Raw genomic sequence first — 72,089 nt, forward strand, 5'->3', positions numbered from 1 at the left:
GTTCATATACAGTTTGTCATTCATAATTATTGATATATTCTGGTGATTAGAATATATCAAAGCATACCGATTGTTCCGGTTGCTATTCCAGGGACTGGATAATACTACTTTGGGGATTAAGTTTACTTAATCCTAAGGACCGGAACAAAACCGGATCCTTGAGATAGGCCGTAGTGCCTGGGTGCCGACGGGATCTATATAGTGAGATATAGATCTGCACTGTATCCTGGTTGATCAGCAGGGTATAGCTGCGAACTTGAGTCCAGTTCAGTTCGTTTGTATTCGCCAGTAATGGTCTTCTTTCTATTCTCGTGAGGTTATATCTTTGCAGATATACCTGGGTTACGGATTCATTTAAATTGCTTTAACACTATTTATATTTTGTGGACTTATTGAGCAATTTTTGGCTCACCCCTTTTATTGTTATTCACCTTATTATTTTCAGTTAAGAAGGAATATGAAACCCATCAAGACTCGAGTGGTAAAGAAGCGGGTCAAGTCTCGGGATCCTCTCATACCCAAGATGTTGATCCCAATCCAGGAAGAATGCTTTGAGTTGCTCGAGCAGGTGGAGTGTTGATAGATAGTATGTATGTTTGAATAAAAGATGAACTTAGTTTAAAATGAATTAGACAAAGGTTTGTAATAAAAAAAGTTTGTGAGATTTTGAATGTTGGTTTGTAATAAAAGTAGTTAGTGGTTCTTGTTTTCATACTTCAACCTAAAAAGGTCCTGGTTAGTGTTAAAGGGGTTTAGTTTCATTTCTTTATTATTTATTAATAAGATTATACAGGTTTGGTGATTAGCTCGTAACCCCCAGACTTATACCCCAGGTCTGGAGGGCGTTACAATTTGTGTTTAGTTTTCAGATCTTACATAACAGGACAAATCAGTACTTAACTGGAAATCAGCACTTATACTGAAGACAGAACTTAAGATATCAGAACTTAAGTTATCAGAATTTAAGGTTCAGAAGATATTTATCAGGAGATAATATCAGGACTTAAGATGACTTTCAGATAAGGCAGGCGGCTGATTGAAAGGAAAGAAGATCGAGACTAAGACAGAAAGAATTGTGCATGAAGAAGGAATTCTATGAAAAATAGAATACTTGGAAGAAAAGATAACTAGTTGGTATATTTTAGGAAGCAGAATTATATTCCATATCAATTAGAAGATTATCTTGTAACTGTGTAGTATATAAACACAGGCATAGAGTTTACACTATAAGTGTTACGATTATCGAAGTTATTATTCTTTGTAACTCTAGCAGCTCCCGTAATAATTTGTTCATCACTGAGAGAGGACAGTTCCATATTGTAACAGAGTTTATTGTGTTGAATAAAATCTGTTTTCTGTTACTTAAGTTCTTATATTCGATTTGATTGTGCTAAACACTGTATTCAACCCCCTTCTACAGTGTGTGTGACCTAACAACATAGATTAGTTGAGGAATATTATTTCAAATATTCTTTTAAAATATAATTATTGGAGGTCTGATTATTTAATTATTATTATTTAATTATTAATTATTTATTAAATGATTTACTATGATTTAAAAATCATAAAACCTATTCTATAATACTCCTGGATTTCAGAAAATCATACGAGTACTTTCAGATCATCGATGAATTTATCTCGACTTATTTTAAATATTTGAGCATAATTTCAAAAGAAACTCCCCCTTATTTATTTATCTATTGACAACGGTCAACTCACATCCTTGATACTTCCTTCGAAAATTCTCGGAAGTACATATATATATACATATGAAACGAGTTGTGCCTATCAACAAGCAAAATGCTTGGGGAACTTTGATATAGTTCGATGATTCCAAATATATGATAGGATTCTTAAATGGACAAAGGAGAGATAGAAATCCAGCACTTCGTGGACTGGGGAGACTGCTATATAAATTTTCCGTATGAGAAGGTACCATGTGTACTGAAGGACATACGAAGTATGCAAAACATACCCGGGATGAATGGGGAAGCATATATAGCCCAAATGCGGCTAGGGTGACAATCAGGCGTATGGAAGTCATCCATCTACATGTAAAAAAGTATACCGTTATACGACTGATCATCGTATCTCGGGGGCTCCGATAAAAGTCCTATTCTTCTAGTTGGAATTGAGATACAATACCGTAACCCAAGCCTGGGTGTTGGGTTTACCATTAAAGTATTTGCAGACTAATAAGTCAATCAATGAATAGTTTTAAAAAGAGGTGTGTATCACCAAGAAAACTACTTTGACTAAATACATATCCTTATACGGATTAATATAATTTATTTAACAGTCTTTTCATACTGTTGATTATTATGGCTGAGCATTATTGCTCACTCTTGCTTTCTTGTAAATGTCACAATACAATAGATAACCAGTATGTCGGTGTGGGACTTAGTCGCTTGCAGTCATGGGGAGAATCCCTGGCAGCTTTGTCTCAGGTGGGCCAGAATATCAAATAAGTATAAGATATCAGTCGTAATTATTGTAACTTCATGTAGAGGTTATGAATAATTGTTTAAGATTCTGTAAAGTATATTTGAGTTTTAATAATAGATGATACTTATTTTACGTCATTTCTAAGGCTATAACTTGTGAGTGTGTGAGATTGGGGGTCTGTGATATGGAATTATTGGATTATTGAGTTAATACAGGTTATACATGATTAAAAGATTGTGTGACGATCCAGATTCCTGATCCCGGATTTGGGGGCGTTACACCCGGATTTGGGGGTGTTACAGTAGGTGTAGGATTTTACTTATTTGTAGCAATCAATAGTTGGATATGTATTAGGATTCCTTATTCATGTATATCATATCAAGTAGATTTATTGTGTAATTGTGCAGTATATAAGCACATATTAGATTAACACTATATGTATCGATTATTATTTATCATTTTGTGTAACCTACCAGCTCTGAAGGATATTTGTTCATCTTTTGAGATAGTTTTTTAATCAGTTTTTATTTATCAATATAAAAATTATTTCTGAATCTTGAGTTTCAATACAAATTGTTTGTTTATACTGTATTCACACCCCTCTACAGTATACTTTAAGGCCTAACAAGTTAAGAGACATGCAAAGGACACCTCCTTCAGTGAAATACAGTATATAAAGACAAAAAAAGTAGATCTGAGAATTAACAACGAAGAGAGCAACGTTTTCACCATTCTCATTTACTCAAAACACACTTGCACTTTTAAGAGCAAATATCAAGAAAACTTCTTGGGAGATTTAGTATTGAATATTTATAGTTTTAATCACTTTTGTGATTTTGATTGATATTACACTCTAATTATTTAGTTTATTCTTTCTAATCATATAGTAGTATTTGAATCCTGCAGCAATGGTCGATATTCGAAATATTGGTATAAGCAATCTCTTAGTCTATATATTTGTTTACCCAGAAATTGTATCGTGTGTGTGACTTTTTACTAGTTTCATAAGTTGTTTATTATTTTTATTCGTATTTAATGTTAAATATAGTATAAAGTTATATTCATCTATGATTCTTTTGGACATAATTCATATTAGACATCAAACGGAAACCAAACAATATAATGACATTTTTTTTAAAAATACCAAAACAATAATATAACGACATAATAATAATAATATTTTGATTACTAAAATATGAAAATAAAATAATATATGTTTTATTATTAATATATTCTTAATGAGCGCTAGTGAAGAGTACAATAAATTTACATAGAAAAAGGTTAAGATGGTCCTTTTTAAAAAAATACAATAACCAACTTCAACCCGTTTAATGAAAATAACCAACAAAATAACCAACTCTGGCCCCTTTACCCCCATTCATTTACTAAAGTTTATATATCTATCAATTAATCAGAGATTTTTATTTTAAGTCATTATTAATTTAAACATTCAAAATCAGAATCAACAATTAATACAAGATCAATTAGCTGGTGGTACATCAATATTTCCGTTATTGTCCCTTTTTAAATTTTGATATGTGTGATATGCATATCCATGTATAGAAATTTGAAAATTCAAATTTATGATTAATTAGTTAGTAGTTATATATAGATTCTAAATCTTCTGGTGTATCATGTATGTATTGTATTTGTGATTTCAAATTTGTTAATTCCCATAACAATCTTTCCTCAATTAACCCATAATTGTTGTCATTATTTTTTAAAATTCAAATATGTGATTGATCATTTGTACATCTTAATTTTATAGCTCTGTGTGTGTGTATAGTTTACCTATGTTTGGATTATTTCTTTCTCCTCTTTTATCTTCATCATCTCTTTCCAATTTTTTTCATGTTTGTATGTGTTCGTATATATATTGGTTTTTGATATTCTTACTTATATTGTTTGAATTTACAGGATATGAAGAGGATAGATCATAGTAGAATTATTTTTAACAAATTTAAACTCGGGTGCATAAGATCAGGTATATTATTTATTTGAGTATGTGTATTTTGTGTATGTTAAAATACATCCATTTGATATATTTATTATGTAACAATATATGTGATTGTCATATATTAGACAAGAATTTGTGATTTTACTTTCATTCATTTGTTAATTTCTTATTACGCTATATCACTTTATTTGCAAATTGTTTGTTCAAATATTGTCTAAAATTTGATAACATTCCAACTTTGTTTATCTAGAGATATTTTTTCACTAATTTTTTCCTCATCTATACATTATTTTCATCTTGGTCTACGTGCTTATTAAGATCTTTTTGGTATTACCAATTTCGTAAGTACTTCATGATTATATACTGAATTTTATTGTATTTTACAACACATTACCTTTTACTTTAATCTGTTCCAGAATTTAACATTGGAGCAGGATAGTGTGCCGCTGGTGAATGGATGGATAGCTTATTATGCAACTATCAAGGACAATTTAAATGTTAATACAGAGTTTTTTACATCATTAGAGAGCAACAACTTGCGGTAATGAGTTTATTATTATGGTATAATGCTGACTTTATGAAATGCATTCATGCCTCCGGAAAATAATATTCAGGGTGCATTTTTTTATCTCCTTGATGGTTAGAAATTTGCAAATTGATATTCATTAAATACAACCTTAAGTATGATCAAAAGCAACTATAAGCATAAGTATGATCTGTCTCTATTTTATTATCTTTATACTTAATTTTTAAATTTTAATATCTTTAAACATGATCTGTTTTTAAAAATATTATGTACTTAATATGAATACTCGATTGTGCTCTAGAATGTATCTGGGCTGAAATCGGATGGTGACTTAAGGGGTGGTGATCAGGCTTTGAACATGATGTTGTTTTGGTAGGTACTGATAGCAGTAAAGTAGTAGATGTGATTAAAATTAAAGTTGGTGCAGTAGCTATTGCAGCATCATTGGAGGCTGCACCTGATGCACGGATTCACGCACTAGGCATTCGCATAAATAGGTTTATAGTTAAGATTTTTAAAAGCCTACTTACCTTCCCCTTTAGCATCTCAACCCATTGAAAATTAGGAACAGAAAAAGAAAGTTATCCAATGAGTTTGCTATGTACCTTAGTTTATGAGCAAAATGATCAAGGAAATTTACAAATTTGTGTCCATGGGGATTATTCTTTTCTACTTGAACTCATGTTTCAAATTTTAAAATTTAATTTATTCCTTCAAAAAAAGAGTATTGATTCCATTAACTACACTATTATCAAACTAAAATAAGAAAGTAGTTAAGATAATAAATCAGTTATGGTAAAGATTGTACACTGATTACGCAAAACAATATCTTTACATTTTGGGTTATAGTTTCCCATTGACATTATCTTTTAAAATTAAAATTTTAATTTGTTTCCCTTAATAACCTATCACATTTGTACCTTAACCCATTGATAATTAGCAACAGAAAAAGAAAGTTATTTAATGAGTTTTCTATCTACCTTAATTTGTGAGCAATGATCAAGGAAATTTGCATATGTCAATAAAGATTATTATTTCTTAATTGGCCTTATGTTTCAAATTTCAGTTTGTTCCTCCAAAAATGTATTCATTTTAATAATTTAAACTATTATTATACTAAATAAGAAATTGTTTAATGTAATAAACCAATTATAGTAATTTTGTACACTAATTAAGCAAAACGATATCTTCTCAGAATTTTGTGGTAATGCTTTTAGTATGCACAACTTAACTTCTGGTTAAAAAAGTTTTAATGGATAATATTAATGTAAAAAAAATATTTTATATAATATATAAAATTTATAATTATTTTAAGAGGTGTTTTGTTAATTTAATATATTTACATAACCTAAGTTAAGCTTAAGGTTAAATATTCCATAAGCAATTAAATACTTTAATATTAAAAAATTTAGTTTTATAAATTATTAAATACTATGACTAATATCTGTTACCATAGTAATAATAATAATTATGTAATATTTTTTATAGAATAATTATTCAAATCACAACAATAATAACAACAACAACAATAAACTTAAAATATATTTCTTCTGAAAGCAAATTTTAGTTATTAATTTATTAATTTATTAATTTTAAGTTTTTTTAATTTTATTTTAAAATTTTAATATTAATATTAATATTGTTATTATCAAATAATCTTATTATCATAATTTCATATTATAATTATTATCATTTTTATTATATATATATATATATATATATAATAAAAATAATAATATATATGTGTATACATATAGGGGCTACTCTAATAAAAACCAATTTTAGAATAGAAATTAGAAACCAAATAATTTTTTTTAAATTACTTCAAAATATAACACATATGGTATGCAAATCGATCGTTGAGAGATAGAGAAAAATACATTAAAGTTGGATTTAAAAAAACTTATTATTTTACGGGAAAAATCAAATTAAAAATGGAGGGAAAAAACTGAGATTGTGTGTAGCAGGGTACACATTAGTTTGGTGTTGTATTTTTAGTGGGGCATTAGATTAGATTGACGTAATGGTTTAGATTAGTTTCTAATTTTTATTTTAAATTTAGTTTTTATTTTATCATTTACCTATATATATAGTCTAATTTCTTGGTAATTTAACTTTCGTTCATTTTAAACATATGGATAATAAATAGGTCATTCCACTGTGAAAAAGATAGAAATATTAATATTAAATTTTAAATCACTCAGTCATATTTGTTTTTCAAATAGACCATATATGATAAAGGGTAAACCAATCCAATTCTAAAAATAGAATGCCTATAACTATTGCTAAATTTGAAATCAAAAAATATATTTTGGTGCCGAAATAGAACTCTGCTAGTTCTATTTACAATAAAATATTTTAAAATTTAAGTAAAATTTTGTCTCTGTCTCCTAAATTTATTTAAAGCAAACCAATATAACATTTTATTTATAGTTATTTTATGATATGAAAAGGATAACTACAATTATTTTTAATTCTAAATATGAACAAGTTATCCATTTATGTATTTGTAAAATCAAATATAATTATGTATTGTAGTAGAATTAGTTTTTTTATTTTATATTATAAGTATAAGATCAACTAGACTTGATTTTTTTGAGAAATATGGCTTATAGCCTTAAAAATGAGTATTTATTCTCATAAATTTTCGAAGTAAGTGAGGATTTGTTCTCATAAATTTTCGAGATGAGCGAGGATCGAATGCAGGACATGAGACTACACCACTTGAGCTATTGAACCGTGCTCAACTAGAAATAATTTTATAAACTACTTTATTTTGAAATATTTAATGTATATGACCTTTTGCCATACAATTGGAAGAGTTTTGGTCTCGTAACTAAAAGTATATCGTTTTAAAAAATTTCTTTCTATATTTAGAAATACAAGTTTAATATGTTATTTATAAAAAAGTATCAATAATAATACTATTTATCACGGGGTCAACTTTTTAATGCGTGTTAAAATATTAATTAAATATTAGAAATTGTTAAGTAGAAGGAATAATATTTTTTTTATTTAATAGATTTAAAATCACCATATGCATGTGAGAATTTCAAATATAAGGAAGACGCGATAAATTTATTAATTACCTAACAGTTGTTCTAAAGTACTTATCAAAATATCAATTATTCATAAATGGTAAAAAAATATTATTTTAAAAGATATATAGTATTTTGTGGAACCACCACGTTAATGGTGGATCTAGCTCAAGGAAGAAGATAAAGCTTCATCTCTATTTTATATAATCAAAACTAGAATTTCAGTAAAAGTTAAAAAAACATACAAGTTGTCCACTCTTTTATATCAAAATAAAAGAAGCAACTAACTCGTAACAAACTAGCTAGCTGGCATCCAGCTGTCAATGAAGTAAGCATGACATAAGGACATGAATCAGCCAATATCCCCCCCTCAAGCTTGATGTGAAACAGAGAGAAGACCAAGCTTGTCAGCAAAGAAACGATGTTGAGTAGGTGGCAAAGATTTTATGAGAATGTCAGCCAACTGAACAAAAGTGCGGATATGAAGAATATTAAGGAAGTTGGAATCAACATAATCCCGGATGAAATGGCAATCAACTTTGAGATGCTTAGTACGTTCTTGAAAAACCTTATTCTCAGCAATATACTTGGCAGAAAGATTATCACACAACAAATTAATAGGAAGGGGAAGAGAAACTTTTAAATCCTGTAGCAAACCTTGAAGCCAAATGAGCTCACTAGTAGTGTAACTCATAGGTCTATATTCAGCTTCACAAGTGTTTTTAGAGGTAGTCTTTTATTTCTTGGTTTTCCAGGAGATTAAAGCCGAACCAAGAAAAACAGCATAACCAGAAAGAGATTTTGCAGAGAAAGGACAACTGCCCCAATCAGCATCACAAAAAGTTTTCAAAAAGAAAGGATTGTCTGAAGGATAAAACAGTCCCAAACTGATAGTTCCTTTTAAATATTTCAGAATATGAGTAGCAGCAGTCAAATGAGAAGTACAAGGAGCATTAAGAAATTGACTCAACTGCTGTACTGCATAAGAAATATCAGGCCTGGTCATATTCAGATATAAGAGCTTGCCAACAATCCTCCTATATCTTTCAGGATCATCCAATAAATCCCCATCCTTATCAGACAAATGCAGATTAGCAGGAAAAGGAGTAGAAACACTGTGACAATCTTCCATATGAGAATCCTTTAACAAATCAAGAATATACTTTCTCTGATTTAGTAAAATACCAGTAGGAGTCCTTTGAACTTCAATACCAAGAAAATACTTCAAAGATCCTAGATCCTTGATTGTAAAAGCTGCATGAAGAGACTTCTTAACAGCTTGAATATCAGATAAAGAAGAACCAGTGAGAAGCAAGTCATCTACATAAGCAACAACCACAATAAATTGACCATCAGCACCAACCCTAGTAAATATTGAATAATCTTGAGAAGACTGCTGAAAACCAATCAACAGTAAATGCTTACAGAGTTTCACATTCCATTGCCTAGCAGCCTGTCTTAAACCATACAAGGATCTTTTCAACTTACAAACCAAACCAGAATTAGGCAATGCATAACCAGGTGGAGGCTGCATATAGATTTCTTCCTCCACATATCCATGCAAAAAAAGCATTGTTAATATCCAACTGGTGTAAATCCCAGTCCATAGCAGCTGCTAAAGCAATCAGAACTCGAACTGTAGTGAATTTTTCCACAAGACTAAAAGTATGCTTAAAGTCCTTATTTTTAATCTGTTTATCTCCTCTAGCAACTAATCTTGCTTTACATCTTTGTAAAGTACCATCAGAATTAAAATTGGCTTTATAAACCCATTTACAGCCTATGGCTGTTTTTCCAGGAGGCAAAGGAACAAGATCCCAAGTATCATTATCTTCAAGAGCTTTAATTTCTTGATGCATTGCATCTACCCACTGAGGATCTTGCTTTGCTTGTTGATAACAAGAAGGTTCATTTGCAGCAAAAACATTTGCTAAGGAAACCAGCTCAGAAGTGTCCAAATGTGACAAAGAAGATTCAGTATAAACATTGAATGCTGAACCAGTAGTAGAATTAGGTTTAGGTAAAGAAGTAGAAACAACAAAGTCATCAAATTTTTTGGGCATGACTGGAACTCTGTTTGATTTTCTCACATTTTGAGAAGGAAGAAAAGAAGATATAGTATCTGTATCCAACAAATGATTTGTAGAAGGAACAGATTGAGAAGATTGAGAATAATCAGATTCAGAAGATGAAAGAACAGGAAATGAAGGTATAGAAGGAGAATTTTGTTCAGAAAAAACAGTCTCGGGAGAAATAGAAGGATTAACCAGAGGGAAAGAAACAGATTGATCAGTATCAATACATTCAGAATGAAAAGGAAAGATGTCTTCCTTGAACAAAACATCTCTACTCAGGAAAATTTTATGATCATTTAAATCATATAATTTGTAACCTTTTTGACCATAGGGATATCCTAAAAACACACATTTTCTGGCTCTAGGTGCAAGTTTGTCAGAAGATTTATAAGCACTATAACACAAACATCCTACAACCTTCAAAATAGAATAATCCGGAAGCTTTTTCATGAGAACTTCATAAGGAGTTTTCCACTGAAGAACAGAAGATGGAAGTAGATTGATAAGGTAGGTAGAAGTCAACAAACATTCCCCCCAAAATTTGACTGGCAAATGAGCATGAATTCTAAGAGCTCTAGCAGTATTAAGTAAATGTCTATGTTTTCTTTCTATGCGACCATTCTGTTGAGGAACACCAGGAATACTTTTCTGATGAACAATTCCATTTTCTTGAAACAATTTTGAACAAAAAGTCTGGACAAATTCTGTTCCATTATCTGTTCTTACTGTCTTAACAGAAGCATTAAAGTGATTCTTAACATATGAAAGAAAACCAGAAATGACATAAGGCACCTGCAACTTATTTTGAACCAAATGTGTCCAAGTAACTCTGGAGTGATCATCCAGAATAGTAAGAAAATATTTGGCACCAGATAATGCAGGAGTCTTATAAGGACCCCATAAGTCCAGATGAATCAATTCAAAACATGCATTAGCAATGGTACTAGATACAGAAAATGGCATTTTATGATGTTTAGCTAAGACACAAGCTTCACAGTGAAAGTTTTTGACATTCTTGTATTGATTAGAATCAGGAAAATGTACTAGTTTAGACATGGAAACATGTCCGAGTCTAGAATAAAACAAATCAAGAGAAACAGAGTTTACAGAAATTGAAGAATCAGTACAATTCTTAACAGAAAAGGCAGTTTGGAAAGGAGTTGAAATAACAAGTCTGTATAGATTTCCAGCTCTTATTCCAACAGCCTTAATAATACCATAATCAAAGTCCTGAAATTCACAAGAAGACTGATCAAATTTTGCAATCAGAATATTTTGATCCGTTAATCTTCCAATAGAAAGAAGATTATGATGAAATTCTGGAACATAAAAAACATTCTGAAGAGTAATGTCAGAATTAATGACAATACTACCAACAATGTCAACCAGTTTGAAAGAATTATCAGGTAATGCAATTTTGACAGACCGTGATAGCCTATCTACATTAGTAAACAATTTCAAATCATTAGCCATATGATCACTAGCACCTGTATCTAGATACCAACTAGCTGCATTAACTAAGCATGGAATTGATTCAGAAGAAGTAGCAGAAAGAGTACCAGCAAAATTAATAGCTGCAGTAGAACCAGAACTCTGAGTCTGCATCATCTTGAGAAATTCTTTATACATTGCAGCCATCAATGCAGAATCCATAGGAGAAGCAGATGAACTATCTCCAAATCCAGATTCAAGATCAAATGGAGAATTCATCATAGGAGTATCTGTAGAAGGTTTAGAACCAAGAACTCTAACAGAAGACACATCAGTAACATTTGCAGCAAATTTGGATGTGCTAGAAGGTTTGCCTTTGTACCAATCAGGATATCCAACAATTTTGAAACAATTTTCTTTTAAATGACCTTTCATCTTGCAATGATCACAAAACTGTTGCTGCTTAAGTTTCTTAAACTCCTCTTTCTTTTTATCAAAAACAGAAGTATTATAAGACTTTTGTGCAGATTGAGATCCATAATGATGTCTCGTAGACATTAAAGCACTCATTTCAAGAGTAGAAGGAGTTAATCCAATATTATTCTGCTTCTCAATCTGCTGTAACATATGATAGGCCTTGTTAACCGAAGGTAATGGATCCATGCTAAGAATATTCACTTTTGCTTAATCATAAACTTTGTTTAATCCAGAGATAAGTTGAATAAGATTTTTCAATTGATCAGCCTCAAACAATTTTTTTATCAAGCCACACGAACATTTTAGGAGTGCACCACAAGAACAATCAGGATAAGGATCTAACATTTGTAATTGATCCCAAACTTTTTTTAACTTTGCATAATACTCAGCAATTGAATCATCATTTTGTTCAATTGACATCAATCGTTTATGAAATTCATAAAGCTGTGGCGCAGTAGAATGTCCATACCTCTCTTGAATCTCAATCCAAAGACTCCTTGCTGAAGGAGTAAATATGAAGCTTCCTGTAATCTGCTTATCAATAGTGTAAAGTATCCACCCAGTCACCATATAATCATTCCTGATCCATTTCTGCAGATCCTGAGAGTCATCAGCGGGACGAGTTAACGATCCGTCAATAAAATCGATCTTGTTCTTAGCACCAAGCGCAAGCTGTACACTCCTGCTCCAGTTGAAGTAATTGTTGTCGTTGAAGATTATCTCACCTAGCTGTGAATTAGAATTGTCTCCTGTGGAAAGAAAGTACGGATCATTGTAATTAATAGCAGTATTAGCAGGTGTTTGCTGAGCTTGTTGAGTTTGATCATGATCTTGAATCGTTCTACTCGTTTGAGCCATATCTAAGAAGATTAAACGAAAAAATTGCAGAAATTGAGTAGAAAAAAAATTGAAGAACGAAGATGAAGATGAAATGAAGATTAACGCAAAGAATGAGCTAGATCTTGCTCTGATACCATGTGGAACCACCACGTTAATGGTGGATCTAGCTCAAGGAAAAAGATAAAGCTTCATCTCTATTTTATATAATCAAAACTAGAATTTCAGTAAAAGTCAAAAAACATACAAGTTGTCCACTCTCTTATATCAAAACAAAAGAAGCAACTAACTCCTAACAAACTAGTTAGCTGGCATCCAGCTGTCAATGAAGTAAGCATGACATAAGGACATGAATCAGCCAATATATTCCCTATATTTCAGAAAGTAGTATACATGTGGGGTATGACTCGAAAATTAAGAAAAATGGTAAATTAGAAGGAAAATATAATAAAAGTAATTAAAGTGTTTGGACTGATTATTATTTAATATATAAAAAGAATGTAATGAAAAAAGTAGTGAATGTAGTCATTTTGTTTGCTAATTGATAACACAGGGCGTCGAACTCCTGACCTTCCGTAAAGGAGTACAAGAGCTCAACAAACACATCAACACTTCTTTGACAATGTAGTCAATTTTTATATTATAAAATTTTACTAATTTTTGAGTATACAACTGAGTGACTGTCGAGAAAAGAAATAGTATAAAAATGAATATGCATAATCAACTACTTGGTATGGCAGGTGCTCTCTATGGGACGGTGGTTTCCAACGGACAAAAATTTCAAAATAAGAATTCAGAAATTGGTAGATCTGATTTCAGGAAGAGCAGGAATTAGTCAAAAGGGGATCAACAGGAGAAAGAAGATGCAATTTTACAAGACTTTGTTTGGTCAAACAAAGATTATCTAGATAAGGAGACTAGGAAGAATTTTTTTAGGGGTAGCAAACAAGCTATTACGGAGGCTTTGAATCAGATCCGCTGGAGAAGCTTAAAAGCAAAAGGAGGTTTGGAATGGAAAACTAAAGATAAGATCTTATCTCAAGTCAAGTCTAAGGAGCGTACCTATGTAGAAGTTTTAAAACCAGCAAATCAAGATCTAATAACGGGATTTGAGAATATTGTAGCAAGCAATGCAGACCGGAATCAGGAAGAGAGTGATTGGACTCTGGTGCAAAGTCGTAAAAGTAAAGTAAAGGTAAAGAAATCTCAATTCACTGTATTTCTGTATAATATTCTAGATTCTACTACTGCGAGAGATATTTGGTGTTGTTTCAAAGGAACATGTAGGGTATTAGATATTACATTACCTAGGAATAGGGATAAAAAGAATAAGAGGTTTGGATTTGTGAAGACTATTACGGAATTAGAAGATGGAACTATTATTTTGAATGCGAAAGAAAAAGGTGGCCTGGCTGCAAAAATTAGGATGAATATTAATGTTAACGGAAGACTAGAGGGGGAAAGTAGCGAATGGATCCAGGGTTAATTTGAAGAGGAATAAAGTTATGAAGGAACTTTTAAGAAAAAGTCCAAGGGCAAGTTTGTGGTGATTAGTACTCACCAGGAAGAATTTTTAGAAAAGAAAGAAGAATCTTTGGGGACATAAATATTTGAATATATTGAAGCGTTGGATACATGAAGAGAGGAAGGTTTATTTGAAACTAGGCCTCTCTTGGGTTGATGAGGATGCGGAAGAGTTATAGGATAAGCTTATTTCTTCACGAAATTCAGATATAAGAATAATTGGATTGACTCCTAGGAAATTTATGATTAAAGCGGATGATGCTACTAGGTGGGCTGATGTTGATAAGAGTAAGTTGGATAATTGGTTCTGCAGGATCAGAAAATTTGAACAGGGAGATTTGTTTTTGTCAAAGATGATTTGGGTAGAGAGCATTGGTATACCAATGAATGCATGGTTTGAAGAAAATTTGAAAGGCTATACTAGATAGTTGGGGGAATGGGTTTCTTGGACATACCAACAAGACAGGAAGAATGAGTTCTTTAACCCTCATGCGTGCCTTCTAACTACATAAATGGATATAATATAGGAAGAAATGAAGATTTTGGTGAAAGGAAATCTATTCTCAATGAAATTTGTTGAGGTAAGTGATCAGAATAAGTTAATTAATAGACTACTTCCAATGCAAGTATCAAGTGTTAGTGTGAAGATTAGAGAAGATAATTATAAAAATATGAAGGAAAAAGAAGTACAGACGGAATCCAGTGATATTCTGGGACAATGAGGGAATGTTAACAATATGGATCTTAATAATAATAATACACATAATGTAGTAAGCAGGAGGATGGAGTCTGATCAGAATAAAATTAGTGGTCAGGTGAAATTGGATGTAAGGTAACCAGTGAGTGAATCTTTAGAGCTTAATGCTGAAAACAACAAAGATTCTGCAGAAAATGTCAAGGAGTCTTTGGTGAATGAGGTGATTGAGAGAAATGGTGCAGATAGACCATCAGATGAGGAAAATAATTTGTTTACATACAATGATAATGGCTACAATAAAGTAGAAAAACTGTATAATCCAAATTTTAGAATTGCTTCAGAAAGTACTTCTATTGTGTCAGATCATGAAGTGAATATTGAAACTACGGACAGTTTACCTACCAGGAATTCAAATTCACAAGGCTCTATTTGTTTAGACTGACAAACTTAAAATGAAAGGAGCTGTAGGGAGACCAGAGAAAATTCATAAAAAAGTTAAAAATCCTTTTGAGATAGGTTGTGGCTTCAAGAAGGGCTTCAAAAGACAGGTAAGGTTTAATCACAGTAGAAATCTGAGTCCAGTACTAGGCAGGGGGAGGCATTCTTTGAACTCTATTTCTGAATCTATGCAAGCTACTTTGGAAGATAGAGCTGAAAGAATATTGTAGTGTGATGAAAGTATTGGGTTAGATGTGATGATGGATAAGGAGCAAGCAAATAAGTTGTTTGCTGCTAAGTTACAGCAGGGAGAGTTATGAAACTCATCCAAATTTGGTAGTTTTATGATGTATAAATGTCAGTAAAAGATTTAAAAATCTTGTCTTGGAACTGTAGGGGTATTTGTAGTAGTATATCTAGAAGGAATGTGAAAGAAACAATTAAAGAAGGAAGGACCAATATATTGTGTGTTCAGAAAACAAAATGTGCTTTCTGTAATAATAATTGGGAGTATTCTATTTGGAGTGGTGATCAATATGCTTGGTTGATTCAAAATTCAGAGGGTCTTTCTGGGGGATTGTTAATCTCTTGGGATAGTAATACTTTTCAGAGATAGTAATACTTTTCAGTGTATAGACATGGACATGGTATCCAATCTGGGGATATTTTTAACATACTTAATGTTTATGGTCCTCTTGATTGGAAAGCAAAGATATCACTTTGGAATGATCTCTTTCAAATAGTTCAGCTATCAGAAGATGAGCCGTTATGCGTTCTAGGAGACTTTAACAACATCAAAAATGAGAGTGAAAGAGTTAATTTTGTTCATAGAAGGAAGGATATGCAAGCTTTGCTGCTTTTATTAAAGACACTAATTTATTTGATATGGAGTTATCTAATGAGAAAGTTACCTGGTTTGGTGGGAACGGCAAGTGCGGCAAGTTAGATAGATTTTTAGTTAATAGTAAGTGGTTTAAAATGGAAGATTGGCATTCTGAAGCAATATGTAGGAAACTTTCAGACCATAAACCTATTCTTTTGAGCATAGTTAATAAAAGTCGGGGTCCAATTCCTTTTAGAGCTTTTGACTGGTGGTTAAAGGATCAGACTTTGGAATCAGAATGATATCTTTTTGGAATTAAGTAAAAATTTCAGGTTCTTCTGACAATATTCAATTGTTGTTAAAACAATTCAAAGTTAAGCTTAAGGATTGGAGTAAAAAAATTGAGAGTTGAAATGAATAAAAAGATCTTACAACTACAGGAGAGATCAGACAGTCTAGATAAGCAGAACCAATGGGGAATAGAAACTGAGAGTTGGAGGCAAGCACTCTCTCTTTGTTTTAAGCAGAAAGATTTAATGCTCAAACAGAAATCTAGGATCAACTGGCACATTCAAGGAGATAAGAATATAAAGTTCTTTAATCAGTTCATCCAAAAAAGAAGAAGCAGAAATATAATTGATAGTATTTGTGGATATTCTGGTCTTTTATCCAATCCAAGGGAGGTTGGGGTAGAGTTTATTAAACATTTTGAAGCCATTTATAATAATAAGAGTTTTGAGGTCTTCAAGATGGAATTTGTGATAGAATGTAGGCTCAATAAAGTTGAACATCTATCTCTGATGAATCAATTTAGCATGGAAGAATTAGATTCTGCTGTTGAGTTATTTAGTGCCAATAAGGCTTCGGGTCCCGACGGGATTAATATGGGATACTTTAAACATTTTTTGCAGTACTACAAGGACAGAGTTTTGGAAAGTTTCTTAGATTTTACAGATGCTAAACCTTTGCCAAGTGGGATGAATTCTTCATTTATAGCTTTAATTCCAAAAGTTAAAGTTTCAATGAGAGTACAAGATTACAGGCTGATAAGCTTAATTAACTGTGTTACAAAGTTATTGACAAAAGTTATGGCAAGGAGATTGAAACCTCTAGTAGATAAATTGTTTGATAAGCATCAATTTGGCTTTGTTAAGAAGAGACAGGCTGCAAAGAGTATATTGCTGGTAAATGAAGTTTATCATACTTTGCATACCTCTAATAAAGAAGGCCTAATTCTAAATTTATATTTTTTAAAAAGCTTTTGATACGGTCAATTGGAACTTCTTATATCAAACTAGTGAGTATGGGGTTGGGTACGAGGTGGACTCAGTGAATAGAAAATTTCTTCAAATCAATCAGAGTATGTGTATTGGTCAATGGTTCACCAATACAAGAGTTTAGCATCTCGAACGGAGTTAGACAAGGTGATCCTCTCTCTCCACTTCTTTTTAATCTAGCTGGTGAAGTACTTAGTAAGATGCTTTATAAGGCACCTCAGTTGGGTATTTTCACATGGGTGAAAATGGGATCAAGTGGGCACACTCTATTTCATCTCTAGTATATTGATGACACCATCATCTTTCTTGATGGGAATGAATAATCTGTGTTAGGGGTTAAGAAAGTTCTTCAGTGCTTCCAGTTATTGTCAGGGCTGAGGATAAAGTTTATTATACTCATGTTCAAAGGACAAAGAAAAGGTTGACTTTTTTGCATATTGTTTGGGATGTATTGTGGGTAACTGGCCATTGGTGTATTTAGGGAGTCATGTTGGATTAAATGTGAAATGGGATTTTCTGGAAATCTTTAGTAGAGAAAATTCAAGCTAAGCTAGCTAGTTGGAAAAAAAAAGTCTTAATCAAGTTGAGAGACTTTCTCTTATTAAATCCACTGTAAATAATTTTCCAGTATACTGGTTTGCATTACATCAGATGCCCATTGAAGTATATAATGAATTAGAGAAAATAAGAAGAGATTTTTTCTGGGGTAACAATTTATCAATAAATGGAAATCAGAGCAGGAAATTGCATCTGCTAAATTGGAATAAAATTTGTAGGCCTAAAAAATAAGGTGGCTTGGTTTAACTCCTTTTTCAGTAAGGAACTCTGCTTTCTTGTGTAAATGGATATATAAGTGGGAAGCTGAGAGAGAACATGGTTAGAATATATGGGTCAGAAACAAATATGATTGTAAAAAAATGAGTAAATCTTGAGGAGTGTCTTAGGGGGAGGAAGATTTATTGAACATTACAAATTATTCTAGCAGTTAAGAATCAAACTTGGTTGGGAGCTCAGATGGGAGATACAACATTGAGGTGGCAATTAATTGATGGAGAATCAGCCTTATTTTGGGAGGATATTTGGTTTCAAAATCAACCTTTATTGGAAAGTTTTGGGACATTATATAAATTGTCTAGGTTGAAATATATAGAGGTAAATTTTTTTAAAGGCGTATGGGACTGTTATGAACATGATGGAGAAACTTTATGGTCTCAGTCTTTAAAGACTTGGGAATTAGTTGAGTTGACAAGACTGGATGGTGTTATTTCTTGCATTACTCTGACTTCTAAAAAGGATGAATTGATCTGGTTACAAGCTAATGGGGTTTTCACAGTTAAGAATGTCATATCTGCTTGCAATAAAAATTATTATGTAGAGGGTACCAACTTGGAGTTTATTTGGAAAGTAAAATCTCCTGAAAAGGTAAAATTATTTTCATGGAAGTTGCACAAGCTAATTCTACCTACTAAAGAATGGCTCTGTAACAAAATTGGACATAGTAATATGTCAAAATTATGTGCTTTTTGTTAATAAGAAATATAATCACAAAATCATTTATTTTGGAAATGTGATTTTTCTAAAAAGATTTGGGTGGATGTGCTTAGCTGGTGGGGTTTACTCTCTAATGTTTATATAGAGGATGTAGGGTCAATATGGAAATCAAAGCAAGTGTTTCACAATGTCAGGATCTGTTAGATATATTTGATAATGTCATGACTAATATGATTTATGTTTAGTTTTCAAATCTTACTTAAACAGGACAAATCAGCACTTAACTGAAATCAGCACTTATACTAAAGTCAGAACTTAAGTTATCAACACTTAAGGTTCAGGAGATATTTATCAGAAGATAATATCAGGACTTAAAGGAAATGTTCAGATAAGGAAGGCAGCTGATTGAAAGGAAAAGAAGATCAAGACAAACATAAGAAGAGATATGCATGAAGAAGGAATTCTATGAAGTATAGAATACTTGGAAGAAAAGATATCTGATTGATATATTTTAGAAAGCAGAATTATATTCCATATCAATTAGCGATTATCTTGTAATTGTGTAGTATATAAACACAGACATAGGGTTTACACTATAAGTGTTATCGTTATCGAGAATATTATTCATTATAACCCTAGCAGCTCTCGTGATATTTGTTCATCACTGAGAGAGGACAGTTCCATACTGTAACAGAATTTATTGCTTTGAATAAATTCTGTTTTCTATTACTTGTGTTATTAGAATTCAATTTAATTGTGATATACACTGTATTCACCCCCCTCTATAGTGTGTGTGACCTAACAAGTGGTATCAGAGCCTATCTGTTAACACACAAACAGTTTAAGATCCAAAAACAATCATGTCTGAAGCAGAAACTCCAACCAAGCCCACCAAAACTGAAGAACCACAAAAGACACAAATCCATAGTCGATATGAGACTATTCGAGTTCCCATATTGAAACCGTCTGAATATCCCATATGAAAGGTGAGGATGACTATGTTTCTGGAAGCTACAGATCCAGAATATCTTGACAGAATCAAGGAAGGACCTCACAATCCAACAAAGCTCGCTGTTGCAGTTGCAGGTGAAGCAGCAAAGTCTGTACCAAAGGAGAAGAGTGATTACACTGCTGAAGATATCGCTTCAATTGCTAAGGATGCGAAGGTACAACACTTACTGCATAGTGCCATTGATAATGTAATGTCAAACAGGGTAATTAACTGCAAAACTACAAAGGAGATATGGGATGCCTTGGAAACAAGATGTCAGGGAACTGATTCGATCAAGAAGAACAGGAAGACAATACTCACTCAAGAGTATGAACACTTTGACTCAAAGCCAAATGAGTCATTGACTGATTTATATGATAGATTTGTCAAGTTATTGAATGATTTGTCACTGGTTGATAAGGAGTATGATCTTGAAGATTCAAACCTTAAATTCCTGGTAGCTCTTCCTGAAAGCTGGGATTTGAAGGCAACAACTATAAGAGACAACTATAATCTTGATGAAACGATTCTTGATGAAATTTATGGGATGCTCAAGACTCATGAACTTGAGATGGAACAAAGAAGCAAGAGGAAAGGAGGAAAGTCAAGGACAGTTGCTCTTAAGGCTGAAGAAGAATCTCCAGGAAGTTTAGGAAGGGAAAGAAGTTTTCCAGGAGAGGCGCAAGTTCTGATAAGAAGAATTTCATAAAAACTGAAGGCAAAGGAGGAAAGTCTGACATAGGAGATTATACAAATGCCAAATGCTACAACTGTGGTGAAAAAGGCCACATATCTCCTGATTGCAAGAAAGTGAAGAGTGACAAAGGCAAGGTTCTTGTCACAAAGAAGAAAAACTGGACAGACATCTCAGATTCCGAAAGTGAGGAGAACTATGCCTTGATGACAAATACTGATATGGCAAATGCTGAAAGCAGTACTGAAGCTGCTGAGTTAAAGGTACCTCAAACTACTTATGCCTTTCATACTGATGATATTAATGAGTTGAGAAGATATCTTAAAACCATTTTCATTAGCTATAGAGACCAAACTTTAACATATGAAAGATTAACTTCTGAAAATCTTGCTTGTAAAAAGAGGAATGATTATTTAGAAAAAGAGTTAGTCATGTTCCATCAAACTCAGAAAGATAGAGATGATGCTTTCTATGTTAGGGATGAAGTACTTAAAATGAATGAATCTCTAAAAGCTGAGTTAGAAAAGGAAAGAGAGATTATCAGGACTTGGACTAACTCTGGAAGAACAACTCAGAATTTGTTAAGTAGTGAAAACTGGAAAGAGGGCTTAGGTTATGGAGATGATAAGAATGATGAAGGAACTGTAGATATTAAGTCTATAGTTGTTAAACAAAAGCCAAAGTTAAAACCTGTTAAGTTTGTAGCTATAAAGTCTGATACTGAGAAATCAAAAGTTAAAAAGGAATTAACTTCTGACAAACTAAAACAGGAAAAGACAACTGAAGTAAACGTAGGCTTAATGACAAAGAAGCAGCTTAAGCATAAGCTGAAAGATGTTAAGAATGCAAACAAGGTAAAATCACCTAGGAAAAATAGGAATGGAAAGGAAGGTGTGAATAAAAGCAATGATTATAAGCCTATTCCTGATACTCCTAGAAAAACGTGTCATAACTGTGGAAGTTCTAACCATCTGGCTTCTTTTTGCAGGAAGAATAAGAATATAAACTCCTTACCTTCAAAGTCAGGAGTTAAGAGTCAGTATGTTAGATATAAGCCACAAAATCCTTGTTTTCATTGTGGTAGTTTATGGCATTCCATTTATACTTGTAAGGAATATCATAGTCTGTACTATGATTATTATCAAATAAAACCTTCTTTAAAGAAAGTTAGCATTGTTCCTTCTAGTGTAAGTTCTGATTCAAAGTCTGATAGTGTAAATTCTGATAAGAAAAATATTAACATAAACTCTGATGCTAAATGCGTTGCAAATGTTAACAAACTTAATAAGGCCAAAGGATCCAAGCAAGTATGGGTCCTTAAAACTAATCATTAGTGGTCATTGTGATTGCAGAGCAACAGGAAAAACATCCTAGTTCTGGACAGTGGATGTTCAGGACATATGACTGGAAATAAAGCCCTGCTATCAGACTTTGTGGAGAAGGCTGGCCCAAGTGTTTCTTATGGAGATGGCAACATTGGAAAAACATTGGGATATGGCAATATCAATCTTTGGAATGTCATCATTAAAGAAGTAGCTCTAGTCTCAGGACTTAAACACAATATGCTGAGTGTTAGTCAAATCTGTGACAGAGGTTATCATGTGGATTTCTTTGAAGAACACTGTGAAGTTGTAAGTAAATCTACAGGCAAAGTTGTTCTGAAAGGATACAGGCGTGGTAACATTTATGAAGCCAAGCTTTTAACAAGTACTGATGGTTCTGCAGTCTGTCTGATTAGTAGAGCATCAACTGAAGAAAGCTGGAACTGGCACAAGAAACTCTCTCATTTAAATTTCAACAATATAAATGAATTAGTCAAGAAAGATCTTGTTAGAGGACTTCCAAAGTCAGTATTTGCTCCTGATGGCCTTTGTGATTCTTGTCAGAAGGCTAAACAAAGGAAATCTTCATTCAAGAGCAAGACTGAATCATCAATTCTTAAGCCTTATCACCTACTACATGTTGATCTATTTGGTCCTGTAAATGTCATGTCTATTGCAAAGAAGAAATATGCTATGGTCATAGTGGATGAGTTCACCAGATACACATGGGTGTATTTCTTGCACACAAAAAGTGAAACTGCATCTATCTTGATTGATCATGTCAGGCAACTGGATAAATTAGTCAAAGATTCTGTGAAGATTATAAGAAGTGATAATGGCACTGAGTTCAAGAATTTGATAATGGAAGAGTTCTGCAAAAACCATGGAATCAAGCAGGAATTTTCTGCTCCTGGAACTCCACAGCAAAATGGAGTTGTTAAAAGAAAGAATAGAACTCTTATTGAAGCTGCACGAACTATGCTTGATGAAGCAAAGCTTCCAACCTATTTCTGGGCTGAAGCTGTGCAGACTGCTTGTTTTACTCAAAATGCAACACTCATTAACAAGCATGGAAAGACACCATATGAGATGGTGAAGAAAAAGAAGCCAAATCTGAAATATTTTCATGTATTTAGATGCAAGTGTTTTGTTCTTAAGACTCATCCTGAATAGCTATCGAAATTTGATCTAAAAGCTGATGAAGGAATCTTTGTTGGATATCCACTTTCCACAAAAGCCTTCAGAGTCTTTAACTTGAGAACAAGGGTGGTCATGAAATCTATCAATGTCTCCTTTGATGATAAGAAAATTACTGGACTTAAAGATTTCAATGATCATGATCATCTGAGATTTGAAAATGAAGACTTAAATTCTGATACTGAAAATCCTGACAGTCTAAATCCGGATATTACAAACTCTGATGGATTAAGCTCTGATGTTATTGAAACTGTGGTGACTACGCCAAAGGAAGATGCACCTGTGCAGGGGGGAGCATACTATAGATGCAACCACATCTCAAGAAGCATCAGAACATACAACTGGCTCTTCAAGTTCTGATTCATCAAGTTCTGATAAGCCAAGTTCTGATAATTCTGAAAATTTAAATACTGAAGGATCCAACTCAGAGAGCATAGGTTCAGGGGGAGCATCAGAAGATGTTGATGAAGATGGCATGGATCATGGGGGAGCATCCAGTTCTAGAAAAAACCTTCCATCTGCAAGGAAGTGGACTAAATCATATACACCTGACTTAATAATTGGAAATCCTGATGCAGGTGTCAGAACTAGAACAGCTACTTCAAGTGAATGTCTTTACAATTCTTTTCTTTCTCAGACTGAACCAAAGAAAGTGGAAGAAGCTCTTCAAGATGCTGATTGGGTGCAAGCAATGCAGGAAGAGTTAAATGAATTTGAAAGAAACAAATTCTGGACCCTAGTGCCAAGACCAAAGAACAGATCTGTTGTTGGTACAAAGTGGGTATTCAGAAACAAAACTGATAGTGATGGCATAATTACAATGAATAAAGCAAGGTTGGTTGCAAAAGGATATTCTCAACAGGAGGGAATTGATTATGATGATACATTTGCACCAGTTGCTAGATTGGAAGCCATAAGGATATTTTTGGCTTATGCTGCTCACAAAAAGTTTATTGTCTTTCAAATGGATGTGAAAAGTGTTTTTCTCAATGGAGAATTGGAGGAGGAAGTATATGTTGAACAACATCCAGGCTTTGTCGATCCCAAATATCCAAATCATGTCTACAGGCTTGATAAAGCACTTTATGGCCTTAAGCAAGCTTCTAGAGCATGGTATGAGACTTTAGCTCAGTTTCTTCTGGAAAGTGGATTTAACAGAGGAACTATAGACAAAACACTGTTCTACCTCAACCATGGAAAAGACTTACTTCTGGTTCAGATTTATGTTGATGATATCATCTTTGGTTCTACAAATGACAGACTTTGCAAAAAGTTTGCCAAACTGATGCAGTCAAGATATCAAATGAGTATGATGGGAGAACTTAGCTATTTTCTGGGCCTTCAAGTCAAGCAGAATGAAGAAGGCACTTTTATTTGTCAAAACAAGTACACCAGAAACTTGCTGAAGAAATTTGGAATGCAAGATTGTTCAAGTGCATCCACTCCCATGGCCACTGCAACAAAACTGGATAAGGATACTGGTAAATCAGTAGATATTACTGATTATAGAGGTATGATTGGCTCTCTACTCTATCTAACCGTTAGTAGACCTGATATCATGTATGCTACCTGCCTTTGTGCAAGATTTCAAGCAGATTCAAGAGAACCTCACTTAACAGCTGTGAAAAGAATATTCAAGTATCTTAAGGGAGCAGCTGATCTGGGATTGTGGTATCCCAGAGAATCAGATTTTAAACTAATAGGTTACTCAGATGCAGATTTTGCAGTTTGCAAAATTGACAGGAAGAGCACAAGTGGAAGCTGCCAATTTCTTGGAGGCAGATTGGTTTCTTGGTTTAGCAAGAAACAAAAGTCAATTTCCACATCAACTGCAGAAGCAGAATACATTGCTGCAGGAAGCTGTTGTGCACAGATTCTTTGGATGAAGAATCAGTTACTGGATTATGGGTTAACATATTTTAAAATCCCTATTTACTGTGATAATCAAAATGTTATTGCTATGCCAGGTAATCCAGTTCAACACTCAATGACAAAGCATATCAGCATTAGGTACCACTTCATAAGGGAACATGTGGATGAAGGTATAGTGGAATTGCACTTTGTTCCAATAGATCAACAACTAGCAGATATCTTCACAAAACCACTGTGTGAAGCTACTTTTACAAGATTGGTAAATGAACTTGGAATGGTTTCAGGTTCTTTTTCTAAATCTGCCTAGTTTTGTTCTGATACATCAGACTTTATGATCAGTATTTACAGATATTACTCTCTTTGTGTATTCTGTGCCTAATTGAAAATTGCTTAAGTTCTGATGTTAGTAAATCTGCTGAATGTATACTTGGAGTTACATAAAATTCAGGAAGAATTGCTCAAGCAAGAAACGACTAAGAAAATTGACAAGAAAACTTTCTTCCAACCTACCTTTGACAGAGTTGCTTACATTGAGAAGACCCAAGAGAAGCAACAATCTCAGATTGATGATATTTTGAAAAATCAAGCTTCTCAGGAATCTCAACTCGATGAAATCCAATCCTCAGTGGAATTGCTTGTCTCTCTTCTCTTACCTGCTGATGCCAAAAAGGGGGAGAAGGTAATTAAGTCCAAATGCAAAACTGTTAAGACACTGAATGGGAAGGATGATGAAAAAGATGACCAGGGAAACTCTGGAATGGGTGGAGGTCATGGTCAAGGTAGTGGTTTCTCATCAAGAAGAGATGAAGCTACAGGTCATAGAACAAGTTCTAATACTGGAAAAAGAATTACTTCTGATACTAGTAAAAGGATAAGTTCTGATGAACTATTGGATCTTGATGAAGAAATATCAAGACAGTTATTTCTTAAGGAAAATCCAGGAATGGACTTTGAGAGTCTGATGGAAGAAGAAGCTAGACTTAAGTCAGAAAAAGTCAATTCTAAATCTGAAGCTTCTATTGGTAAAAAGAAACTTCCTAAGGTCAAAGGCATTGTGATAAAAGAAAGGACAAATCCTGAAGCAACCAGGGTCAAATCATAATTGCAGATAGATCCAAGGTCCAAGGGCAAAGAAAAAGTTGGTGAACCTATAAAGGTTTATGTGCCTCCTGTGGATGAAGAAATTACTGCTGAAGATGTTGATCTTACTCTGACTTCAAGGAAGATTTCTAAGACAACCTCTGACATGGCTCAAGTTGTTCAGAGTCAAGATATAGTTAGTTCTGATATTACAAAGAAGCAAGTAACCTCTGACATAGCTCAAGTTGACTTGATATCAGAAGATAAGGAAAAGGAAACTTCTGACATTGCTCATGTTAAACCCTCAAAGTTACTCCTACCAGGATTCACCAAAGCCAAACAGACTCAACCTTTGAAGACTGCATCAAGTGGTTTTGAAGCAAGAGTGGTTACTGGAAAGGAAGCAAGAGATAAATTCGGATTGGGTAGTGCTGATGAAAGAAGAGTACAGAACACAACCAATGATCCAACTTCCTTAAGTGAACCAGGTATTGGAGCAACTCCTGAAATATTGAATCAACTAGAATCTGTACAGATGGTTTACCATACCTACTTGAAAGAACACATCTTGTTGTACTTCATGACAGATGGTAGGGTTTACCATATAAGGGAAAATGCTATTCCACTGAAGTATTTTGAAGAATTGGAACATGTATTATTCTTACTTCAAGTGAATGACAGAATAACAGAAAGTGCTGCAAACTATTTGAAGAATCAAATTCAGAGACAGAAAAGGCTTTATTCTGTAAAGTCTGACAACACATATCTTCCAAGGTACAGAGATCACAAGGGTGATATTGTTGAGATGAAGCCTAACTCTGCTAAGATTATAACTACCTTTCTGGGTTATAAGTCTGTAGAATTCAATCTTGAGTCTGACAAGGCGTATTTGATCAGACTGGATTAGGACATAAGGAAAGCTAGAATTAATGATCTCAGAGCTACTATCTTTCAAACTGGTGAAGATTCTGCAGAACTTAAAGATGCTAAAAGGAGGATGATTGATGAACTCAGATATGCTGAGAGATGTTTGTTAAAGAACTATCTCAGAACAATTCCTGACATCAGAGAGATCAGAAAGTGAAGCCAAGTCAAGATCTACAACTGCTCAAATTCTGATATGAATACAGACTGAAGTTGTTATCAGTAGTTAAAGTTGGTAAAGCTTTAAGGACTGTAAGTTGTAGTTATATAGTCAAATTCTCATACATTTGTACTTAATATTTTTGACATCATCAAATATCTGTTAAACTTGTATATTATGCTAATTTACAAGTTGGGGGAGATTGTTAGATATATTTGATAATGTCATGACTAATATGATTTATGTTTAGTTTTCAGATCTTACTTAAACAGGACAAATCAGTACTTAACTGAAATCAGCACTTATACTGAAGTCAGAACTTAAGTTATCGGCACTTAAGGTTCAGGAGATATTTATCAGAAGATAATATCAGGACTTAAAGGAAACGTTCAGATAAGGAAGGTGACTGATTGAAAGGAAAAGAAGATCAAGACAAACGTAAGAAGAGATATGCATGAAGAAGGAATTCTATGAAGAATAGAATACTTGGAAGAAAAGATATCTGATTGATATATTTTAGGAAGCAGAATTATATTCCATATCAATTAGCGATTATCTTGTAATTGTGTAGTATATAAACATAAACATAGGGTTTACACTATAAGTGTTATCGTTATCGAGAATATTATTCATTATAACCCTAGCGGCTCTCGTGATATTTGTTCATCACTGAGAGAGGACAGTTCCATACTGTAACAGAATTTATTGCTTTGAATAAAGTCTATTTTCTGTTACTTGTGTTATTAGAATTCGATTTGATTGTGCTATACACTGTATTCACCCCCTCTACAGTGTGTGTGACCTAACAGGATCAAATGCGTTTGGGAAAAAATGGTCATTTCTACTATATGGACACTGTGGTTGCAGAGAAATCAAGTCATTTTTAAGAATTCTAAGTTAAATTTAAATCATATAGTGTTTTTGGTACGACACAGGGCTTTGGAATGGAACATGGAAAATAATTTGGTTATGAAAATCAGATCTTTGAGGTGGTTCCAAAATCCTATTGGGAGTGTAACTGCAAGTGAAAGAGATAGCTGGAGTGCAATGTTGTAAGCTAAAAGATTTGATTTAGTTGTTTATATTGATGGTAGTTGGAAAAAGACTTCTTAGGGCTCAGGGATTGTTGGATTTGGTGGAGTAGTTAAACGGAGTGATGGTAATATAATATTAGTCTTTGCAGGCCCAATTGATGCAAATAATCCATATCAAGCCAAATTTCAGGCATCTCAAACATTAATTCAAATCTTGGAATTAAGTGCATTGGAGGATAAGAAATTATTGATGTTGATGGACAATAAAAAATTGATCTCCCAGTTGCAGCAGAAGCATGACTGTTTTAGCGATTTGATAAATAAAAGGTGGCAAGTTTAGGTAAGTTTTATACATGGAGAATGGAATGATATTGCAGATTTTCAAGCAAAAAAAGGGGCTTCTTTAAAAATGCTGACAATTAATTGTACTTGATTCTTGGGCCTACAAGGGTGTTGGGAGCCTAAGTATATTTTGTTTGATGGACCTTCGTTAATTTTAAACGACTTCGTCTGGGTGGAAGCTAGCTAGAAAGTTGCAATGATTTCGAAATTATACTTTGATTTAGTTTTCTAGGGTATTATAAGAGACACTTTTGATAATATGTGTGAGTTACAATGTTTATTATTAATTAGGGGTTGCTTGGTTGGTGTTATACTTAATACCTTTTCTTGAAAATCTAAGTATCGAGAGAGTAAGCTCAGTTATTAGGTTAACTTTTCTTCTTCTAGGGGATTCATTTAACTGGGTATAAATTAAAGTGCGGGGTGTTTTTTCTTGTTAAGTTATTAATATATAAAGAGCTTGAGAGGATGGTTCTTTCAACAGTATCATGGATGAAGGCAATGTGAATGTTAACTTTAGGTGGTTAATGCCTAAGAAAGGTCATGTCAAGTGCAATGTTTTTCCTTTCTTTTTGGAGGTTCCCCTTCCTAATGGGAACTATTCGGGGATTGGTATATTTTTCAGAAATAACAAAAAATATATATCACACATGATTGCAGGTTCCTTGGGGTTGGAAGATGGTAGAGAAAATGAGTTCTAAGCAATATTGGGGGGTTGAAGGAAGCTTTTTATAAATACTACACTAAAATTATGTTGGAAACCTCTCATATGGATGCTTACTGGGAATGGCTTAACTCCTCAATTATTGGAGGTCATTCTGAACATGCTTCAGTTCTGTGGCAGATTAATCAACGTCGTGCTGATAAGAATTTTTTGGCTGATATTTAGTTGGTTGATAGGGTAGAGAATGAACTGGCTGCCTATCTAGCTGAGTATGGTGCTCGTAACTGGAAGCATGTGGTTATAATCGAGGAAGATCTTGTCAGGGTACAAGAACTATGGCATTTAGATTTGGGGTTGGGTAGCATCGAGCTCTGTTTTAGGGCAGTTAGACAAAGTGAAGTTAATCCAACAGGTTTGAGGGATGAAGTTCTTGATCCTAAGGAAGTTGATATTGGTATCATTGCTGAGTTTGACGATGAAGTTCAGTTGGCTGGCGTGTTGGGTATGATGAATGCTGAGGAAGTTCATGTAGTTCAGGAAATTCAGAATGGGATTCAAACTAATGCGCAACAGTTTGTGGTTGTTGGGTTACCAATAATTAACTAGCATAATAACCTGTGCGAGCCACAGGTCATTTTCTAGATTTTTTTGTACTATCATACAATTATATTAGCAACATTCTTGATTATTTTCTTATTGGTTAATATTCTCTAACGTATAAGATATATCAAATATATGTTGGATTTTTATCAATGTGTATTATTTTCATATAAGACATTGACAACGTACATAATATTTCTAATATAGCTCATTAGTCAAGTTATATATTTTCTAATTTGTGTCGTGTAATTTATATATACTGAATGAATACAAGTAGGGTAGTCACTGTACGCTTAAATGAAAAAGATTTAAAGTTAATTCAAAGAATTTTTCCAGTATGTTCATAAAAAATAAACTAAAAAGTAACATATATGTTTAATGCAGAGTCGAATAAATTATTTGAGTTTTGATAAAATAAATCCTGGGTAATAATCTATTTTATTAATAAAGTTAATATTAATTTATAACTACTTTACTTAATTTAAAAGGATTAGTAATGTACAACTTAAGACGTCAAGACCTGCATCATATATTCAATAACGTAGAATTTACACTACCGTTAATATATGTTGATTTTTGATAGAAAATGTTATTTTTTAAGATTTAAGGTTTATGTTGATGTTATGTCATTGCTAATGTATTAACTCATTAACCAAAGTGGACACGACCCAGTTTTAAATCTATTGTACAAAAGTAATTTTATAAGATGTCAGAATATTGTGAATGTCATAATTCATTAATTCAAAATTGGCATAAGTCACCTAGTTTTCAACACATTGAAAAAAACTAAAATTTAATTGATCATTCTCATTTTCACTACATAAAATACTTTTGTTATTCTCTTTCTAGTGTATCAATAAATCTGAATACAACATTAAAGTTGAATCTTCTAAAATTAGTAAAGATAAAGTTATATATTCGTGTGTATATATGTAAATTATTGTTTGGTATACTTTTAAGTAGATTATGCTAGCCTCATTTATTTATATGCTAGATATCTTAGTTATGTATATGTCTATCATTAGCCAATAACATCATTTATAATTATTCAAAAATTATAATTATCTAATAAGTAAATTATAATTATTTATATATTGTAATCATAGTAGCACTAATAATAATTCCAAATCTAATTTTACTGAACAGAGCATCAATAATTAATGCTAAAGATAATTCATGTATCATAAAGACTAACTACTCATATTCATATACTTTTTTTTCAATAATTCGAAGAGAAATTTGTATTAGTATGATTATTGAAATTGTTTTCAAGTTGCTTTCATATATGATTCTAATATTTTTTTATAATAATTTGATAACATTGTATATTGCTTTTCTAAAATTAAAGATTTTTCAACTCGCTAATTTTTTTAATATTAGTTGAACTCGTGATGAAAAAGAAAAAAATATATTAGTTGAACTTATTAATTCTTTTAAATTATCGATTAATATTGTTATTTTTCTTTAGATAGAATAACATGGATTAAATCAAATGGTACAAAACATTTATAGTTTTAACCTCATTTCTAATAATTCAAAATATTAAAGTTATTTTAAATAGTTGTACGATGTGTCCCAGCATTAAGTATTATTTTCGTAAAATTATTATTGCTCGTCTTAAATATATATTTTTGAAAGATTGGATTTTATAATTTTTTAAGTTTCTTTTATAAATATATATTATTTAAATTCTATTGCATCCTTATTTTTGTTGAGTACGGGAGTCCACATATGTTCTGCAATTAAATAGTACATAACATACTGTAAAACGTATTATAATGTGAATCATGTTTTACAAACATCATTATTTTAATGAAGTCTTACAAATCTAGTACATTTGACAAGTTAAACATTGCAGAACATATGATTCTATAGAACATAATTAGTTTGTAGAACATATATCTTTACGTTGTAAAACACGTATATGTTCAATTTGTTAACATTAATGATACAACACCATAATACACATTCATATCATGGAGTTTATTATTTTAGTTTTTAAATTAATAAAAAAACTTAAACATGAACCATTAGATTGGATTATAATACTAAGTTAGAATTTTGGACTTGAGGACTCTAAGAAAGAAATAGAGACTCCATGGATAAAATTACTTATAACAACCATATCAAATTTAACAATCTAAAATTTAAGATCTTTTTCACAAATATCTGAATACAACTGTATTTTTAATTAAATATGCAATAAATAATCTATATTTGATGAAGAAACATCAAACGTCTTATCATTTTTCAAATAACATGTTAATGGAAAATTTATTTTTTACTATTTAGTTGTGTAATTTAATTTTTTTTCTAAAGATAATAAAAAATAGGACATTGGGGTCAATTTTTATAAATTCACCATTGTTGAAAAAATTCCTAAACATAATTCTTTTTTTAAGTAAAATGTTAAAAAATAAATTGATTTAGTATATATTGTAATTTTAACGGATCTCGTGACATCTGATGTCAAATTCTGAATATATTTAAATATCAGTTCAAGCCCTAAAAACAATAATTTATAACCGGTCAGTTGATAATTTTGAAACATATTATCAATTGAATTGATCGTAGAAAGACCTCAAAATTTTAAGTTTTATTAGTATGAGATTTTATAAAATAATTTAAATTTACTAAATCTAGACAGTAGCTATGTATTTCCGACCGAACAGGTCATGTAGTCAAATTTCCGACCGAACAGGTCATGTAGTCAAATTTCGAATATTTTTTAAAATTGGGTAAAGTAGTTTTTATACATATTATTTATTGACTTGATTCGATAAAAATCTCAAAAATATTAATTTTTATTGATATAAGATATTACAAAATTTTCCCTTATTGGTAAGATTTTCTTGTCAAACACGTAATTTAATTTAAATTTCGATAATTTAAATTTCGATAATGGCGTTATATTTTCGATCGGTTCATTTAGTCGTAATGGGTGAAGTTCTGATTTCGAATTCGAAATAAACTGAAATACACTGATTATTTATGATACTAATCTATCTAAATATGTGATATACATATATATAGGTATCTATTTTCAACATTAAAAATAATTAGTTATATGTACAATTCATTTATTTTATTAAGAAATATATATTAAAAATGTGTGAGGCCTACTTTTTAAATTAAAAATTATTTAATAACTAAGGTAATGATAATGTAATGATCCGTTTATATATTATGTGTAACCTTATATCTTAAATTCAATCCTTTAAAACTATATCTAAATATCATCCAATAACTATGGTTTTAAAACAAAATCAGTAATTATGTTTAAAGTTAAATAAATTGTCATTTTTTATGATACTCACATATTATATGTATGATTAAAAACACATATAACAATTTGGTGTAATGAAAAGAAGACGTCCATGTGAATGTAAAGACACGGATTCGATTCCCACAACCAACAACTTTTATATAAATATTATGTAGAAGGGCATATACATCATTTCACTGAGATTAAAAAATCTCACTAATTTTATAGTAATGTTGGACTATTATATATAGAAGAGATGCATTTAACGGTGTGGTAGACCAGTTTGCAGAGGAAGAAATGGAACAGTAACTTAGTTCAGTTGTTATCTTGGAAGACGATTAGTTTAATAAGGTGTCTCTAATTATATTGCTAATTAGTTTTTAATTATTCTCAGGAATTTGTTTCTCAATTTTCAAATGAAAATTCAACCATCTATCTAGTTATGCTTGGTCTGCTGGTTGTTATGTTAATAGGGTTTGTGGGCGGGACCCAAAGTTGTATTGGTTGGACTTCATGATATTAATATTATTTGTTGCTGTTCAAAATAAAAATAAAAATAAAAATAATTAAAAAATAAAAATGAATATGAGATTTTAAAACCAGCGAAGGTGGGTGCGAAATTTTGAAATAGGAAAGATACAATGTTCGTAGACCAAATTGGTGATGTAGAAGCCTAAAAAGCGCATTAGTGCTACGTGTCCAACAAACATACCGCCCAATACATTAGAAGCCAACATGTGTATCACCTCTTCTCGTTCCCGACACATCTTTCCACTTGTATGTTTTCCTCGGGTCCCACTAATCTCTTGCATATTCATGCATCCAGTAACAATTAGCCACATGTCATATCTCACCTCGCTAATGTTATCTTCCACTTATTGGCCCTTGACATCCACGTGTCAATTTTCTTGGATTCTCCTGATCTATCCACTAGGGTATTTTAAAAAATACTAATAATCTCAAATTACCGATTAAAATTAGTAAGTAGCTGACACAGTCGGACCCTACCATATTCATCTGGGTCGGTGGAAGAACTGCATGACCCGGAATTATTTATACAACATTCAACATTGTAATTTGTAGTACATATTACACATTTTTAAATTACGAAAACAAATTGTCAAAAATTGTCAGGGGACACGATTCAATATTTTTGTCTACACCGTCATAATTGTATCGGTAAGATCTATATTATTATATTAAACACGAAACATTAAAATTTTAGTTGTTGATTGTTGATCGTTCTATTATATTTAAAATAAGACACTTGATATTATATTTAAAACAAGACACCTAAAATTACTCGCCTATCAATTTTATTATATTTAAAATAGGATACTTATATTAAGACACTTCATATTATATTTAAAACACGACACCTAAAATTAATTGTTTATCAATTATATTATATTTAAAATATGGCACTTATATTATATTTCTATCTATATTATTATATTAAAGATGGAACATTGAAATTTTGGTTGTCGATCATTGTTGACCGTAAGATTTATTCTTAAAAATTAGTATTATTTAAGAGATATAATGTTCGAATCATGCCGACAACATATTAAAATTATGAAAAAAATTACTCCCTCTGTCCCTCCCATTTGTTTACACTTTCCTTTTTTGGATGTCCCATCCAATTGTTTACATTTCAAAACTTTCCAAAAATAGTAAGGTTTTTATAATTTTTAAAATAACTACATCCACTACTTCTCTCCACTATACCCACTTTATATATATAATATTAATCGGTCCCACTACTTTACTCACTTTTTGAACTTTCCTCCACTATTTTATCATTTTTCTTAAACTCCGCGCCCCACCCAAATGTAAACATTTGGGAGGGACGGAGGGAGTAGTATTTTTTGAGAGATATAATCAAAATTAGAATTTACAATATATATAACAAAAATACCGTGTATTGCACGGGTTATATACTAGTATAAATTATTTTTTAATTACGGAAGTTGATTTATACCTATATGTATAAATAACTTTTTATTTCATCTACTGCATCCTTCACATTTTAACTGATATTTGACTATCTTAGACTGTTTGAGGGTATTTTAAGGTGATAAAAAAAATTAACTTAACCATCTAACACGGATTTTAAGATGACAAAATAATCTAATTAATGTTTGACTGTTGAACGAGTATTAAAATGTATGTCGAGCCCCATCTCCCATTCTATACTATACTATAATAACCGGAATGTAGTATAATTTGTAGTTTGGTTACCCCTCATTTTGGTTATCCCTTTTAATCACGACTGTCGGATCTTCTTCATCAAAGTCGTTAGATCCAAATACTAAAAAAAATACACTCCGCAAATTCTCAGGTTCGAATCCCGTCAACAACAAACATTTATATTATTATTTATAAAGATATATATAAGTTCAGGTTCGAATTTCGTTAACAGCAAATATTTATATTATTATTAATAAAGATAAATATAAGTTTTTAGGTTTGAATCTCACCAACAATAAACAATTACATTATTATTTATGAAAGAAATCTCCAATCATATACTATTTGAACTAAACTTGAAATAATACATAATGAAATTTATAATTATATAATTATTATTTAATATATAATTATTTATATAAACTTTTATTAAAATTAAATATATATATAATATTAACAAAGACCTGTGCATCGCACGGGGTGTAAGCTAGTATATTATTAATGAGATATATGGAATATATATTTGTAGTTATTTACATTTAATTTCTCATCATACATGATATATGTATTTAGGTGAATAGCCATTACATAGTATATAAATACATATAGATTAAATTATAAATTAGGAAAAGAATTTGAATTTGGATCCATTTGCAGAAATGTAAAATATATCACATCTAATTATAAAATATATAACTACTTCCCATTTATAATTCGTGGGATAGTCTATTTTAGTGAAATTAAGGGGTTTCAGATCTTGTTTAAGATCTTGTTTCAATACTCAATTTAATTATATCGTAAAAATTAATTTTAAAATTTTTGAAGAATATTTTTTGAAGTTTAAGATAAAATTAATATGGTAATTTGACTTAAAGAAAAATGTTAGAGAATATTAATATGCTAGTTTGATTTATGAAGAAAATTTTAAAAAAATTATAAGTTAATTATGTGCACAAGAGCATCTCCAATGCAACACTAAAAAAATTATTAATATATTATGTGACATGTCGTGAGAGTTTCAGAGTAACTCCAACCTCACACTCTAATAGTATAATAATGTAAATTTTGGTATAAAATGAACTCCAACTCAATACTATAATAATATAAAAGTTATACTAAATAAATAGTGTGACACCAAATTTAATATTAAAAGTATATTTAGTGTAATTTTTACACCATTTTCGTGTAATTCATAATTCGAGTGTACCCCTACTTTAATTAACCAAAATAAATTTATTCTCACCGTATCCAATTTATATCATATCATATCCAAACAACGGTTTTGCTTTTAAAAAGATAAATGTATCATGCTTTATTTAGACATTTAATTAAAATATAATATAAATGAGTCGGAGTTTATAGTTTGAATGGTGTAATTTTGATACTAAAATAGTGTAAAACTACATTATTTTAGTGTCAGGGGTTGAAGATGGTCTCAGAGATATCAACCAAAATAACTCATTTTTGGCACCCTTTTATACCCTACCAAAATAGAAATAATGTCATATTCATTTACCTTCGTATTTATTTTTAATTATAATTGTATATGAATGATTTGACAATATTGAGTGTTAATTATTGGAATAAATTTTGGTGAGTTGGCAATATTGTCCGTTGTGGAATAAAAATTAGGGTTGTAATCACAATTAATAATAGGGTTGTTGAGTTTCAAATTTTAATGGTTATTCACGCGGTGGGGACTAGCTGTTCTCGCAAGATGCGTACGTATCCCCGTGTTAGAGAATTAAGTCAAAAACAACGTAGTTATAGGTTGAGGGGTAAAGTTCTTTATATATAGATGTTGAGTTTGGAGTTAGATTAGAGTAGGGAGACTTGACGGCCAAGTCTCCTACTTATATGATAAGCAGAACTCTCTTAGACGGTGGATACTGAATTCTTCTTAGGAGGAGTCCGTTTTCAGGTTCGATACGATGTTGGTGTCATTATGGACCTCACTCTCAGGCCTGCTCAGAGGGTCTATTACATAGCTGATTTTGGACCGTGGGCTACATGATCCACTTTGGATCGTGATTGTCACGATCTGCTTGGACTATTAAGATTTATAATGGGTTGTGACCGTGACGACTTACTTGGCACTGTGACCTCACGTAGGGGTGTACACGGTTTGGCCAACCCGACCAATCCAAACCGAACCGATCCTATTTCGGCCGAACCAAACCGACTTTTTTCAACTCGATACATATTTGGGTTGAAAAAATGTCAACCCGATTTAATGGGGTTGGATATGGTTTTCGATAATTTTAAACCAATCCAACCCAACCCGATTAAAGTATATATGTACATGTTAATAAGTTAATCCAAAAATTATGTTTAGGCCTATTATATAGATCCATTTATCTGTAATTCTAAATGTAACTTATAACCTCCATGTTCATAGTCCATTTCGTAATAATAATAGATGTTTGATTAGTGTTATGTTTTTTGCATTTATGATTCATTCCAATATTTAAAGCGTAAGCAATATTATTAGTCCTTTTGGTCTCGAAAGTTAGATGCTTAAGACTATTCAATATGGAGGATTGTAATATTATTTTGAACTATTTTCAAGTGTTTTAGATTTTGAAACCTTATGTTTTATTATAATTTTTTATATTAATTTTGTATATTTAATAAACCGATCAAACCGATCCAAACCGAAGTATACAGATTGGTTTGAGTTATAAATTTAAACGGTTTGGATTGTGTTGAAATTTTGAAAACCCGAATTAATTGGGAAATGTTGCTAAATTCGCCCAACCCGCCCAACCCGCCCAACCCGATCCGTGTACACCCCTGACCTCACGGATTTGATAAGTCAATTTTATGATATAATTAATTCAACATAAATTATATTTTTACGGATTATTTTTCTTCTATATCATTGTCGATATCAATTTAGCAGTCCATTAGAGATGCTATGGCCAGTTTTTCTTGCAAAAAAAATTGTACTATTCGAGACTCCATAGTTTATAGAAACAAATTAACAGTTGACGGGAGCCGGATCTGAAAAGGGCGTGTACCCGACCCCACACAAGCACACAAGACACAACTCTCTAGCGGGTTGTAATACTTCTTCCGTCCCAATATACATGTCCCTTTTGGAAAAAAAAATTGTCCCAAATTACTTGTCCTTCTCTTCTTTCAATTTAAATTTAAGCATAATTTTTCAAAATTATTCTTAGATTTGTTATTTACAAGATTAGACTTTCTAAAATTAGTATCTATTCTCTTTTTTCAATGTATTTAATGAGATATTTTGTTGAAAATGTTATCCAACTAACCCTTTTCTTAATATGCGTTTTTTTTCCAAAAGAGACATGTAAAATGGGACGGAGGTAGTAATTTAAACTTTTAAACCCAAAAAAAACTCCCATTTTCCCTGAAACCCGTATAAATATGGCAAGAATATAAAAACTCTATCAAAATCCCCGGAAAAAACCAAAAACAAATGTGAGAAAATTGATGTACAAGAAAGCCATGAAAATTATAGAATAAAACAAGAAAAGCCGTAACGGGAATCTTGAAGAGCTCAGATTTGTGGGGTCATATTCAAGTTGTACTTGTTTGAGTAGCCAATTCTTATGTTTCTAATTTTATTATAATAATTATTTTAAATGTTGAGATAGTGATAATGATGATGATATTATGAAATCTTGAAGCTTCTTGGGTGTGAATGGTTGAGGCTTCTCCACTAAGGGTTAGTTTTTTCCTCAACTCTTCTTTTTCTTGTTTTCATTATCTCCTTCTTGTCAATCTCATTTGATTATGTTTCTATATATTTATATATTGTTACACTTATTTATTTATTTAATAATGTTTGTTGTTGGTTAAAAATCTTAGTTGTGGTGAACTATACAAAGTTGAGCTTAATAGTTGGATGCACCCATTAGGTTTACATGCTCTACTTGTCTTTTGATACATATATTATTTGTAGCTAATGTATTGTGCACTTTTTTTTGTTTTTCTTTCTATATATTCTACTTAAATTCTTGGGAAGGTTTCTCTGCTAGTCAAGAACTCAAGACACATGCTTTAATTGGTTTCATTGTAGTTGTATATTATGTTTTTTTTTTTTGAATTAGGATTTGTTCTTAGCTAATAAACTTTAGTGGGTGGTTTTTGATACTTGAAGCTGACAAGAAAGAAAAAAACCAAAAGGAGGTTATATTAAATTGAAGCTCTTCGGGTAGCGCTAACTTCAACATGTCAGTTGCTATGTCGTGGATTGTTACTCCCAATCTTGAGGTTTCCAATTGCTTCGGGTACTTGGAGACTGTTAGAGAGGGAACCCGGCTACTTGATTCGTCGAGGTTGGTTTCCGGTGACAGGATTATGACGTATGGTGGTAAACTCAAGAAGGGTAAGCTGAGGAAGTGGAGTTCTAGTTCTTTCAATGCTGAATTTAGCTATTCTTGTTTGGGTGGTTCTGAATTAGAGAATGGAAGTATATTTCCTGTGCAGTCAAGTATGGTAGTGAGTGCGGACGAAGATATGGCAGTGACATCAGAGCAAAAGGTTTATGATGTGGTTCTTAAACAAGCGGCTTTGGTTAAGAAACCGTTCAGATCTGATGAGGAATTAGAGGTCAAGCCAGAAATGATTCTTCCAGGGACTCTGAGCTTGTTAAGTGAAGCTTACAATCGATGTGGTGAAGTATGTGCCGAGTATGCCAAAACATTTTACCTGGGTTAGCATTCCATTCATTATTAAAAAAATTGCCTTTTAGAAGGTAAACATTGTAATATTATTAGCTAAATTTAGAATTTAAGACTTGTAAATTCTCTTTTTCTCCAGGAACACTACTGATGACCCCAGAGAGGCGGAGGGCTATTTGGGCAATATATGGTAAGTGCAGTGTACTAGTATCGTACTCAAAGCTAGATTTTATCGCAGATAGCCTATAAACTTACTGGCAATGAAATTTGTAAGGATGTGATTCCAGGATATTGAGTTGATAATGCTGGCTGAACGTGATTTTTAAACTTAAAACTAAGTAGTCATCGACTATTTGAACAAAACTAGCTCTATTCTAAGATAATTTGATGACAAAAGGCATTTTTCTCATTAAGGCATGGGATGTAAATCATTCATGTTAATAATTCATGCATAATTCGAGCTTGCAATATACCACTGGCTTTCAGACAGTCAAATAATTTTAGTCTCTACTGAATATGATTGTGATGTGGTGCATGTCGGCTGGTTCCACTAATTAGTGTTTGCCATGCTCGAGACTTTGACCTTAGCTCACCCTTTGCTTGTACCTTTCCACTTGGCTAGCTCTTTCCTTATACTTTTTATGTAGTCTAGTTAAACTAGAAAATGACAAATTAAGTTTATTAGAGCATTTTGTTTTTCAAATTTTTTATGTAAACTTTGTTCATTATATTTTGCAGAGTTTTTTTTAGTTGGCCTTCTAAAAGCAACAGTATTCTTTTACTATTTTAGCGCACCACAAGTGTTTTTTGTATGCTATATAATTGACTTTCTTGAAGTATTAGTAGGTAAGGCTTGAGAATCATGTCTTCTGGAAATTAGCAATGGTGACTCCTCACAAACTTTATATTTTTTAAGAGAGTTTTGGAATTGGAGAGACATGTATTTTGGTGAAAGACCTAAAATCCAAGTCACAACAATGTTAAGAATGCTCGGCATACTTTGAACAAACCTCTACTTTAATTTGATGGAGGGAGTTTGGAGTATGTGAGTTCAACTATGATAAGTTTCTTTTTTAAAATATACCGTTATACATATATAGAAAAACCTGATATGACACATTATGTGGATCAACTGTGCAGAAAATCCAATTTGTTGATAAAAATATGGAAGATCGAAATGGATACTACCAGCATTAATCATATTTTACTATCGGACCTCATCACATCAACATTAGGTGTATTGTTGTCATAGATGCTTCGCTTTAACTCCATACTATCTCTTGGTTTGTCTTTTCTATACATATTGACTTTGAAATTGCTACAACCATACTCTAATGGATGAAGAGGAACTTGTCCATTTAATTGCCAATTTCTTACTTTCTCTGTGTATACAGTGTGGTGTAGAAGAACCGATGAATTGGTGGATGGACCTAATGCGTCACATATAACTCCTTCCGCTTTGGATAGGTGGGAGTCGAGATTAGAAGATCTTTTCAGGGGACGTCCATTTGATATGCTTGATGCTGCTTTATCAGATACAGTTATTAAGTTTCCTGTTGACATTCAGGTTAGTTCATTGATGGAAAAAAATTCCATCTTATGTACTTGTTTTAAAAATATAGATGCTCGAGGTTCAGTTAGGATCCACTTTTCAGAAGCATCAACCAAGTTCTGATTAATGTTTTACAACATGGGGAAAAGATATCAAACACTTTTGTCTCGTCCCGTTAACTTAATGAATAATGATATTAGTTTTCAGCTGTATTACATCTATTAATCTACTTAAGAAGGCCTTCTTCATATGAAATCTGCATAATATTCTGAGGCATACAAGAAAAGCAGAAATAACCACACTAGTGAGTTATGTCTCATATACCAACAACCTTTGTTGGCATTTCTCCTTCTAGCGGCCTACATAAGAAGCGCTACTTCATTGTACTTGTTAAGACAGCTGCTTGCAACAAGTATATGTGATATGTACAGTATAATAATTGGGTCCCCCCCCTCACATAATGTTCTTCTTTATGCTCGAGGTCAGGATAATAGGATATGTTTATAATATCTTAATATTTTGAGCTGCTTACAAAATCTAACATCTGTCCTTTTATAGCCATTCAAAGATATGATTGAAGGAATGAGGATGGACCTTAAGAAGTCTAGATACAAGAACTTTGATGAGCTATATCTTTATTGCTATTATGTTGCTGGTACTGTTGGATTGATGAGTGTTCCAATTATGGGCATTGCACCTGATTCACAGGCAACAACTGAGAGTGTTTACAATGCTGCTTTGGCATTGGGGCTCGCTAATCAATTGACTAATATACTTAGGGATGTTGGAGAAGAGTATGTATCTGGCTTTATAAGCCATTCTGTCAATCTTTTACATTTTCTTCCATTTAGTTCATAAATGCAACCAGAAGAGGGTATCTTTAAACTGAAATGTTTCCATTTTCATGCACAAAATTGCATCATGAAAGTCGACTAATGTAATACAGAAAAACACAAGTCACAAACACGTTTCTTAATGTACTGTCTTTAGCTTTGTTGCAAAATCCTTGCAGTATCTAGAAAAGTGACAACTACCTGACAAAAAAATGCGATCACAATCAAAAGGTGTTTTTCACTGCTATTTTCTGATTTGTGTCTTCGTTACTTTGTTTTCTCTTAGTGCCAGAAGAGGAAGGGTTTATCTACCGCAAGATGAACTGGCGCAAGCAGGGCTCTCTGATGAAGATATATTTGCAGGGAAAGTTACAGATAAATGGAGGACTTTCATGAAGAAGCAAATTAAGAGGGCAAGGATGTTTTTCGATGAAGCAGAAAAAGGTGTAAGAGAGCTCAGCCCAGCTAGTAGATGGCCGGTAAGACTTTGCAGTTTTCTTTAATTTCCGAACCTCAGAACGTTAACACTTAATGCCTTGCACTTACGAAGAAAAGTTGTAAAATCGATAAATAGAAAATCCCTAATATCTCATTACTAGAGCAGGAATCTCTCTTCTAATTGTTTCTTTGAGTTAAAATTTCTTTCACCATACATCTGCCTTGGATTGCCAGTTTTATGCATATTGATCACCGTCGTTTGCAGGTATGGGCGTCACTGCTGTTGTATCGTCAAATACTAGATGAAATTGAAGCCAACGACTATAATAATTTTACAAAGAGAGCTTATGTGAGCAAACCCAAGAAAATACTTGCTTTGCCAGTTGCATATGCAAAGGCTCTTGCTCCCGCAGCAAGAACAGGTTCTACATTGTTAAAGACATGAATGATATCATGTGATGAAATCAAATCAAATAGAAAGGTTCATATAATTTAGTAAAAGAAGCAAGGCAAATATTTGTACATTACAAAATGGTCCATGTGAAAATTCATTAGTATAGAGTGAAATAATTATGCTTGCAGACTAAATTTTTTTAATGCTAACGTCCCCCGTTTCGACTGAAATCAGTAAGGTAGCTGTACTTGGGCCGTGTTTGTTTTTGAGATCATAATTCCGGAACTTTTAGAGTTTTAGTTTATTTACTCCCAATCTTTTGCATTCCAGTTTCTAATTGTCTCATGAAATACAGTACGTTTAAAAAAAATACCATTTACATGTTGCAAAAAAATGATGAAATCTCATAAAATTTATCTGAGGAATATTCTTCGCTGGGCTTTCGGGTAATTGGATCTAAATAGGGGGAATTATTAGGCTTAATTAGGGTTTTGGAGAACGGTTGATGGATTTTTGTAAGGGTGTTTCACAACGGGCGCCTGTTGTGAAAAGCCTTGCGGAAAACTTTTGTGGAAGACCGTTGCGGACATTAAGTATGGATAACTCGAAGGCAAAGGTGATTATTGGGCTGTATGCTGAATATTGAGGTTTGCTTTGGAAATTCTGTTCTTTTAATCAAAAATTGATTTTGTGGGAGAAATTTGGAAAGTAATCATGGATGCTTCTTATTCGGTGGATAGGATGTGTTCAAATTTTTTGGTCAAAGAGATAGTTGGCAGCGATTAGTGTCCGCTCCGATATTGGGTCGATATCGTATTCATGAAACCTCTTGAGTTTTGACTTTTGTGATTAAGTCTCATTCGCGAATATTACTAAAATTAGTCGAATACCAATTTTTCTAGGCCTAAGAATGAGAAACCTAGCTCGTACAGGTTTCTTCCACAATCACTATGTTGGCTTTATACTAAACAGAGACAAATACACACATTTATACTATATTATAATAAACGAAATATTAAAAATTTGGTAGTCGATCGGTCGGTACTTGCTGAAATTACTTAATTACCCTTATTTAATTATTCTAATTATAATTATTGGGTCGATCAATTCTAATTCTATCTATATCATTGTAATCTATATCAAATTCAACTTCTTCTACCAATTTATATTTTAATTCATATTGAGTTTTATATTATTCTAATTTGTTACTTCGGGCGGTCGATTGGTACTTGCTAAAATTACTTAATTATCCTTATTTAATTATTCTAATTCTAATTATTGGGTCGATCAATTCTAATTCTATCTATATCATTATAATTTATATCAAATTCAACTTCTTCTATCAATTTATATTTTAATTCATATCGAGTTCTATATTATTCTAATTTGTTACTTAAGCAAACTAAATATAATTATTAAGATTTAGTTGATATATCATGTGACTCGGGTTAAAATAAAATAACAATACTATCAATGCTCCTAAACAAATTATATTAATGAACTTGGATAAACAAAATAATAAATATTATTTATCAAGGATAAAAAATTACATTATACAATTAATTCAGACTAATACAAAACTAAAATAAAAATACAATTCGACCAACAAAAAAAAATCATGGATACTAATTATTCAGTCTAAAACAAAATTATCTTATTGATCCATACTTTAAAAAAATAAAATTAAACTAAAAATAATTAGTTTGATTTGATCTGTGTATTGGGCATCGGGCCAAAATAAAATAATGTAAACCACTGATCCGAGATAAATTAAATTTATATTAGACTAAGTAAAATTTGTATCCCGTTGATGTGAACTAAAAAATCAAATTTTACCTAAAACATAAATATTATTTATAAAAAAAATACACATAAAATTATCAATAAAACTATATTGTTCAATCATTAATATTGTATTTTCAAATATTTTTTATAGAGTTATAGTTAATTGATTAAGTATCACCATGCTAAAATAATATTTTTTTAAGGTCCCAACATAACGGAGACATTATATTTTTACTCTCAATAAAATAATAATTTCGTTATAATAATATTCTCCCTACCAATGCTATCACTTTAAATAACTTTAAATGTTCTAAATTTTTTTGAACATACACGTCTATTAATTTAATTATCATGAAATCATATCATATCATTTAAAGTTTTACATGAACAAAATTAAGAATTGAATTCAAATTTTTTTTTTAAAAAATTATATAATATTAAAAAAATCTGTGCGATCCGTGCATCGCACGAGTTTTAAGCTAGTATATATAGGTAGGTAGATTATCAAATAAAAATCAACCTTATTTTAAAAATTAGAAACTAATGACAACCATTAATTTCCCTCTCTCCCCGATCAAAAATCGTCTGTCACTCCCTCGCGGGCACATGTACATGTAGATATTTTTCTATCTGTTTTTAATTTAATTTTTTCCCATTAATCAATTTTTTTTAAAAAATATGATATATATTTTTTCATTTTCCAACAATCATTTTTCATAGCATATTTACCGTATTCCAGCGATAAATCACTATATATACTTAACAGAATCACTAAACATGAATCACTCAAAATTCTCTAAATTTTAGTGATTCTCATAAGCATGATTAGTGATTTATCTCCAGAATATTTCGCTTATGGTATTCATACTGATCGCTGGAGGATGTATAAAAATACACTGAAGTCAGATTTTTAAAAAAACTCGCTGAATGCAGAAAAAATTAATTTAAAAATGGAGGGAATTAGGCGGGGTTGTGTGTGATAGGATGCATTGAAGTTATGTGCGGGGTTGGGTTGTGTATTTAAAATTCTCGTTGAGTTGAACTTGTTTCTGGTTTTTATCTTAAGGGTGTTTTTGTTTGAATAACCCTTATATATATATACACACACACACACACATATATATATATATATATTCATATACATATACATATACATATATATACATACATATATACATAGAGTCTTGCTCAGGTAATAACCAAACAAAAATAGAAACTAGAAAACTCAGCCCATCCTATACAAAAACATACGGTGCGGCCCAAAAACAACATCATCATTACCGCCCTCTTCATCTTTGTTTTCATGTCAGTGTCAACTCCGATTATAACTAAAATCATCTACGCTTGTACTATATCATAATAAAGATGAACTATGCATTTTATTATGCTGTTATGTGTATTTTGTCATAAAACCCTAACTGCTATGTGCTACGTGTGTTCTGTGTCGGCAATGTATTTTTCGGGTATTTATCGGGTATTTGATTTCGTATTAAAAGCTTTCGTAACAAAAATTATACGATCCAAACTTTATTTTAATAGCTGGTATTCTAAATAAAATAATTGACCTTATTTTGCCTAGTATGGTTTGTACCATAGCGTTATTCTGAACATCCAGTTATTTTATAAATTTTCTCGTTTCGCGAAAAAATAACTTTTTCGAGTCCTTTGGGTGTCAAAAACCCCACAAAAATCACATTTTTATTTTTATAAAATTATGTGACTTTTAAATAGTCCATTTCTTTGCATTTTTTAAATTATTCACAATTTTTTGGGAATTTTTGGCATATATAATGAATATATTAAATATTTAAAAATTAGAAATTAATACTCAAAAATTATAAAATTAGGGGCCAATAAATTTAAAAGATGTATAATTAGGGCCTTAACTTTAATTAAGGTATTATTTTTACTACTATAAATAGCCTAATTTTTATTTAATTATTTATAATTAATTATTAAAAATCAGAAAAATCAAATTAATTCTTTGAAATCGGGTCAGGAATTCGGATTCGAATCGTGCAATCAAATCGTGATTTTGATCAATTTCCGGCACCAAATCGATCGATGTGAGTACTCAAATTAATCCTCTCGATCTGTTTCTGATATCAATTTCATGTTTTAATTCATAGATTTTCAATTTAAAATTCTAGGGTTCATGTCTGATTTGGGGGATTTTGATTCTTAGGTTATATGAATGATTTGATGATTGATATTGTTAGGCCTCAATGATACTATAGAAGGGGGTTGAATATAGTATCAACAATCAATTCGATTATAAACACAAGTATGTAATAGAAAACAAGTTTATTCAATATATCAAACTCTGTTACAGTAGGTTTAATCTACACTCTCAGTGATGTATGATATCACTAAGAGCTGCTAGGGTTACAATGAATAATATTCTCGTGAATGATAACACATATAGTGTAAACCCTAATCCGCGTTTATATACTACACAGTTACAAGATATCTCCTAATTGATATGATATGTTATGTTTCCTAAAATACATCTATCAGAGATTATATACTTTAGTCCTTTAGCTGTACAACTCTCCAAGCATATCTTCTTTTGTTTAATCCAGATCCTCTCCTGTAAATCAACCGCTTTTCATCCCTAAAGTGTTCCGCACTTAAGTTCTGATGTAAGTCCTGATGGCTTAAGTTCTGATAACTTCCTGTCTTCCGTAAGTTCTGATTTCCAGTTAAGTTCTGATAGTAAGTTCTGAAACTAAACAAATCAGATTAGACATGACATCACAAATATATCTAACAATCTCCCCCAACTTGTAAATTATAAAAATATATAAGTTTATAGATTTGATGATGTCAAAAACATATAAGTACAAATGCAATGAGAGTTTATATGTACAACTAAATACAACTTACAGTCCATGCAGCTTTTACCAAATTCACTGAATCAGCCTGAATCCATAATGATTCCTTACAAAGTCTGATACCAGCTTGGTCTCTGCATTTCTTTTAAATTCAAGTAACTGAGCTTTGACTTGCTGCAGTTCTTCATCTTCAGTATCACCAATCTGATATATGGCAGCTCTAAGCGCAGAAATTGGATTTTTTTCAAGTCCATCTCCCAGTCTGATTACCCTTGGATGTGTAGAATCTTTATTATAGCATAAGCATCTTCCTTTCAGAATTACTTCTACCTTAGCAGAATTCTTCCTCATAGGAATTTCTCTTCCATCATCCTCAGTCATCATTGGAGTATACTCTGTCATTCTTGCACCAGAAATTCTGAGTAAATCTCTTATTATCTTCAGAATATATTCTGACCATTTCCTGGTAACATCAGAATTTACCTCCAGTAGATAATGAATATATTGGAGCTCTTTGACAGATTTCTTCAGCACATCAGAGTAAGATAATCTATAAGTTCTACCATCAATCAGAAATAAGATCAATTTCTCTTTTTCTTCATAACCATCATGAGTATCCATCACTACTTGAGCAGAAAGTACTTTGTCAAGGTGCTTCTGTGTGATCTTTTCATATGGCTTGTCAGTCAATGTGAATGGATCTCTAATATCAACTTCTATCCAGTCTGGAATTTCTCTCTGTCAGAACCTAATCCAGAAGTGTCTCTAGCTTGCTTGGCTTTTACCCCAAATGCTGCAAGTTGATTCAACATCTGATTTGTCTTAGGGTGAACTGGAATAGACTTGTTCCATAACAGCTTCTTCTTGTCTTCTAATGTTAAGCTGTCTATGTCAACTTGAGCAATGTCAGAGGTTGATGTCTTGATGAATTGATCAGGATTTGCATTTTCATCTGTAGCTTGTTGTTTTGAAATATTTTCAGGATTTATTAAGTTATGAACTTCTTCACTCTGAACAACTTGAGCTATGTCAGAGGTTGTCTTAGATTATTCTGTCATCCTCTTTCTCTTCAGAGTTTCAACTGTTTCATATTCAGTAGCAGCATCATCAAAGACTTGAACCATCTTCACACAGGATCCATCAAAATTTGAGAAATCTTCATCTTCTGTTTCTTGACTGTCTCCCCAACTTTTCCTTTTCCCTTGTCTTTGGGATCAGTAGTAGTTTGAGATCTAGTCCTTGATCTAGGAATCTCTATCGCAGATCTTTCTCTTATCACAATCTCTTTTTCTTTTGGCCTTGGTGGCTTTTTAGCATCATAATCTTTTGACTTGGGTTTGCTCTTCTCAGCAGCAAATTTAGCTTCTTCTTCTCTTAATTCCTCTAAATCCGCTCCTGGATTATCCTTAAGGAATAGTCTCTTGGCCAATTCTTCATCAACAGATTGAATTTTGGGATCTTTGTAGAAGAATGTTGCTTTCTTTCCTTTGAATTTCAAAGTTTGCAAAAACTATTGTGACTCTTGGCTTCCAGCTTGGACTATCACATCAGAAGTAGTTGTCATAACTTGATCATCAGTATTTGAAGTATCAGCATTTGTGATTAATAAAGGAACATCATGATATGTTGGCTTTTTTTCTTCCTTATTCCTCCCTTGCATAGTAGATCTATCAGAGTTCTTGCTACCAGACATTCTCTGATGAGAACTTGTCTGTTGAGTGGGAATTCTGCTCAGCTGCTTCCCTTGACTTTGACCTCTACTCTTTTCAGAGTTTCCCTGGTCATCTCCATCATCATCCTTTTTCTTCAGTGTTTGGCTTGGTGAGCATTTGGACTTAACTACCTTCTCCCCATTTTTGGCATCATCTGTCAGGAGTAGAGAAAGAAGGAGTTTCACTGAAGATTGGATCTCATTTAACTGAGTCTGTTAAGCAGCTTAATTTTGTAATACCTCATCCTTTTTCAGAGTTTCCCTGGTCATCTCCATCATCATCCTTTTTCTTCAGTGTTTGGCTTGGTGAGCATTTGGACTTAACTACCTTCTCCCCATTTTTGGCATCATCTGTCAGGAGTAGAGAAAGAAGGAGTTTCACTGAAGATTGGATCTCATTTAACTGAGTCTGTTAAGCAGCTTAATTTTGTAATACCTCATCCAGTTGGGCCTGCTGCTTGGCTTGAACAAGCTCAATAGCATCCACTTTTTCTTGAATTGGTCTGATAAATCTCTTCTTGTCTAGATCTTGCATCATGGCTAGCTTATTAGCTGTTTCCTGAAGTTTATCAACCTTGGCATGAGTCTTGGAGTGTTGACCTTGTAGAGTTCTTGTACTGAGGGCAGTGACCTTTAGTTGATGCTTGAAGTCAGAACTTGTCAGCAACTCATCAGCTTTTGAAACATGTTCTGTCAGAACATGTGGGCTGGGAATAAAATCAGTATCATTCCATTTATACATCCACTCAGCCCCTCTAAAGGTTTCCTTCCATGGAACTGGAGTAGCCTCTTCCTCAAACTAGAATAATGCCTCCTTTCCTGTAGGCACTGGAGTGTTTACTGGAGCTGATTCTCCAGAACTTGCTAGAATCCCCTCATCTTCAGATAACACCAAGGTGTGTGTGGCTCTAGGAGACTCTGAAGCAATTGCAGCTTTGTCTAAATTCTGATCTTCAGTTCCAAGATCAAGAATTGGTGTTGTTGGTATCTCATCCTGTAAAATTGGAGAAGTAACATGAGTTTGCTGTTTTGTAGTTGGGGCTTCCAGATATAGAATAGTAGGTATATTCAAATTATGAATATCTATTTCAGGCCTTGTCTCTTGTTCTTCAACATCCTCTGTAGCTTTGATTGGAGAGTGAGGTGGAGAAATCACAGATTCTTGTACAGGTTCTGATCTGTGGACTTCAGGAATTTCAGATTCCTGAAGCAAAACTTCTTCAGCTGCTGGCAGGGCTTCAATCACAATAGGTTCTGATGAGATCAGAGATTCCTGTTCCCCTTCCTCAGCATCTTCAGCATCCTCAGATTGAGTTTGTACAATATGCACACCTTCTCTCACCTTCCTCAATTTTGATTTTCTAGATGGAGGGGTGACATGATCTGTATCAGAATGTGAAGACCTTTTTCTTTTCTGAATGCCAGAAGCTTCAGCTGCTTTCTTCTTTTGAAGAGTTGACTCTTCAGCTTCTTCTGTCACAGGTTCTGATGCAGGAACCTGGACCTGTTCTTCCTCATCTGATTCATCTCTCAGAATCAGCCTTCTCTTTCTCCTTGGTGGAGATTGAGGAACAGATTTAGCTCTTGAGGTTTTATGTCTGGAGGATGTGTCAGATTTTACAATTGGCACCTTTTGAGAAGTACCAGAGGTTGGTTTGGTTTTGGATTTGGGTCTGGACTGTGTGATAAGTGGCATTTTATACCACTTAGAACGTCTTATAATGGCTTGAATTGATGTCTTGAAATCAAGTATTTTGTGTATTTGATGCGTTTTTCTAGTGTTTGTGTATTTCAGGGTATAACTTGCGTAATTAGGGAGATTTCATCATAATAAGCCTAGGGAAGTACTTGGAACCAGTTGCGGGGAGTTGTGCGAAGAAATTAGCAAAATCAGGAGCAAAAAGATGATTTTTCCAGAAGCTGTGTAGGCGCCCGCCTGGGATGTGCAGGCGACCGCCTGGAGATGCAGGCGCCCGCGTGAGAACTGAGGCGGCCACCTGGGGTCGGTAAATTTAGAATCTGGATTTTCTAATTTGAGTTCTATTTGTCTTCTAACGGTGCTGTTTCTTGTGGACTTCTATATAAGTAATCTTGGGAGACGTTTCACAATAACAAGTATCAACAACCAACAAGTAAGGAGCAAGGAGAGAAGATTAAGAAGACCGTTTTAGCACACCGCAACGAAGAAGAGGAAGCATACGTTATCTTGTGATTCTTTTAATTCGTTGTAACAGTGGATGCTAGTTTTCTTTACTTTGAACCTTAATACTCTTGTGACGTACTCTGGTTTTAATAAGTATTTTTATTAGTCTATATCGTTGTGTGATTATCATATTTTCATATGAACCCATGGTGACGATGAGTTCTATCATGGGCTAATCGTGATCATGGGGTCGTAGCGGATTTACTATGGATTTCTTCAGTTAATTGTTTAATACCTTGGTATGTGATGATTGTATGATATCTAGCATAGGTTGTGCTTATTCGTCTTATGTGCGTCGCGAACATATAAGATAGTCTGTTAATCTCTTGTGAAGCGATAGTGAATCTTGAGATTTAGAACTTGCCATGCTAGTATAGGTTCATGTACCGTATGATTAATGGGTAACTCTAACCGTTTAACTTGCCATGTGTAATCATAATGAATAACTTGCGCTTAAATCGTTATGTTGTCAAATTCTGTAGACATATAGGGTCTCAACATAATTGATGCTTATTTAACTTCTATCTTAATTTTGGATGCTTGGTAGAATGGTATTTATGCAACGAAAGTTGGCTTTTATCGGTTTCGTGTTGTTCGATTAATATCATCACCGTTACATGCTAAGGGTAATAACAATAACTATTGAATGAAGTAGTAATGAAGTTATGATCTCATGTGTGTTTAATATTATTAATTCAAGTGTTAATTTAAGTGTTTAATTCTCGTAGTTAATAGTAGTTATTAATTAGTTAATCAACCTTAAGTGATATTATCTTGACATTGATAAGTAATCATACATTGGTGAGTAAGTGTTAACTGAACATAATTAGTCAGAGTCTTTGTGGGAACGAACTAGAAATTATTCTATATTACTTGTGAACGCGTATACTTGCGTGAATTATTAGCGCATGCTTTGTGCCTAACAAGTTTTTGGCGCCGCTGCCGGGGACTCGGTGTTAATTTGTTTAGTTTATGTACTTGCCATCAGTGGTCATTAGGACTCATTGATTAAGACTTGTTACTTATTGTTTCCGGTTGTCTTTCGGGTACTCTAGCGAGCATTTATGCAAACACGTTCTCGTACTCGCAAGAGGACTCTAGATACGGCTGAGGAGACAGATTCACTTCTTGACATTCCGGAGAAGTTAGATTTTGAAGATTCAGATAAAGAAAGTGAAAAGAAAGAACCGGTAATCATGGGCGATCGTATAGTTCCAGCAGATCCAACTCTTATGGACTTTTCTCGGCCTAAAATAGATGACATTCAGTCAAGCATCATTCATCCGGCTATTGAGGCCAATAATTTTGGAATCAAGCCGGGCATTATTCAGATGGTGCAGAATTCTGTTTCTTTCGGAGGTGCTGCGACTGAAGATCCCAACATGCATATTAGGAATTTTGTCAAAATCTGCAGTACTTTCAAATATAATGGTGTTACTGATGAGGCTATCAAGCTGAGGCTTTTCCCATTCTCTCTGAGGGATAAATCTAAGGACTGATTCCATTCTCTACCAGCTGGGTCCATCACTACTTGGGAAGATCTTGCGCAAAAGTTTCTGGTGAAGTTCTATCCAATGGCCAAGACTGCAGCTATGGGGAGTGCTCTTACTCAGTTTGCCCAGCAACCAACATAATCTATGTGCGAAGCTTGGGAGCGCTATAAGGAGATGTTGAGAAAGTGTTGTTAGATATATTTGTGATGTCATGTCTAATAATGATTTGTGTTTAGTTTTCAGATCTTGACTAACAGGACAAATCAGGACTTAACTGGAAATCAGTACGTATACTGAAGTCAGAACTTAAGTTATCAGAACTTAAGATATCAGAAGATATTCATTAGGAGATAATATCAGGACTTAAGAAGACTTTCAGATAAGGAAGGCGGCTGATTCAAAGGAAAGAAGATTAAGACTAACACAAGGAGATGTATGCATGGAGAAGAATTCTATGAAGAATAGAAGACTTGGAGGAAAAGATAACTAATTGATATATTTTAGGATGCAGACTTATATTCAATATTAATTAGAAGATTATCTTGTAACTGTGTGGTATATAAACACAGCATAGGGTTTACACTAAATGTGTTATTGATATCGAGAATATTATTCATTATAACCCTAGCAGCTCTCATGATATTTGTTCATCACTGAGAGATAACGGTTTCATTACAATACTGTTTTATTAATAAGATTATTCTTTGTTACATACTTGTGTTCTTAATTCGATTTGATTGTACTATACACTGTATTCAACCCCCTTCTACAATGTGTGTGACCTAACAAGTGGTATCAGAGCCAATCTATTAACACATATACAGTAAAGATCCAAACAATCATGTCTGAAGAAGAACAAACTCCAACCAAGCCCACCAAAACTGAAGAAACTCCAAAGACTCAAATTCATAGTCGATATGAGACTATTAGGGTTCCCATACTGAGACCTTCTGAGTATCCCATATGGAAAGTGAGGATGACTATGTTTCTGGAAGCTACAGATCCAGAATACCTTGACAGAATTAATGAAGGACCACATAAGCCAACCAAGCTCTCTGTTGTAGTTGCAGATCAGCCAGCAAAGACTGTATCAAAGGAGAAAAGTGAATATATAGCTGAAGATATCTCATCTATTGCCAAGGATGCAAAGTTAAGGCATTTTCTGCATAGTGCCATTGATAATGTCACATCAAACAGGATAATTAACTACAAGACTGCAAAGGAGATATGAGATGCCTTGGAGACAAGATGCCAGGGAACTGATGCAATTAAGAAGAACAGGAGGACTATACTCACTCAAGAGTATGAACACTTTGACTCAAAACCTGATGAGTCATTAACTGGTTTATATGACATAATTGTCAAACTCTTGAATGATCTGTCACTGGTGGATAAGGAATATGATCTTGAAGATTCTAATCTTAAATTCCTTTTAGCTCTTCCTGAAAGTTGGGATTTGAAGGCAACTTCTATAAGAGACAACTATGCTCTTGATGAAACTACTCTTGATGAAATTTATGATATGCTTAAAACTCATGAACTTGAGATGGAACAAAGAAGCAAGAGGCATGGGAGAAAGTCAAGAACAATTGCTCTTAAGGCTGAGGAGGAATTCCCAAAAGTGACTGCCTCAAAGAAAGGCAAAGGAAAGGCTCTCATCATAAAGTCTGATTCAGATTCTTCAAGTTCTGATAATGATGAGGATTCAGAAACTGAAAGTTTATCTGAGATGGATGTAGATGAAGAGATGATGAAATTATGTGCTCTTATGGTGAAGGGTATCACAAAGATAGCCTACAGGAAATTCAGAAGGGGAAAGAAGTTTTCCAGGAAAAGTGGAAGTTCTGATATAGAAGGGATTCAGAAAATCTGAAGGCAAAGTAGGAAAGTCTGACACAGGAGATTACTCAAATGTTAAATGCTACAATTGTGGTGAGAAAGGCCACATATCTCTCGATTGCAAGAAAGGAAAAGGTGACAAAGGCAATGCACTTGTCACAAAGAAGAAAAGCTGGACAGACACTTCAGATTCTGAAGATGAGGTGAACTATGACTTAATGGCAAATGCTGATAGCAGTTCTGATGCTGCTGAGCTAAAGGTACCTCAAACAACTTATGCTTTTCATACTGATCATATTACTGAGTTGAGATCTTATCTTAAAACCATATTCATTAGCTATAGAGATCAGACTTTAACATGTGATAGGTTAACTTCTGAAAATCTGGCTTTTAAGAAAAAGAATGACTATTTAGAAAAAGAGTTAGTTATGTTCCATCAAACTCAGAAAGAAAGAGATGATGCTTTTTATGTTAGAGATGAAGTGTTAAAATTGAATCAATCTCTAAAAACTGAGTTAGAAAAGGAAAGAGTGATTATCAGGACTTGGACTAACTCTGGCAGAACAACTCAGAATTTACTAAGTAGTGGGAACTGGAAAGAGGGCTTAGGTTATGGAGATGATAAAAGTGAAAGAGGAACTGAACTAATAAAGCCAATTATTGTTAAACAACTAATAAGCCAAAGGTAAATCCTGTTAAGTTTGTAGCTAAAACCGTAAAGTCTGATTCTGAAAAGATGAAAGATATTGAGACAAAAGTTAAGGCAGAGTCAACTTTTGATAAATTAAAACAAGTTAAACCAGCTGAAGTTAACATAGGCTTAATGACAAAGAAGCAGCTTAAGTATAAGCTGAAAGAGATTAAGAATATAAACAAGGTCAAGCCACCTAGGAAAAATAGGAATGAAAAGGAAGGTGTGAATAAAAGCAATAATTATAAGCCTGTTCCTAATGCTCCTAGAAAGAAATGCTATAACTGTGGAAACTCTAACCATCTTGCTTCTTTTTACAGGAAGAATAAGGATATAAACTCTTTACATCCTAAATCAGGAGTTAAGAGTCAGTCTGTTAGGTTTAAACCACAAAATCCTTGTTTGCATTGTGGTAGTTTATGGCATTCCATTTATACTTGTAAGGAATATCATAGTTTGTACTATGATTATTATCAAATAAAACCTTCTTTGAAGAAAGTTGCTTTAATTCCTTCTAGTGTAAGTTCTGATGCAAAGTCTGATACTTTAAAATCTGATATGAAAAATGTTAGCATAAACTCTGAAGTTAAAACCGCTGCAAATGCTAACAAACTTAATAAGGCCAAAGGATCCAAGCAAGTCTGGATACTTAAAACTAATCATTAGTGGTTTTTGTGATTGCAGGGCAACAGGAAAAACATCCTAGTTCTGGACAGTGGATGTTCAGGACATATGACTGGAAATAAAGCCCTGCTATCAGACTTTGTGGAGAAAGCTGGCCCAGGAGTTTCTTATGGAGATGGCAATATGGGAAAAACTCTGGGATATGGCAATATCAATCTTGGGAATGTCATCATTGAAAAAGTAGCTCTAGTCTCAGGACTTAAACACAATATGCTTAGTGTTAGTCAAATCTGTGACAGAGGTTATATTGTGGATTTCTTTGAAGAACACTGTGAAGTTGTAAGCAAATCTACAGGCAAAGTTGTTCAAAATAGATACAGGCATGGTAACATTTATGAAGCCAAGCTTTCAACAAGTTTTGATGGTTCTACAATCTGTTTGTTAAGCAGAGCATCACTTGAAGAAAGCTGGGATTCGCACAAGAAACTCTCTCATTTAAATTTTAACAATATAAATGAACTAGTCAAGAAAGATCTTGTGAGAGGACTGCCAAAATCAGTATTTGCTCCTGATAGCCTTTGTGATTCATGTTAAACGGCAAAACAAAGAAAATCTTCATTCAAGAGCAAGACTGAATCTTTAATTCTTGAGCCTTATCACCTACTACATGTTGATCTATTTGGTCCAGTGAATGTCATGTCTATTGCAAAGAAGAAATATGCTATGGTCATAGTAGATGAGTTTACCAGATACACATGGGTGTATTTCTTGCACACAAAAAGTGAAACTGCATCTATCTTGATTGACCATGTCAAACAACTGGATAAATTGGTCAAAGACTCTGTGAAAATCATAAGAAGTGATAATGGCACTGAGTTCAAGAATATGATTATGGAAGAGTTCTGCAAAGACCATGGAATAAAGCAGGAATTCTCTGCTCCTGGAACTACATAGCAAAATGGAGTTGTTGAAAGAAAGAATAGAACTCTTATTGAAGATGTAAGAACTATGCTTGATGAAGCAAAGTTACCAACCTACTTTTGGGCTGAAGCTGTGCAGACTGCTTATTTTACTCAGAATGCAACACTTATCAACAAGCATGGAAAAACACCATATGAGATGGTGAAGAAAAAGAAGCCAAATCTGAAGTACTTTCATGTATTTGGATGCAAGTGTTTTGTTCTTAAGACTCATCCTGAACAGCTATCCAAATTTGATCTAAAAGCTGATGAAGGAATTTTTGTTGGATATCCACTTTCCACAAAAGCCTTCAGAGTCTATAATTTAAGAACAAGGGTTGTCATGGAATCTATCAATGTCTCTTTTGATGATAAGAAGATTACTGGACTTGAAGATTTCAATGATCATGATCAACTGAGATTTGAGAATGAAGTTTTAAATTCTGATAGTCTAAATCCTAATGCTACAAACTCTGATGGTTTAAACTCTGATGTTATTGAAACTGTGGTGACTACGCCAAAGGAAAATGCACATGTGAAGGGGGATCATATTGAAGATCCAATCACATCTCAAGAAGCATCAGAACCTAGAACAGGCTCTTCAAGTTCTGATTCATCAAGTTCTGATGGGCCAAGTTCTAATAATTCTGGAAACTCAAATTCTGAAGGATCCAACTCAGAGAGCATAATTTCAGGGGGAGTATCAGAAAATATTGATGAAGACAACATGGATCATGGGGGAGCATCCAGTTCTAGAGATCACCTTCCATCTGCAAGGAAGTGGACTAAAGCACATACACCTGACTTGATTATTGGAGATCCTAAAGCAGGTATTAGAACTAGAAGAGCAACATCAAATGAATGTCTCTATCATTCTTTTCTTTCTCAGGCTGAACCAAAGAAAGTGGAAGAAGCTCTTCAAGATGCTGATTGGGTGCAAGCAATGCAGGAAGAGTTAAATGAATTTGAAAGAAATAAAGTCTGGACCCTAGTGCCAAGACCAAAGAATAGATCTGTTGTTGGTACAAAGTGGGTGTTCAGAAATAAAACTGATAGTGATGTCATAATTACAAGAAATAAAGCAAGGTTGGTTGCAAAAGGATATTCTCAACAGGAGGGAATTGATTATGATGAAACATTTGCAACATTGGAAGCCATAAGGATGTTTCTGGCTTATGCTGCTCATAAAAAGTTTAAAGTCTTTCAAATGGATGTAAAAAGTGCTTTTCTTAATGGAGAATTAGAAGAAGAAGTATATGTTGAAAAACCTCCAGATTTTGTAGATTCAAAATTTCCTAATCATGTCTACAGACTTGATAAAGCACTTTATGGCCTTAAGCAAGCTCCAAGAGTATGGTATGAGACATTAGCTCAGTTTCTTCTGGAAAGTGGATTTAACAGAGGGAGTATTGACAAAACCTTATTCTATCTTAACCATGGAAAGGACTTACTTTTGGTGCAGATATATGTTGATGATATCATTTTTGGTTCTACAAATGACAGACTTTGTAAAAGGTTTGCCAAGCTAATGCAGTCAAGATATCAAATGAGTATGATGGGAGAACGTAGCTATTTTCTGGGCCTTCAAGTCAAGCAGAATGAAGAAGGAACTTTTATTTGTCAATCTAAGTACACCATAAATTTGTTGAAGAAATTTGGAATGCAAGACTGTTCAAGTGCATCCACTCCTATGGCCACTACAACAAAATTGGATAAGGATACTGGTACATCAGTAAATATTACCGATTACAGAGGTATGATTGGCTCACTACTCTATCTAACTGCAAGTAGACCTGATATTATGTATGCTACCTGTCTTTGTGCAAGATTTCAAGCAGATCCAAGAGAACCTCACTTAACAGTTGTGTAAAGAATTTTCAAGTACCTTAAGGGTACAGATGATCTATGATTGTGGTATCCTTGGGAATCAGACTTTAAGCTAATAGGTTACTCAGATGCAGATTTTGCAGGGTGCAAAATAGACAGGAAAAGCACAAGTGGAAGCTGCCAATTTCTTGGAGGCAGATTAGTTTCTTGGTTTAGCAAGAAACAAAAGTCAATTTCTACATCAACTGCAGAGGTAGAGTACATTGTTGCAGGAAGCTATTATGCACAAATTCTTTGGATGAAGAATCAGTTACTGGATTATGGGTTAGAATTTTCTAAAATCCCTATTTATTGTGATAATCAAAGTGCTATTGCTATGACAAGTAATCCAGTTCAGCACTTAATGACAAAGCACATCAGTATTAGGTACCACTTCATAAGGGAACATGTGATGGAAGGTACAGCGGAATTGTATTTTGTTCCAACAGATTAACAACTAGCAGATATCTTCACAAAACCACTGTGTGAAGCTACTTTTACAAGATTGGTAAATGAACTTGGAATGGTTTCAGGTTCTTTCTCTAAATCTGTTTAGTTTATGTTCTGATACATCAGACATTATGATCAGTATTTACAGGTATTACTATCTTTATGTAATATGAGCTTAAATTGAAATTTACCTAGGTGCTGATTGTTGTCTGATATTAATTTCTAGACTCTAATAGTGATATAAATGTTTTTGTGACTATTTAATCCAATGAGGATAACTGTGCTAGATACTGACCTAGTAGTCTCTAATATACTAAAGATCCCATGTTTGAAGTAATTGTTTATGTGGAAATCTTTGAACACAAGCAAATTCTGATATTGAGCTTGGTTAGGTTTACTTTGTGTATCTTATTACTAAGTAAAAAACTAGAATAATGCTTCTTATCTGTAAAGTTTTGATGTTGGTAAATCTCATGGATGCACTAAGTGCTGATAAGCCTCACTTATCAAAAGAAAAAGTAAAGCAAAGAAATAAATATCAGGTACTCCTTTGAGATCTAGAGAAAAATGTATGTGGAAGGGAAGACCCAAGTGCATTGCTGGTATTAAGTAATATGCATTAGAAAAGCAAAATAAAATTTTCTTGGTGACTTTTCACATTCTCTGATTACTGGAGAAATACTCTGATAATAGCATAAATTCTGATAAGCAGTTGTGACTCACTTACACTGAGGAGCTCCTGTGAAAAAGAATATCAAAAGATGCATAAAATGAGCACAATACAGTTGAGGTGGACTCATGCACGAACTCATTCTATAGTAGACTTCAGACTAATGATAGATTTTGAGCAAAATTCTTAGTTATGCCTTATTTCTAAGATGTACTGAAGTGAATCAGACTTTTCTCTTTGTCTGATATTTAGCTTAAAGCACACACTTACACTCCATATGAATGATGAAAATTACTGTGATGATCAATGTTGTTTTAGATGAATAGTTTAAGTGTCAGTTGCATAAATTTTGAGGACAAGTTCTGATGGAAGTTCTGATGATTAAGTTCTGTAGAAACCATATCAGTATTTGTGTGAAGAATTACAGAAATAAACATTCACTTTTTGAGTACAGAAGCCATATTCTGATGACCTTTAAATTCTGATAATAGTTAAGTTCTGATGCCTACGTGGCAGTATTTATTTCCTTGATTTATTTTTAGGTCAATACTTGAACGGTTATATTTTATCAGAATATTGGTTTAAGTGAGATAAAGACAGTCATAATTACTTGTTTAGTGGGAACAGTTTTTTTTTTGAAAAACTGCATGTGCATAGTAATCATTACTTATTTCCCGTGCCCATTAACTACTAACTTAACAACTGCATGGCCGACAGGTGTAAAGTCTGTTCCACTTCTGAATAACTGCTGTCAAGTGGAGCGTATAAGTAAAAGAGATAAAAGATTTTAAAATCTTTTACTTACATTTCTTTCTATACTATCTCTTTTTTTTATTTTCTCATATACTCTGACGGTTTTCTATACAGACATTTTATCAAACACCTTTCAGGCACTCTAAATTCTCACTCATTTTCAATGGCACCCAAGGATATAATCTTTAATGGAGCAAAGTTCGTCCCAAACAACTACGCTGCCATTCTCACTAAAGAGTGAAGCTCCTTCGGAACTTCATTTTATTCAAGATTTCTTATCTCATAGTGAAATTGGGTTCGCTTTAACACATCTATCCAGTTTATCTGGAACTCAAGTTCTGACGTTCTGGCGTTGTAAGTCATATGTCATAGCCTATTTGTATATTCGAGGATTCAACTCAACTCAAATAAGAATGTAATAAGTAAATAGTGGATCTACCGTCAGAGAGATCTCGCAAAGTAACATCTGTCAGAGGATTCAGAAATAAGGTTCATCTACAGACTTGAGGACTTAATTCACTGGAATAAGTTCAAGAAATTGATCAAGCCTCAGTGATATAAATCAAGATTGTGGATTTAATCAAGTGACAGAGATCTCGTCAGGGTATCAATTAATTACAAGGATTTAATCTGAAGAAAATCAATTATCAAAATTCAAGACATGAAGAAACGTCACGGAAGTTAGTCACTCATGAACCAGACAGTACATCGAGTGTCAACATTGAAGTGGTGGAATTGATTCATAATTCTCAGTGTTTTTCAGAAGATTTTCAGAAGAATGGTTGCTGCTCAGGATTAGTATTAATTCTCTATTAATTAATTAAGTCATATAATTTAATTAAGAAAATAAATTATATCTGCAAAGATTAATTTATTTGATTAATTGAATTAATTGATTAATTAATTCTGAATTAATATTAAGAATTTTCAGAATTTAAATTGGTTTAAAAATCTGTTTTAATTCAACAAGACAACTGATTATATTAGTATGACAATCGGTATGATAATCAATAGTCATACCGAAAGTCATGCTAATTCAAAAGGATTGTCTTACCAGAATTATTATAGGATTTAAATCTATTTATTTTCAGCAAAAACAATCTGTTTGAACTACTATGACAATCGGTATGACAATTGATTGTCATACCGAAAGTCTTGCTAGTTCATTCTGATTGTCTTGCTAGTTCTAAACAATAGTCCTACCGAAAGTTCTACTGGAATTTGATAGTCCTACCGATAGTCTTGCTGAGCCAAAGAGATTGTCATTCTAGTTCATTTCAGTTCGGCTGTTGATTAAAAAGAAGCAGAAAAGCAGCAATTCATATTATTCAATCAACAATACAGAACCCGAGAAAAAAAGAAAAAGAAGCAGAACAATATTTCATCTTCTCTGCAAAGCTTCAAGATCAATTTCTAGATTGTAAAGTTAAATCCAATCAACTAGAAATCTTTATCTTGTTCTTGTGTAACAATCTAGCGGATCAAAATCCCTAGAACTTAATCTCAAATCGCGTTTAGCATTTGATTCTAATTATTACAAAAATAGAAAAAGTTCATGTCGAATTTATTCTAAATTTATGATAATTAATTTGAGATTAATTCCTTGTAATCGATACAGTTGTTGTAACACCTTTCAAGTTTAATAATATTCTTATTTAACTTGAATTTTGTTTCACATTTTTTATTCCGCATATATTCGATTATTCGGTGCTGTTTGTATTCAACCCCCCTTCTACAAACACATTGGGACCTAACAATTGGTATCAGAGCCTTCTGATTAACGAACAAATCAAGATCCTAGACTTTTGTGATTTTTCAACTCCTTGAATTTTTATTCATTCAAAAATTCATAATGACTTCACAAAAAGTTGGAACCGTTAAAATTTCACAATTTGATAAGAGAATTATATTATGTGGAAGAAGAAGATGCTCTTGTTTTTACAAGTGGCAAATCCCAAATATTCAAACTTGTTAAAGAAGGGGATAAAAACTCCGATGGTTATTGAACCGGAGGTGATAGTAGATGATGTTGTGATCACCAAAGCCAGAACCTATCCTAAAGATCCTGAAGATTTTACTCCTGATGAAAAGGAAGAAGCCTCCTTGGATGCCAGCCTTCAATTAATTTTAATTGATTCCCTTGATCCCTTGATGAACAGACATGTGATGAACTGTAAAAATTCCAAACACATGTGGGAAACTATTGAGGTGATCAATGAAGGCATAGAGGAAGTTAGGGAGAACAAGTTGGAGATCCTAACCTCGGAATATGAACATTTTAAATCAAATCCAGGAGAAGGAATTACTGAAGTGTTTGAGAGGTACAATGCGTTGATCAACAACCTGAACATCAATGGAAAATTTTATTCAATCAGGGAGGTCAACAAAAAGTTCCTTTTAACACTGCCAACTCATCTTGAACATAGAATCACTGCCATTAGAGAAGCTAGAGATCTGAGTGAGATTTCTTTGGACATGCTCTATGGAGTGTTAAAAACCTATGAGTTGGAGCAGATTCAACAGAAGGAAGTCTACAGGAAGGATATAATGGTTAGCACATCTACTGCACTTGTAGCTGAAGGTCAACAACAACATCAATCTCAACAATTGGAGATCCTAACCTCTGAGTATGAACATTTTAAATCAAATCCAGAAGAAGGAATTACTGAAGTGTTTGAGAGGTACAATGCGTTGATCAACAACCTGAACATAAATGGAAAATTTTATTCAATCAGGGAGGTCAACAAAAAGTTCCTTTTAACACTGCCAACTCATCTTGAACATAGAATCGCTGCCATTAGAGAAGCTAGAGATCTGAGTGAAATTTCTTTGGATAGACTCTATGGTGTGTTAAAAACCTATGAGTTGGAGCAGATTCAGCAAAAAGGAACTCTACAGGAAAGATAGAATGGTCAGCACATCTACTGCTCTTTTAGCTGAAGGTCAACAACAACAACAATCTCAACAGTTGGAGAGAATGGTACAGTTTTCCAAGGCTGAGGAAAATGTGTTAGTAGCAGAATATGATCCTCCTACTACAAATCAATCAAGTGATGATTTTTATTCCTTGGAAGAGCTGGAGCAATTGGAAGACGAGTCAATGGCCCAAATTGTCAAGAGATTCTCCCATGTCAGATTCTAGAGGAATCCCAAGCTTAAGTACAAGTCCAACTACAACAAATTACAGAAAGGTGGATCTTCATCCTCTAACACCAGCAGTGGTGGATACAAAACAGAGATGGTTGATTGGAGCACCATCAGATGCTATAACTGCAATGAGTTGGGACACTTTGCCACAGAATGTAGGAAGCCAAAGCAAGTAAGAAAGAACTCTGAAAGGGCTTATCTGGCAAAGGGAAGAAGCTGGGATGATACTGATAGTGAAGATGAAGAAGAAGGAAATCTTGCTCTTATGGCTATTGATGGAAAAGCTTCATCGTCAAGTATAGAGGTAAAACTTTCTGATGCTGAAATGGTTTATCATCTAAGAGGTAACTTAGATTGTGCACGTCGTGATAATGAACTGTTAAGTTTACAGATCACAGACCTTGAGAAAGAGGTCAATGAATTAAGACTTGTGCACATTAATCAAGACAAATTAAAAGAACAAGTATCTTTTCTAGAGAATAGAGTTGACTGTTATAGAAAACTCGAAACTATTCTCAAAGACAAGATCACCGGTCTTGAGACTAAGGTTAGAGCCTACTTCAATTCTTGATCGAAGGCTAAAGAGTTCTACAGTAAGCAAGCTGTTAATCAAACATCTGGAATAGGTTATGATTACAATGCTGCTATTGGAGAATTAGGCATAAACCCCCCTCCTCATGTCTGTGCTAAAGGGAGGGAAGTACCACATGTGCTTAAGGGTGTTGATGAACCCCTCTATAAACCATCAATTGCTGAACCATTTGATGCGACCTCTTCTGTTATTCAGGAAGAAATACGTGCTGAAGATCATGCTAATGAGAAGGTTGTTTCCAAGTCAAGTGTGTCGAAAGTTCCAGTCAAAGTTGTGAAAGCAACTGAGACTAACTCAGACACACATGAGTTGGATAACAAAAATGCCATGTCTGCCATGCATAAATTGCCTGCTATTAATCACTCTCATAAAGCATGTGGTATTTTTAATTGTATGTCTTGTGCTTTTAATATGATGTATGCTTATTTTAATGGTAAGCATGTTTCTAATGATAAGACTACTCCTCGTCAGCATGTGAATAACAAGAAGCATGATAGGTCTAAGACTGCTAGTCCTTCTAAGGCTAGAAAGGAGACATTTGTGCCTAAGCTTAAACAGAAATTTGTTAAGGCTGTTTACAAGGTCAAATGTTCAGTCATTGAGAAAGTTGAGACAATTAAAATTAAAAATATTGTTTTGCCTGACGAAGGACAGTTCTACAAGAATGCCGGGCCCAACCAAGTTTGGGTTCCGAAGAAGGGTTAATCCATTTGTGTTGTAGGGCATTAGAACAGGTGAAACCGGGAGTGTGGATTCTTGACAGTGGATCATCAAGACAAATGACCGGAGATAGAGCCCTGCTATCAAATGTGGATTGAGAAAGCTGGCCCCCTGGTTACCTTTGGAGATAACAGCAAAGGTTTATCCAAGGGATATGGCTGTTTGCAAGCTGGTAATGTTATCATTAAACTTGTAAATAGTTTCTATATTTTTGCTATATTTATATAAGTTTTTATTTGTATTTTTTGTAATTGTAAATATTGTATGATATATGAAATTGAATGTTGATATCTTGTTGATAGATATTTGGTATTTAATTCATTGATATTTGTTATTATTATTATTATTTGTATTGTATTATTTATTTTATTTTATTTTTATTTTATTTTAAATATTATGCAACATAACAATTAGTATCTAAAGTACTTGACAAGTATCGGTCAATGATATGTTGTTAACATTATGTTGCAGATATTTGTAAGCTTTTGACATGAATGAGAATTACTTAGACTTTACCCTAAGTGATCAATATTTTATCAAAAACTCATTCATATTAAAAAACAAAATCAAACTTCTTTCTACATTAGTGATTTCTTATTTCATGTAAAATCCATTGAAATCACTATTGTACATCATTACTCTCAAATGATTAAATGTATAATTTTCATTCATTATAAATCTTAAATACATTTTATCTCTATAGTGCCATATATTCTGTGTTACAGGTTCAGTCTCCAATGACTTTCTTTCATTGACAGTCATGAGGTTGAAAACTCACAACGTCTATCCCAGACTGTAAAGACAAACACAAAAACAGAACCAACCAACACTCTCTTACCACTAAATATAGTATGAATAAGTGGGAGGGAGATAGTGCCTTAGTGCACCATATAAGGAAGGTTCTGTAGTCAACCCAGTAGCTCTATCTTCTACGAAGATGAGTAGTATTTAAACCGAGACAACTGCTAACCCCCATACATCTTCTCAAAAAGATGTAATGGTTGAAAAGGCACAAAAACAGTTACTAGATTCATTCTCTCAACAGGGTGCGTCTATTGAAATTTGCCTGTCGGCCAGGGTATCCGATGTAGTGTCACCACTTCAAACATAAACAATTCTTAATGCGCAAGGAAAGGTTACACACACAAATGATGAGTTGACGGAAACAAGAGTTTCGACCATTTTAAGGTCAGATTCGATTGTTCAAGGTTCGTTAATGGACCAATTGCCTTTACAGGTGTTAGGAGAGGATACTGATCCAAAAGCCATATGTCAGTGGTCAGTGTCTACCTCCCCAGGCGTAAATCCCCTGGATGCATCTGCGGATAGTGGATCTGACATGGGCGCAGATCGGCAACTTGTTGACAATGATTCAAATATTACCTGATGAGTCACATGGAAATGTCTTCACAGACATTAGAAGGGAACTTTGATCTTTATGCTAAATTCGTTGGATCATTGTTTACCTTCCCAGAATTCAAATCTGGAACCCTAAAAGGGAAACTAGAAACTTGTAGATTATGACTCAGATTCATCTGACGAGTTTAACAAGGATGGGGATTTGCGAACTCCCATTGCACCACCTGTGACCTCCTTAAGGATGGCTAAGGTGATTTTCCTTGCAGGTACAGCTGGATTATGGAGCTATGAGAGAAGAGTGATACACTTGTGAGAATGAGTGTAAACACGAGTGGAGAGAAGAGTGAAACACATGTGAGGTACACTAAACAGAATCACACACTCACAGTGAGGAAGAAAGAGAAACTTCTTGTTATTTCTTTTCCAACCAAGTGAAATATGAGAACTCCTTCAGACGACGGCATACATTCCTTCTTTAAAGGGGAGATAAAAGCTTAAGTAATAGTTTGGAGGATTCCTCAACTAAGGGGGAGAAATAGGAGGGAGGAAGAAAAAGATCATATGTACACTACACCACACCATTGTTGTTTGTAACTACGGATCCTATTGTACGGGAGAGGTGGTAAACACAAGGTGATTTTCTAGTAAGGGAAGAAGCTGTTTTCAAAAGGGGAGTACCATTGGTTTTTATCTGCGGATCCTATTGTACGGGAGAGGTGGTAAACGAAGGTGATCTTCTTTAATCAGTTGATTCTCATAGGGGGAGAAGCAAGAGAGATATGGGCTTCTCAACAGGAAATGTGGTTGTACAAATGAAGATGGAACTACTTGAAGATATGTTCAGTCTAGAGGAACATCTACTTGGAATCTGGAAAATGTTAAATCTAGTCCAGAACTTTTCTACTATTTACTTTGCATTTCTTTTTATATCTTTTTCTTATTTGTTAGTTGAGTTATCCTCTAGGTATTTGTGTGTTATTGTCTAACAAACAAATAGGGGGAGATTGTAAGTCATATGTCATAGCCTATTTATATATTCGAGGATTCAACTCAACTCAAATAAGAATGTAATAAGTAAATAGTGGATCTACCGTCAGAGAGATCTCGCAAAGTAACATCTGTCAGAGGATTCAGAAATAAGGTTCATCTACAGACTTGAGGAGTTAATTCACTGGAAGAAGTTCAAGAAATTGATCAAGCCTCAGTGATATAAATCAAGATTATGGATTTAATCAAGTGACAGAGATCTCGTCAGGGTATCAATTAATTACAAGGATTTAATCTGAAGAAAATCAATTATCAAAATTCAAGACATGAAGAAACGTCACGGAAATTAGTCACTCATGAACCAGACAGTACATCGAGTGTCAACATTGAAGTGGTGGAATTGATTCATAATTCTCAGTGATTTTCAGAAGATTTTCAGAAGAATGGTTGCTGCTCAGGATTAGTATTAATTCTCTATTAATTAATTAAGTCATATAATTTAATTAAGAAAATAAATTATATCTGCAAAGATTAATTTATTTGATTAATTGAATTAATTGATTAATTAATTCTGAATTAATATTAAGAATTTTCAGAATTTAAATTGGTTTAAAAATCTGTTTTAATTCAACAAGACAACTGATTATATTAGTATGACAATCGGTATGTGTAAGTCATATGTCATAGACCTATTTGTATATTCGAGGATTCAACTCAACTCAAATAAGAATGTAATAAGTAAATAGTGGATCGACCGTCAGAGAGATCTCGCAAAGTAATATCTGTCAAAGGATTCAGAGACAAGGTTCATCTACAGACTTGAGGAGTTAATTCACTGGAAGAAGTTCAAGAAGTTGATCATGCCTCAGTGATATAAATCAAGATCGTGGATTTAATCAAGTGACAGAGATCTCGTCAGGGTATCAATTAATTACAAGGATTTAATCTGAAGAAAATCAAAGTGTCAGAGTCAAGACATGAAGAAACGTCACGGAAGTTAGTCACTCATGAACCAGACAGTACATCGAGTGTCAACGTTGAAGTGGTGGAATTGATTCATAATTTTCAGTGATTTTCAGAAGATTTGCAGAAGAATGGTTGCTGCTCAAGACTAGAATTAATTCTCTATTAATTAATTAATTCATCTAATTTAATTAAGAAAATAAATTATATCTGTGAAGAATAATTTATTTATTAATTGAATTAATTGATTAATTAATTCTGATTTAATTCTAGGAATTTTAGGAATTTTCAGAAGTTTAATTGGATTAAATTTAAGCTTTAAATCAGCAAGACAATTGAAAATGAACTAGCATGACAATCAGGATTGTCATACCGATTGTCATGCTAGGCCATTTTAGATTGTCTCACCGAAAGTTACTCTAGGAGGGTGATTGTCTTGCTAGTTCATTCAGATTGTCTTGCTAGTTCATTCAATTGTCCTACCGAAAGTCATACAAGCTTAAAGGATTGTCATTCCAATTCAATTAACTCAGCTGTTGATAAATAGAAGCAGAAGACTTTTCTTTAAAATGATCTCAATAAAAAGACAAGAACAAAGAGCAGCCGCCTCTGAAAAATATAACATCCTTCATCTGCTTTATTCAAGATCATAATTTCTAGATTGTAATGTTAAATCTAATCCACTAGAAATCTTTATCTTGTTCTTGTATATCAATCTAGCGGATTAAAATCCCTAGAACTTAATCTCAAATTGCGTTTAGCATTTGAATCTTTTTATTACAAAAATAGAAAAAGTTCATGTCGAATTTATTCTAGATTTGTGATAATTAATTTGAGATTAATACCTTGTAATCGATACAGTTGTTGTAACACCTTTCAAGTTTAATAATATTTTTATTTAACTTGAATTTTGTTTCACATTTTTTATTCCGCATTTAATTCGATTATTCGGTACTGTTTGTATTCAACCCCCCCTTCTACAAACACATTGGGACCCAACAATTGGTATCAGAGCCTTCTGATTAACGAACAAATCAAGATCCTAGACTTTTGTGATTTTTCAACTCCTTGAATTTTTATTTATTCAAAAATTCATAATGACTTCACATAAAGTTGGAACCGTTAAAATTCCACAATTTGATAAAGAGAATTATATCATGTGGAAGAAGAAGATGCTATTATTTTTACAAGTTGCAAATCCCAAATATTCAAACTTGTTAAAGAAGGGTATAAAAACTCCGATGGTTATTGAACCGGAGGTAATAATAGATGGTGTGGTGACTACTGAAGCTAGAACCTATCCAAAAGAGCCTGAAGATTTTACTCCTGCTGAGAAGGAAGAAGCCTCCTTGGATGCCAGCCTTCAATTAATATTAATTGATTCCCTTGATCCCTTGATGAACAGACATGTGATGAACTGTAAAAATTCCAAACACATGTGGGAAACTATTGAGGTGATTAATGAAGGCACAGAGGAAGTTAGGGAGAACAAGTTGGAAATCCTAACCTCTGAATATGAACATTTCAAATCAAATCCAGGAGAAGGAATTACTGAAGTGTTTGAGAGGTACAATGCGTTGATCAACAACCTGAACATCAATGGAAAGTATTATTCAATCAGGGAGGTCAACAAAAAGTTCCTTTTAACACTGCCAGCTCATCTTGAACATAGAATCACTGCCATTAGAGAAGCTAGAGATCTGAGTGAGATTTCTTTGGACAGGCTCTATGGAGTGTTAAAAACCTATGAGTTGGAGCAGATTCAACAGAAGGAAGTCTACGGGAAGGATAGAATGGTCAGCACATCTAATGCACTTGTAGCTGAAGGTCAACAACAACGACAATCTCAACAGTTAGAAAGAATGGTACAGTTTTCCAAGGGTGAGGAAAATGAGTTAGTAGCAGAATATGATCCTCCTACTACAAATCAATCAAGTGATGATTTTTATTCCTTGGAAGAGCTGGAGCAATTGGAAGATGAATCAATGGCCCAAATTGTCAAGAGATTCTCCCATGTCAGATTCAGGAGGAATCCCAAGCTTAAGTACAAGTCCAACTACAACAAATTCCAGAAAGGTGGATCTTCATCCTCTAACACCAGCAGTGGTGGGTACAAAACAGGGATGGTTGATCGAAGCACCATTAGATGCTATAACTGCAATGAGTTGGGACACTTTGCCACAGAATGTAGGAAGCCAAAGCAAGTAAGAAAGAACTCTGAAAGGGCTTATCTGGCAAAGGGAAGAAGCTGGGATGATACTGACAGTGAAGATGAAGATGAAGGAAATCTTGCTCTTATGGCTATTGATGGAAAAGCTTCATCGTCAAGAATAGAGGTAAAACTTTCTGATGCTGAAATGGTTTATCATCTAAGAGGTAACTTAGATTGTGCACGTCGTGATAATGAACTGTTAAGTTTACAGATCACAGACCTTGAGAAAGAGGTCAATGAATTAAGACTTGTGCACATTAATCAAGACAGATTAAAAGAACAGGTATCTTTTCTAGAGAATAGAGTTGACTGTTATAGAAAACTCGAAACTATTCTCAAAGATAAGATCACCGGTCTTGAGACTAAGGTTAGAGCCTACTTCAATTCTTGTTCGAAGGCTAAAGAGTTCTACAGTAAGCAAGCTGTTAATCAAACATCTGGAATAGGTTATGATTACAATGCTGCTATTGGAGAATTAGGCATAAACTCCCCTCCTCATGTATGTGCTAAAGGGAGGGAAGTACCACATGTGCTTAAGGGTGTTGATGAACCCCTCTATAAAGCATCAATTGCTGAACCATTTGATGCGACCTCTTCTGTTATTCAAGAAGAAATACGTGCTGAGGATCATGCTTATGAGAAGATTGTTTCCAAGTCAAGTGAGTCGAAAGTTCCAGTCAAAGTTGTGAAAGCAACTGAGACTAACTCAGACACACATGAGTTGGATAACAATAATGCCATGTCTACCATGCATAAATTGCCTGCTGTTAATCACTCTCATAAAGCATGTGGTGTTGCTAATTGTATGTCTTGTGCTTTTAATATGATGTATGCTTATTTTAATGGTAAGCATGTGTCTAATGATAAGACTACTCCTCGTCAGCATGTGAATAACAAGAAGCATGATAGGTCTAAGACTGCTAGTCCTTCTAAGGCTAGAAAGGAGACATTTGTGCCTAAGCTTAAACAGAAATTTGTTAAGGCTGTT

General features: G+C 33.2%; 2 protein-coding genes across 2 annotated transcripts; one reads left to right on the plus strand and one right to left on the minus strand.

Annotated features, from left to right (window-relative positions):
• Window positions 1-12,156: 12,156 nt before the first annotated feature.
• Window positions 12,157-12,807, minus strand: LOC141719137 (uncharacterized). The gene has a single exon (XM_074521518.1). The coding sequence runs from the start codon at window positions 12,805-12,807 to the stop codon at window positions 12,157-12,159; it is 651 nt and encodes a 216-aa protein (XP_074377619.1).
• A 25,987-nt stretch (window positions 12,808-38,794) lies between these two features.
• On the plus strand, window positions 38,795-43,446 carry LOC141720426 (phytoene synthase 2, chloroplastic). The gene is made up of 7 exons (XM_074522831.1): window positions 38,795-39,068; window positions 39,504-40,058; window positions 40,166-40,216; window positions 41,421-41,593; window positions 42,137-42,372; window positions 42,698-42,890; window positions 43,115-43,446. Exons 2-7 carry the CDS (start codon window positions 39,575-39,577, stop codon window positions 43,292-43,294), a joined length of 1,317 nt encoding a protein of 438 aa, XP_074378932.1. The 5' UTR covers window positions 38,795-39,068; window positions 39,504-39,574; the 3' UTR covers window positions 43,295-43,446.
• The last annotated feature ends 28,643 nt before the right edge of the window (window positions 43,447-72,089 follow it).

Source organism: Apium graveolens, chromosome 4 (genome assembly GCF_009905375.1).
Source record: "Apium graveolens cultivar Ventura chromosome 4, ASM990537v1, whole genome shotgun sequence".
Taxonomy (NCBI): Eukaryota; Viridiplantae; Streptophyta; class Magnoliopsida; order Apiales; family Apiaceae; genus Apium; species Apium graveolens.

Excerpts from the sequence above, each read along its gene's own strand:
- LOC141720426 (XM_074522831.1), top strand. The coding sequence starts at position 39,575 with ATGTCAGTTGCTATGTCGTGGATTGTTACTCCCAATCTTGAGGTTTCC. Across the intron at positions 41,594-42,136 it reads AGTTTCCTGTTGACATTCAG|CCATTCAAAGATATGATTGA; the intron begins GTTAGTTCATTG and ends GTCCTTTTATAG. Across the intron at positions 42,891-43,114 it reads GCCCAGCTAGTAGATGGCCG|GTATGGGCGTCACTGCTGTT; the intron begins GTAAGACTTTGC and ends CGTCGTTTGCAG.
- LOC141719137 (XM_074521518.1), bottom strand. The coding sequence starts at position 12,807 with ATGGCTCAAACGAGTAGAACGATTCAAGATCATGATCAAACTCAACAA.